The 70,533-nt window shown below is 31.7% G+C and overlaps 9 protein-coding genes across 27 annotated transcripts; 7 read left to right on the top strand and 2 right to left on the bottom strand.

Annotated features, from left to right (window-relative positions):
* The first annotated feature begins 2,530 nt into the window (after window positions 1-2,530).
* Window positions 2,531-6,280, top strand: LOC114174105 (Sec14p-like phosphatidylinositol transfer family protein). Of its 7 annotated transcripts, none has more exons than XM_028058859.2 (12): window positions 2,531-2,733; window positions 3,197-3,608; window positions 3,691-3,790; window positions 3,876-4,142; window positions 4,378-4,455; window positions 4,962-5,063; window positions 5,179-5,228; window positions 5,303-5,411; window positions 5,522-5,602; window positions 5,668-5,811; window positions 5,902-5,946; window positions 6,033-6,280. In XM_028058859.2, the coding sequence occupies exons 1-12, from the start codon at window positions 2,559-2,561 to the stop codon at window positions 6,075-6,077; spliced, it is 1,608 nt and encodes a 535-aa protein (XP_027914660.1). In that variant the 5' UTR covers window positions 2,531-2,558; the 3' UTR covers window positions 6,078-6,280. The 7 variants fall into 7 exon arrangements, with proteins under 7 accessions (XP_027914660.1, XP_027914661.1, XP_085525827.1 ...); XM_028058860.2 differs by having other exon boundaries at window positions 5,680-5,811; XM_085669701.1 differs by having other exon boundaries at window positions 2,622-2,733; window positions 3,147-3,608.
* A 2,319-nt stretch (window positions 6,281-8,599) lies between these two features.
* Window positions 8,600-13,474, top strand: LOC114174165 (vesicle-associated protein 1-2-like). The gene is made up of 8 exons (XM_028058943.2): window positions 8,600-8,863; window positions 8,949-9,019; window positions 9,172-9,253; window positions 9,354-9,469; window positions 9,578-9,742; window positions 9,839-9,889; window positions 11,797-11,874; window positions 12,970-13,474. Exons 1-8 carry the CDS (start codon window positions 8,812-8,814, stop codon window positions 13,078-13,080), a joined length of 726 nt encoding a protein of 241 aa, XP_027914744.1. The 5' UTR covers window positions 8,600-8,811; the 3' UTR covers window positions 13,081-13,474.
* Window positions 13,475-14,947: 1,473 nt separating this feature from the next.
* LOC146888524 (uncharacterized) lies at window positions 14,948-15,469 on the bottom strand. The gene has a single exon (XM_085668684.1). The coding sequence runs from the start codon at window positions 15,355-15,357 to the stop codon at window positions 15,184-15,186; it is 174 nt and encodes a 57-aa protein (XP_085524810.1). The 5' UTR covers window positions 15,358-15,469; the 3' UTR covers window positions 14,948-15,183.
* Window positions 15,470-17,235: 1,766 nt separating this feature from the next.
* Window positions 17,236-20,348, top strand: LOC114173956 (autophagy-related protein 8f). 2 transcript variants are annotated; one of them, XM_028058660.2, is made up of 6 exons: window positions 17,236-17,366; window positions 17,801-17,842; window positions 17,952-18,007; window positions 19,114-19,166; window positions 19,848-19,966; window positions 20,083-20,348. In XM_028058660.2, the coding sequence occupies exons 2-6, from the start codon at window positions 17,806-17,808 to the stop codon at window positions 20,196-20,198; spliced, it is 381 nt and encodes a 126-aa protein (XP_027914461.1). In that variant the 5' UTR covers window positions 17,236-17,366; window positions 17,801-17,805; the 3' UTR covers window positions 20,199-20,348. The 2 variants fall into 2 exon arrangements, with proteins under 2 accessions (XP_027914461.1, XP_027914462.1); XM_028058661.2 differs by having other exon boundaries at window positions 17,243-17,366; window positions 17,804-17,842.
* Window positions 20,349-21,605: 1,257 nt separating this feature from the next.
* RGF6 (root meristem growth factor) lies at window positions 21,606-23,991 on the top strand. Its single transcript, XM_028059027.2, has 4 exons — window positions 21,606-22,358; window positions 22,501-22,618; window positions 23,021-23,064; window positions 23,539-23,991. The coding sequence occupies exons 1-4, from the start codon at window positions 22,257-22,259 to the stop codon at window positions 23,695-23,697; spliced, it is 423 nt and encodes a 140-aa protein (XP_027914828.1). The 5' UTR covers window positions 21,606-22,256; the 3' UTR covers window positions 23,698-23,991.
* Window positions 23,992-28,219: 4,228 nt separating this feature from the next.
* Window positions 28,220-29,565, top strand: LOC114174313 (L-lactate dehydrogenase B-like). The gene is made up of 2 exons (XM_028059140.2): window positions 28,220-28,902; window positions 28,984-29,565. The coding sequence occupies exons 1-2, from the start codon at window positions 28,288-28,290 to the stop codon at window positions 29,422-29,424; spliced, it is 1,056 nt and encodes a 351-aa protein (XP_027914941.1). The 5' UTR covers window positions 28,220-28,287; the 3' UTR covers window positions 29,425-29,565.
* A 10,481-nt stretch (window positions 29,566-40,046) lies between these two features.
* Window positions 40,047-44,034, top strand: LOC114170662 (protein NRT1/ PTR FAMILY 6.3-like). Its single transcript, XM_028056189.2, has 5 exons — window positions 40,047-40,239; window positions 40,331-40,508; window positions 40,703-40,742; window positions 40,830-41,380; window positions 42,934-44,034. Exons 1-5 carry the CDS (start codon window positions 40,125-40,127, stop codon window positions 43,802-43,804), a joined length of 1,755 nt encoding a protein of 584 aa, XP_027911990.1. The 5' UTR covers window positions 40,047-40,124; the 3' UTR covers window positions 43,805-44,034.
* Window positions 44,035-45,043: 1,009 nt separating this feature from the next.
* LOC114170597 (oxysterol-binding protein-related protein 2A-like) lies at window positions 45,044-53,465 on the bottom strand. 12 transcript variants are annotated; one of them, XM_028056111.2, is made up of 12 exons: window positions 52,781-53,464; window positions 50,385-50,747; window positions 49,309-49,405; window positions 48,245-48,687; window positions 47,743-47,898; window positions 47,413-47,580; window positions 47,199-47,339; window positions 46,877-47,110; window positions 46,649-46,762; window positions 46,536-46,552; window positions 45,706-45,894; window positions 45,044-45,575 (listed from the first exon to the last, which is right to left on the bottom strand). In XM_028056111.2, the coding sequence occupies exons 1-12, from the start codon at window positions 53,192-53,194 to the stop codon at window positions 45,572-45,574; spliced, it is 2,340 nt and encodes a 779-aa protein (XP_027911912.1). In that variant the 5' UTR covers window positions 53,195-53,464; the 3' UTR covers window positions 45,044-45,571. The 12 variants fall into 12 exon arrangements, with proteins under 12 accessions (XP_027911912.1, XP_027911949.1, XP_027911928.1 ...); XM_028056148.2 differs by having other exon boundaries at window positions 50,385-50,689; window positions 52,781-53,463; XM_028056127.2 differs by having other exon boundaries at window positions 50,385-50,744; window positions 52,781-53,463.
* Window positions 53,466-68,547: 15,082 nt separating this feature from the next.
* LOC114172989 (uncharacterized) lies at window positions 68,548-69,778 on the top strand. Its single transcript, XM_028057171.2, has one exon. The coding sequence runs from the start codon at window positions 68,737-68,739 to the stop codon at window positions 69,619-69,621; it is 885 nt and encodes a 294-aa protein (XP_027912972.1). The 5' UTR covers window positions 68,548-68,736; the 3' UTR covers window positions 69,622-69,778.
* The last annotated feature ends 755 nt before the right edge of the window (window positions 69,779-70,533 follow it).

A 70,533-nucleotide genomic window follows, 5' to 3' on the forward strand; every position in this document is an offset into this window, starting at 1 on the left:
TTTACATAACAACTATTAAGGGAGCATCCGGTATTGAAAAAATATGAGAATTTGAATGATAAGCTTAAGAAGATGAAACAGGAAAAGAGACAAGTTTTACTTTTAATAAATAGAAAGAAAAGAGTATGAAGAAAATAAAGAAAAAAAAAAGGTTACTAGGTTTGATCCATTGGATTTTGCATTATCTTTATCTACAAAATTTATCATTATCAAAAGTTCTCTCACCATGAAAAATATTAGGATAATATTTTTATGTTTTTTTCTATACACTAGGTAGAATAATGATACCTGAGATTCTAAAATATTGTAATTTTATCGATATTTTTATGGCACACAACTATTTTATTTAAGAATCTAACTCATCTTTAAATCTTATTACTCACATAAATTGTATCCAATTACAAAATAAGCTTTGAATCATACACGCAAAGTCGTGAGACATGAAATATATTGTGGATGATACCTAGGGGAGGAGGTAAAACAAATTTAAATGCTACAAAACATATTATACTGAGGTTTTGATGAGGTTGTATAGATTTTAAAATCAAGTTCTTTAATGTGAAGTTTTTTGTTAGAAAATGTTACCCAAGCAAATGAATATTGGTAAATATTTATTAGTTTTCTATATAATGACTTGTTATTTTAAATTAATATTTATATGTGTGTTCATATTTTTTAAGTTTTAAAAAATTTAAGTTAAAATCAATAAAAAAAATACATGAAAAACTGAAAAAAAAAACGGAGTCATATATAGTTATATACATGCATGCACATATGAAGTTATAAGTACTGCGGTTGAAGTTCCAAGAACCTCTTCCACGTGCTTTGTTGTGTCAATTCTCCACACGCGCGCACGTGTGCTTCTAGACAACATTGGATCCACCTCATTCATACTCCAAACCTGAACAATGTTAATAAAAAAGGTTTTCGTCGTTATTATTATTAACCAATTTGGACCACGTAAAAGAAAATGAGACTAAAAATTAAAAAAAGATAGATAGAAAACTCGTATGAATGCATATTTATTTTTTATATTTTCTAAATTGCATAGGTTATCTCTATTAATATAACTTAATTAGAATATTTTGATTGCTTAATTTTTTAATATATATTTATAAAATAAAATTATTCCATCTAAGCATTATAAGTAAGAATTAAAAAATTTAACCGTACATCACAAAGTTTAAAAAAATTGAATTTAAATTTAATTTAGGAATATACTTATAAATACCTTAAAATAACAACATTCTAGTTAGCTGTATTATTTACTCATTTTAGTAACATTTTTTTTAAAAAAAATTATGTAATGAACACATTTAAAATAATAAAAAATTAATTTGTTACATATAATGAATAACAATTAAATATTTTTTTTTCTGTTTGATGTCTCCTTGGACTATTTTTTTTTACTCGTATGAATTTTGACTTATAACTCTAAAAATATGAAATAAAAAAATTACTCAATAACATATGTTATTAACGTTGTAGTTCTCGCAAAAAAAAATTATCATTTCCAGAAAGATAATTATGGAACAAACTAAACACTCTTAAGTAATTTATTAAAAATTCAAAAACATATGATTCGTAAAATCAGTTTGGAACATTTTGTAAATGAAATTTGTTATTACCAAACGACTTTTTTTTAGAGAGTCTAAAACTTATCCTAAAATTATATTTTGAGAATGGGTAGGTGAGACATTCCACAATGAATTGAACCTATTTCTTTGAAGGATTATTATAAAACACAATTCTAAACTATTTCAGTTACTTCGTAATGGTAAATCTCATATGGCATTTTATAAAATGTTTCTAAAAGGAGATAAATTTTGTGAGTATGTGACACAAAGTGCATAAGGAAACTTGGGGTGCTGAAAGAAAGTCTCGAAGAGAAAAACTATAGGATGCTCTCTGATTGGGCTATGAGCCCAAATATGGCAAAACTGTTTATTGGGCCATGTATCTGAAAAGCCCAAATGGAGAGGTCAAATAGGCTTGCTATCCCCTTAAGATAGGCCGTGTTAGCATTCGCGAACTATAAAAAAAGAAAAAGAAAATGAAAACATTAAAATCACACATTCAGTTAATTCCCGTAAATTAATAACGTCAGGATCAATAAATTGGCATAAATTTGATTAAAAAGAATATATTTTAGAAGTCAGGGTTAAAAATAGCTTCAAAGTTAGAGAGATAAAGTAGCTTCAAGGAACTCAAGAAATTTCTTCCAAAAAAGAAATTCACGAATAATTTTAGTCACCACAAAAATATTAACGTCAAACATTAATCGGTTATTGAGGTGGAAATGATAAATTTCCAAAGTTTCAAATTTTAGAAAAAAAAAAAAAACGTTGATGAAAAAAATCACAGGCAGCAATGCATTGCTTTCGAAAGCAGTCATATAAAAGAACTCAAAAAGGTAATAAATTTATCAAATATTAATTTATAAATATTTTCGTCACTGTGGAATTAGTAAAAATATTCTTTATCTAATTAATTTCTGATGGAAATATTATTAGTAGTCACACGTAAAGGTTAAGGTGTACTCCGATGTAGTTCAAACAATGAGATACCGAACTTGGGTGGTTTGTTTTCGCGGTTCCTTTGAACACACACAATTCCAATACCATTCTTCCCAGCGTGTGTTTCTTCTTCCTACGTCAATTATCACTCTTTTCTTCTCAGAAAAACACCCTTTCCTCTTCCTATTCATTCTTCATCCCACCTCAATTCCTTCTCGTGAGTATTCTTCTCTTTTGCTTTTCTCTTAATGTAGTTATATTACATCAACCTCTTTCTACTGTTTTACAATTCCTTCCTTCTGTTAGTTACATTTTTTCCCTATATCTGATTCCAATTCTCATGTAGAATTCAACCCTTGTTCAATGAACTTTTTTGGTCGTGCATCCTAGCACACGGTTCGTATAAAATAATGATTCATTTTGAGCATCGTAGGCCACCCTCAAGTAATGGTAAAGTTTTTACGGTTAAAAAAAATGGTCATCGATTACGGTTTTCAATCGTGAGAGGTATAGGGTTTTAAGCATGGATTTTGATTCTTTAATTCCGATTTTGTTGTAAAAGAATTGCAGTGAGAAATTCAATTTATTTCTGGCATGCAGACAGTTTAATTTGAAGGCATGCAATTGCAGGTTATCAGATATATTGAACATATTTTGTATATATGAATGCACTTTTTCAGTAGCATTGTGCTGTTTACAAATGAGAAGTCCGAAGGCTTTGTCCGAAGACAGGGACGTGACTATAGCAAGAGGTGAAGAAGGAGAAGATGAATTGCGTTCTGGTTTTCAGGGACTGAAGTTTGACAGTGGAACTGGTAGTGGTAAGAAAAAAAAAAGTATTCACCCCCCGATTGAAACGCATTGGGATCTGCATTCATCAGCGTCAGGGAAAAAGTCTAATTCGTCACCTATAAAGTCACTCTTGTCATTGTCATTCCCGTTCATGAAATTTAGGAGGAGTAAAAGCCTTGTAATGATTCTAGAAGGAGCTCGTGATCCTAAGGATAAACAAATTGTCGAGTCTTTTCGCGAAATGCTTTTACAAGAATCTCTCCTGCCACCTAAGCACGATGATTATCACACTCTTCTGAGGTATATATATATATACACATAAACATGTATCTCTTAATTGCAGAGTTAGCTTTCTAACTTCACAACTTTTCAATGATGCAAGGTTTCTGCGCATGAGGGATTTCGACATGTCAAAATCCAAAGGAATGTTCCAAAATTATCTGAATTGGCGCAAGGAATTTCGAGTAGACCAGCTTCCGAAGGTGAACGAACAACTTTAAACTTGAATATAATGAAATTGCTGAATTAATATTATATGGGAGTTTCACATATTGGCCTAATAATCAGGAATTCAATTTCACGGAGTACAATGAAGTGAAGAACTGTTATCCTCATGGATACCACGGAGTTGATAGATTCGGAAGACCCTTGTATATTGAGAGAATAGGGATGGTAGACCTTAACAAACTGGGGCAAGTTACCACATTTGAAAGGTTTATCAAACATCATGTGTCAGAGCAAGAGAAAACTCTCAAACTAAGATACCCTGCATGTTCTCTAGCGGCTAAAAGGCACATAGCATCCACTACAAGTATCTTGGATGTCAACGGAGTAGTAAGCACATTTTTCTGAACATTTTTTTCCTTTTTAACTCAACTAGGTAGCCATGGGAGAAAGGAGTTGCTAAGTTTTCAGTGAAGAAAATAGCCTTTTCAAAAACTATCCAAAATGTGACCTTGTTATGATCTATTTGGGTTCACTTCACTTTGTAGTGGTACATATATACATATCTATATTATAAGGTATCTAAATACTGATACAGTTATTTGGCTGTATTCTTACATTCCAGGGAATGTCTAATTTCTCAAAGCCCGCAAGGTACCTCTTTACGGAAATTCAGAAGATCGATAGCTGTTACTATCCTGAGGTATTTTTTTTTGATTATAGCTCACATGCTAAGATTTGGATATGCTTCTGATAAATGTGTGACACTGGAGTCACTATATCTGATCATAAGACTTGCTTTCAAGATGTTGACAGTGATTCAACATAACACAAAACAATTATAATCTATACACAGTATAATTTCTGATACACTCATGGTGCAATTTATCACTAACGACTTTATATGAAGTTGGGGAATGAAACACAGAGAGAGAGAGAGAGGAAACAAAAAATAGAGTTGTAAACCTCAGCTACTTGCATTTCTATGGCTAATTACGTTGAGATATTGATATTCCTTTTTGTTGCAAGGTTGAATACTTAAACATATTGATTGCACTTAATATGAAGACATGTCTGAAATTTGTACTGAAAAACTGATTGTTAAGATTTGTTAATCAATCGAGATGGAGAAGATATGCTTAAATGTTGTGTTTTATAAGATCAGTGCGTAGTTAACTAGTATTATTAATAAGCAATTTATTCTTGCAGACTCTAAATAAGCTATTTATTATTAATGCCGGATCTGGGTTTAGGATGCTGTGGAAAGCAGTGAAGACATTTCTAGATGAACGCACAGTAGCAAAAATTCAGGTATGATTAATAATTGAAACTATATATATTATTTCATGATCAGATGCCATGAATTTGCACATATTATTGTTTTCTGGCCTCTATCCATGTTGAACATGAAAGCTTGCTGCTACAGGTGTTGGGCTCTAATTATCTCAGTGTGCTGCTTGAGGCTATCGAACCGAGGTAATGTGACTTCTGCATGAATATGACTATATACAAAACATGATAAATTTATAAAATTGATTGTCTGATTGCAGTAATTTGCCAACTTTTCTGGGTGGTAACTGCACATGTTCCGATTACGGAGGTTGTCTGATGAGTGATCGAGGGCCCTGGAAAAATCCAGAAGTGTTGGAAATGATTCAGGTTTGACAGTGTTGTGAATGAGATTACTGCTCTTGATTTTTTAGCTGTGAATTTGTGATCTAGAAATAGTTGAGAGGGACATGTTTATCTCATTGGCTATACATGTTCAGGCTGTTAACTTGAGAGAAGAGATCGATGGTAAATGCGAGGATGTTGAGGTGGCTACAGAAGATTCCTCGATGCCTAAAAAGGTGAGGTAGTGTTAATTGTTGTACAATGATATGAACTTTGTTGCTTAAGATAATGACATATGCAGGTTGAGATGCAGACCAAAGATGGCGATAACACTTTGAGTCTGCTTGAGGAGACAGCGTGCGTGGGGTCAGACTCTGCATGTACTTGTAGGTTAGCAATGCAAAAAATTGATTGTCTTGAAGCTACTCTTGGAGACATACAGAATGTGAGTTTTCATATTGTTAATGATTCAATTTCCATGTTAAGGTTAAACCAAAGCAATAGGAATTTTTTATGATACTTGTAATGTTGGCAGAAAATCAAGACGCTGGAAGATGCACTTCAAAACACCATTGTGGTGGTGAGATTAAAAAACTTTGATGAATTAATTCCTCTGGCAATGTGAAGTGGCCGTGTATTTTTACCTTTACTTTTTTTCTCTTTCAGGCATCGAAAGAACAAGCACAGCATTCGGGACAACCAGCAGTATAAAAGTGGGTAGTGTTAGCACTATTGCAGCAGTAGTTAAAAGAAATGCCGTTGCAGTGAGTCTATTGAATTTTTCCCAATTCCCATTATTGTAATATTAAAGTTTACAGGACTCTGCTTTGTTAATATCCTAACATGCTTGTTGTACAAAACTCTACCAATACTTGTCGTATAGAAAGGAAAAATAAAATAATTTTACACAGTAATGTATTTCTTGGTAAGACACTATTGAGATGATATTAAGTGTAAGAAATTGTAGAAAAGAAAAGAATGATAACTTTTTTAGGATTGGAAAGACGGTTTATTCAATTTACTTTGTTAATATACAGTTACTAATTAGGTGTATAAAATAAGTTTTATTAAGAAAAACGAAATAAACTTTATACTTTATCGTTATTGATATAAGTAATGGAAGTGAAAAAAGAAAATAGAAATTCAGACAAGAAGGGAAAATAGAAATCGTTGATGTTGATGGTGGGTAGAGAAAATAAAAAGAATTGGAGAAAAATCACATGAAAATAAAGATAATTTAGTTGAAGAGGAAAAATGAAAAATGAAGATAAATAATATATGTTTTTAATTAAAAAAATAATAAGAAATAAACAGAAAATTATTGTCATAAAGGTTATTTGATTTTAAGGAACTATTTGTTATTATAATCATTATTAATATTTCACTTTAAATAATTGCTATTTTTATTTATTTTAAATTCAAAGTTTTTTTTTTTTTGTACTTTATCTTGATTGATCAACTTGATTTAGATAGAATAGTCAGGTAGTATTGGGAGAACTGGATCTCTATTATTTCTATTTTTAAACCCCGCTGATGATACATTATAATTTTTTTCTGTTAAGAGTGAAACTTGTTTAGGAAGTTTGATATTTGAGACAATTTTAAGAACAATAAGTGTTGAGTATTTAAAGTTCTCAACTTCCTCAGATAAATTATATTTTGGGAAAATCAATTATTTCCCATAAACTATTGTCAATTTATTTATGAATTAAATCATGTGTATTGTTAATTAAGGGTATTTTTGTTTTGTATTTAAATCATGTTTAGAAAATATTAATGTTCTTTGGTATAGACAAAAGAAATAAAGATATTCTGTAGAGGAGAGAGAGGGGTAAGAAATGAATTACGAGCGGAATTTCAAGATTAAAAAGAAAAGAAAAAGGAACGTATTTATTTATGATTAATAATTCAATTTATTGTTAGTAATTTCGATTATTACATTTGTTCGTTAAAATTACTTTATTATTTATTATTATAATATAAATAAAAAAATTTAGAATATAAATAATTATAATAAATACATATTGATTAGGAAAACAATTACTTTTGACACTTTTACCCTAATTTGACACATTATTTTTTCACTTTTTCATTACAAATAAATATGTCAAAAGCGTGTCAACCTATTAACTTTAACACTCTAAACGAGGTATTAAATAGACAACATGATCAATCACATTGCAAACACACTTTCCAAAACTTTCAGCACACATTTAAGAAGAAAATTTTTTGCTTGGTTCCACTAATTTTTTTTTCCCACATTTTCTCCTTATTAAACAATCTTCTTCTCCCTCATTTTTTTTTCATTCTTTTTACTCTGAAAATGACAAAAACAAAAAAGAGTGAAACTATTTAAATTAGAATAAAAAGTGAAAAATAATAAGAAATGAGTAGATAATTTAGATTAAAATTAACTAATATGAAAGAAAAAATAAATTGGACAAGTAGGTCGCGAGAGAGGTGGTTAAACATTACGTTATTAGTTAACTACCTCTCTCTCAAGGGTATTTCGTATGTAATTGGGAATGTGGTTAAAATAAAATTTACAACTAAAACATAAAATTACTTCAAAGTAAAATCACATGTAGAATAAATAAGAACACTTTTGGATGCATAAGCAAACACTTCATCATCATATTACATCTTTCAAAGTTGTTAAGATGCCAAAGTATTAGTTTTATTCAAGTTAATTAAAAAAATTTCAAATAACTTTCAACTATGTGAAACTTAAAAACTGAATAAAGACAAGTAACAAAACATGAACTTCCTTCCCATTTCATCTAATCACAAACTATGTAACTAAATAAAATTAATATCCATTAGTTCAATTATTTTAAATGCATGATTTATTCAAATAATATGTATATATTTTAAAAAAATGAAAATACTACAAAATTTAATTAATTTTTGAAAATATAAAATTACAATTACATGATAACATATTCTTTTACAAACAACATACATTTTATTACATAAGGAAATTTATGTAATTATATATATATATATATTGTTTCATTTTATATTTAACACTTTTTTTTATCAAGTTAGAAATTTATGACATAAAATTTATGAGCTACCAACGAAACTGGTAATTAACCCATAGGTATCGGTAATTGTTTTGTGAATAAAAAAGTGAATTGAATTAATTGGTTTGTCTTTTTATATTAAAATGTAGAAGGAGTAATTATTAAAGTATTAATTAGTAGGGAGGCGCATTAAAATGACCACGTTCTCCACCACAGAGAAAATAGAAAAGAAAAGGAAGTTGAATGAGAATCCCTCCTCTCTGTTGTAATTGTAATTGTAATTGCAATTGAATTCCCATTTGGGTTTCAATTCTCTTTCTTTTCCTTTCCTTTTCTTCCATCTTCTCGATCTCTCCGATCCACATTCTTTACGCACCAGATCCATCCAATCCATTCACTCTCCTCAATCGCATTCCGAGATGAGCACCGGTGACCTTCTCAGCATCGAACCTCTTGAACTGAAGTTCATATGTGCGTTCTTTTTCTCTCTCTTTCTTTCTTTCTCTTTCCCTTTTTTCTATTCTTCTAGGGTTTCATTTTCATTCCCTTTTTTCAGTTGAGCTCAAGAAGCAGATCTCGTGTTCTCTTCAATTGTCAAATAAGACCGATAGCTATGTAGCTTTCAAGGTAACCAACCTTTCATTTCAACTCTCTCCCTCTCTTTCTCTCTTTCTCTTCAATTTTTAGGAACAACTTTCTTATCGTCATTATGATTTTGAGAAACCTTTTCTTCCCAGCATCTTGCTCGATTTGCATGTTTAATTTTGTTATTCTGATAGGTGAAAACGACCAATCCAAAGAAATACTGTGTTCGTCCAAACACTGGAATTGTCTTGCCACGATCTACATGCGATGTTATCGGTACCTATCGGGAATACAATACTACTCTCCATATCTAATTTCATTTTCTAATTTATGACTGTTAATCGATGTTTTTGTCACATTTTTGTTTATTTTACAGTTACCATGCAAGCGCAAAAGGAAGCTCCGGCTGACATGCAATGCAAGGATAAATTTCTTCTTCAAAGCGTAAGAGTAGAGGATGGAATCGCCGCAAAGGATATCACTGCAGAAATGGTATAATAAGACGTCATGCTATTGCTACCCGTTGCAATTTTCTTGATTCTTTTTTTAACTGTTTATTGGGTGAAATGACTGAGACCCCTGCCATTGGGATTTTTGTAGTTCAACAAGGAAGCGGGGCATGTGGTTGAGGAGTGCAAATTGAGAGTGTTGTATGTCTCTCCGCCTCAACCTCCGTCTCCAGTCCCGGAAGGTTCCGAGGAAGGATCATCACCTAGAGGTTCTGTTTCCGACAATGGAAATATCAGTGGCGCTGACTCCGCTGCAGTGAGTTCTTAACTTGTGGTTTAGGTGAATCTTTTTTTTTTCTCAACAGAAGATTTAAGATATTAACTGGGACGTTTTTCTCTTTGGGCTTGTTAGGTAACAAGAGCATTTGCTGAACGACATGATGGTCCAGAAAAGTCTGTTGAGGTAAATCTAAGTGATAAAATTTTGGAGTTTATACGCTGTTACTGAACACGCGTTTTGGTCTGAGGACAGTGGCCGTGTTAATTAACCGACGCTAGTAGGTCGTGATTCAGTATTGATACTTACCAGGAAAAAATACAAATTAGAACTGAACTTTCTTGTTTGAACAGGCGTCACTTTTTCAATTTGCATTTTTATGCAATCAGTATACTGCGAATGGAAACTGAACTTCTGAACATGTCACTTGCTTAGTTTGCATCGTTTAGCAACTTTGGATATTTGAACTGTCATTCACTGTGTGCCAAACTGGTGTTCAAATTTACAATTGAATACTTTAGATAGAGTCGCAATTCTTGGGAGTAATATTGATTGGAAGGAAATTTCTTAACTGAGTGCTTATTAGAAAATGGATTTTATGCCTAATTTAACCTTACAAAACTAGTTTGTAAGATGTGGACCCTTGGGATTAGGGGGACTCAATAGTAGGTGACATGAGACCCAACACCTTGCTAGGATAGATTCTAAATGACTTTTATACCATCTTAAAGTAGTGAGTTTAAGTTTAACTCAACTTCACAAAATCGACTTTCAAGTTAAAGATTGCACTCATATATATATATATTAATTTGACTTTGGTTTTAGTTGATGTAGGCTCTTTGACATATCCTCTCACACTGAGAACTATACATCCCAGGCAAGGGACTAGAGGGGTACTCGATAGTGGGTAATACAAGGTCCAATGCCTTGTTAGGATAGATTTTGAGTGGCTTTGGTATCATCATAGGAGAGTGAAATTTAAGTTTAATTCAACCTTAAAGCTAGCTTATAAGGTGATGTTTGTATCCTCTTACATATTATAATTTGATCTTATCTTTAATTGATGTGGGCTCTTTAACTATGATCAAGTAAAATTAGTAGTTTAAGCAAGAGTATAATAATTAAAGATAATGGTTTTAAAGGTGGGGACTTCTTGCTCTACCATTTTTAATCCCCTGGTTGGCTGCTAACAGATAGAAGGGAGAGGATGAAAATAGGAATGATGGAAATAATTTGTTGTTTTGTGGGGTTAGATATAGAGTGGAGATACTTGAAATAAAGGTGGGATCCAATATTCATTTTCACTATATTTCCTACCTTTTTTCTACTTCTCTTTAGAAAAATACTTCTAATTTCCTGTTCATTTCTCACTTATTTTTATTCACCTTTTCTATGCCCATTTATCATGTTTCTTTCACACTCCCTCCTCCTTTGGAAGGCATCCACCAGTTTTGTTGTAGAATTCTCTAAATTGCTCATATATTTGCAAAACATGGCATCTAATTAAATACATATGATCATATAAGTATTAGAGCATATCATTTGTATAAAACGGTGGCTTGGTTGGGGAAGTATCTTTCTTGCGTAGTGAGGTCCTTGGTGTGATTTCGGAGTCATTTCAAATAACTTTTGCAGATTGTTTCTGCTTCAAACTCTAAGGGGGCGTTTCTTCAACAGAACCTTTTATGAAAATAAGTTGGTAGAGAATAGAGAAAAAACAGAGTAGTAAGTAAAGGTCTTTGTCTAAAGAGAAACAAAAAAAAAATGAGGAGAGGGATCAAGAAATAAGTAGAAGTAGATGAAAAGAAGTACGGCAGATCTACCATTTTTTAAAATTATTTTTTCACGAATCTTCCCCCCACCAAGCACCTTTTATTATTTCCATTCCTCCCCTTTCTCTCAGCCAAACAGGCTAAGTTCATATTTTCAGGATCAGCATCTCGAGTATTACCTATCAATCATGAATTAACAGGACGAAAAACAATTTCTTTTTTGGTTCCAGGCTGTAATGATTTTAAAAGCTTGTAACTTCAGTTTTTTTTTTTTTTAATGTTTGGGGACATTATTTTGATTGTAGTCAGCTTATTTTGCAGGCAAAAGCTCTTATCTCAAGGCTGACAGATGAAAAGAATAATGCAATCCAACAAAATAACAAGCTTCGTCAGGAACTGGTGAGGATTTACAAAATATTTTCTGATAGATAACTTGTGTCTCTCCATCTGACTGACCTGTATTTCTCCTGAATGGAGAGGGGAATACCAAAGAGTATTGTTACCCCTGTATAAGTCGGTAGTACGGTTCTACCACCGAAAGGAAAGCACCATAAATTAGAAAGAGAACTGTGAAAAGTTTGATCACTGGTTCACAACTGAGTCTGGTGGATGTGCTGGTTTTCTTCTGAAGGAATTGCTTCTTTCCGTTTCTTAACATGATAAAATGAACTCTTATATAATTAACTGGGTAAAGGTGGTTCTGTTTTTGGCTTATTTTCGCCCCTTGTCCTTGGGCTTTTGCTTAATAAAATTAAAATGCATTTTGTATTATTGTGGAAGAATTTACCTTAAATATTATGTTAAATTACCAACTAATTATCTGACTTTTCATCACATAACCAAGCTGACTTTTTATTTGAAAACTTAATTTGAACTGAAAAGTAGAAAAGATGGTCTGTGATTAGATGGGAAACTTGGAATTATGTCTACTTAATTTAGGAGGGTCTTCACTTGAATATAGGGGGCCCATGATTTTTTATTTTCTTCCTAAAAATGCATTTTATGTTGAGTCAATATTTTCCTGTTAATTTTCTGTATTGTTCGTGACTGTTAATTGCTTGGAATTGGGAGTGGGGAACAGGGATTTTGAGCATTAGCAGGAGTTTTTGTTTTACGGAAAATATGTTCAGGAGGTAGTGGTTATTTTTGCATCCTGTTGTTTGGTATTAGTTCCTCAGCTTACCCCTTCGGTTATATTGTTCAATTTGTGCACTTGTGCTTTCGTTAGATCTGTTAGGAACACATTTTTCCTGTAAAATGCTTTCTCACCTATTTATGTCGAGTTTCAAAGTGGACACAAGTCAAACATTGTCTAGTCATGCATACGATGATAGGTTTTTTTTTATGATATAGACAAGTATATGATGACAGACAAACTGGTATGATCTATTTGTATTAAAGAAAATAAGCAAGTGTTTTTTAACCAACCAAACTTAGTATATATGACGTTTGAACTGTGGGGGAACACTTAATTGATGATCTTATTATCTGCAGGACATGCTGAGACGGGAAAGCAGCAAAAGTCGTGGGGGTGTCTCGATGGTCATTGTCATATTAATTGGCTTACTTGGCATAATTATTGGGTATCTCATGAAGAAGACCTAAGTCTTTTTGAGATTCAATCCTTCACCATATGTTTGATCTTAGTTTTCCTGTTGTTCCTGGCTATTCAAGAAATGAAGACGAAGGGCAAAACAGATTAAATCCAGTAGGTGTTGGTGTTTTTTTGGGGGTCGACAACAATATGGACATAGAAACATTAGTTGAAAGCGTGGGTCAATGATTTCTTTCAAGAGCAGATTACTGTGAACTGACTCATGCTTTTGTTAACATGCATTCTTTTTAAGTCAAGGGAAAATTTGTTGTTTTATGTGGTTCATTCAGTGACTGTCTGGAAATGTCAACAATGGCCACTAGTAGCATGCATATTATGAATATCGGATATTTTGTTTATTTTTCATGAGAATAATATTACTTTGTAGTCGTTAGATTTCCGAAAGCTGGATAAAAGGCTCATTACTTGCCCTGGGTCATCAGTTTCGTTTTCTTTTTCAAATGGTTTTTAAGGATATGTTTTGAAAGTATTTTTTTTGCATTTTGATGCACAATAAAGAATTTCAATACAATCAAACCTCTAATCCAAGCATGTAGTTGAAAGTTGGCAAAAACTAGCTACTGTTTGTCTAAAATGGGTTAAATTATTTGCCTAAAATAAGGTAAACTTTGGAACTTAACGGTACTCGTATTTTATTAGAAATTATGATTGAAAATGACTGTCTCTGATTATCATACTTCAACTAAGTCTCAGTTTGGATCCACTTGAGTTGAGTACTGTATACGAAGATAGATAGAAAAGGAAGTGTGGAGCGCGTTTGTATCTAACTATTTTCATTGAAATGGAAGTGCCAATTGCCAATTCACGGGTGGGCAGTGAAATACAGACCTTGTGATATTGAAGAGTTTTAGTAAGGAAGATAGCTCATTTCCACGAAGGAAGATAGCTCATTTCCACGTTAATTACGTTATTAATCTTCTGCTTTTGGATTGCAGAGAGGTTACATGGCTCGTGAAAAAAAAATTGTAGAATGGATGATGACAGATGAGAGAATTGATTATTTGATTTTATATATATATATATATATATATATATATATATATATATATATATATATATATATATATATATATATATATATATATATATAAAGAACTGATTCTCTATTTCTTCAATTATCTGATTACTTATTATATAAAGAATCGATTCTTGATTTCTTTGTATATTAAAAAATTAATTATTAATTATTATGTAAATATAATTAATATAATTAATATATAATATTAGTAATACTAATATAATAATAATAACAACAACTTATATTTTATTTTAATATAATTTAAACTAATTATATTCAATTTAAATTATTTGTATGATTAAGGATACATGATAATTTTATCCCCTTATCCTTTATTTCTTATCATCTTTCTCTTAACTAAATAAGTCCAACCTTTACTTCTTTTTCTTTTAAATACACTCAATCCGAGTAAAAAATATATATTCGACTGAATTCGAAAAAATCCAAAATGAATTTATGTGTCGAATGGATCGAGTAAACGCATAATATTATTAAATAAATAAAATGGATGATTATAATTGGATGCGAATAGCAAATTAGAATTTTATGAATATTTAATTCAAATTAAATGTATTTTTTTAGTATTTATAATTATATTTCTGGTACGATATTTTTTTAAAGATTTACTTCATTTATATAAAATAAAAAATATATTTTTAAGAAAATTAACTTATATAAATCTGTAATGCGAATAACTCATCCGAATAAATCCGTTATTGAAACAATCACCGATAAAATAAATGACAAATTACGAATTTCAAAATATCAAATTTAAATCATACAGAATTAAACAGGACCCAACAAGACCATGCTCAGGCCTAAGGAGTAGTAGTCGATGATTTTGTTGAATGAGTAGATCCTATATTTTATTTAGGTTAAATAGCATTTTAGTAGGAGTGTTACAAAAAAAGTAGCAGTTTTGAATAAACAGGGATGAGATCGTTCCCATTACAAAAATCCCGAATAGTTGCAGCTAGACAGCAGAATGACGCAACAAGCAAGCGCATAACAGAAGAAACGACGATAAAAAAGAAGAAGAAAGTGTAGGTATGAGCAAGAAAGAATGAAGAATGAATCAATCATCATCTTTTTTGTTTGACTTCTTCCTGAAAGTGTGTTCAACCTGGGTGGCCATGGAATAAGCGGTGGAGGCAAGCGCCTTAATGTCTGGGACTTTGTAGTTCTGCGCAATATACAGCCCCAAAGCTGTGGCCATCACGTGCGAAAGACTGCTTCTGATTATCCCCATTGTTAAACCACACCAAGCGACACGAACACGAACAACCAAAAATTGAAAAACTATCTTTAATTGTTTTCTTGTTGGTAGCGTATGAATGGCGTCACTTCTATATTTATTCCTTCTTAGGTCATAACATTAACCCCTTCTCCAAGCAATTTTTCTTTTCAAACAAACAAATTAACCTAAAACCCTTCTTCAAGTAATACCATCGGTGGGACCCGTATATTCGCCGTGCCGATTAGGTTTAGTAAAACTGACAATAAATAATAAGATTTGGTTAAACTTTTAAGTTTTTATTATGTTATTTTAATTATTTGTTTAAGTATTAAGAGATATGAAGTTTTATGATTAGTATAAATTAATATTGTGATTAAGGTTAAGTGATATATGGTTTTTATTCTTTTAATTAAAAGTATTTTGAATAATAATATTGTTATATTTTACTTTCCGAGTAACCTTTGTTATTTCACGCGTCTCTAATGAGAATAATAAAAATAATTGTCACTTTACATTAATGATAATATTATTTTAAATTAATTATAAAGTCTCGCAATTCTTTAATGTATATAAACAAATAAATAAAATGAAGTTAAAGTAATAGTCATATAATCAATTAATATAAAATTTAAATAACAAAAATTCAATTATGAATATAAAATTTTTAAATGCTCATCAAATTGAAAAAAATTAATAAAAACTCAATTTAAAATATAAATTTATAAAAACTTAAATTGAATAAAAAAATATTGCAAAATATTTTCTTTTGTTTTATTGAATATTATATATTATACATTCTTATCAAATCGTCTATTTTTAGATTATAGATATAATGTGTAAAATTTGTTCCATCCGTGACTCATATATTTAACAAAATTATAGTTGAATATTTAAACATGGTTGTACTAAGTAGAATACGAAAAACATAATCTGGAAACGGTACCAAAACAAAAAGGTTTATTTTATTTGATTATATGATCATATGGTATTGTCTTCAGAAAAACTTCAGAAGACATTTCCTAAACTATTTTTAAAATACTCAATATTAATGATTAATTTTATATTTTTACAATTAAATCAATACTTGTCTTTAAAAATATTCTATTTCTGACAAAAAAACTTATATATATATATATATATATATATATATATATATATATAAATAATGATCTGGTTTCTAATAATATAAAGAAAGCGTTTAGATTTACAACTTCACAAATTATGTTCAAAGAAAAAAGATACCTGAATAGTTCCTCATGTTCAATTCAATTGGCGATAATTAGGTATTGGCGTAGGTGAAAGATACCTATACATTATTATTTAAAGAATTTAATTAGAGTACATAGAAAAATTCATATTATTTAATAACAAGTTATTCTTAGTACAATTTTAAGATAATTATTATAACATTTTAAAACTTATTATTTTTATAACATTTTAAAGCTAATTATATGTTATAATTATAGTTGAATGAGAATTCATTTTTTTCCCGGTATCAAATTATGTTATCACGTTATTAGAACAGGGTCCCGTATTTTACTTTTTCTGTCTTTAAAGATTAAATGTGTTTGATTTATTTTATTTAACGAAAATAATTGTTTATTATATTAATTTCCTCTAAAATTACAAAAAAAAAAAAAATTCTTTTAAAATTTTACGTATAGATTAATTAGAAGCAGGAATTCAGTTATCATATATTGTTATTTATATTAGCAGTCAATATTGAACTACTTTTCAGTGTAATTTTTAAAATAATAATTTTAAAGTCAAAAAGTGGGTTTTTAATTTAATACAATGATTTGGGTGATTAGACAAAAATACGTCAGTATATTCTCATTAAATATGATTGGGGAACTTAAGATGTTCGCAAAAGTTTTTTTTTTTATTTCTAAATAAATATAAATAGTTAAAGTCATCGTTTTGTTTATTGCTATCTTGAAGTAATCCACTCACGGGTTTCTTGGACTTGTGATCAACTACGTTACTTCTCTGTTGGTTTTCATCATCTTCAATTCTATCAGGTTTGCTTCATTCGATCAATCAAACTTCCACTTTCACGTTTTTCTCCATTACTTCTCTGTAGTTTAACCAATATTTTACTATTATCTGCTAATTTGGTACTTTTAATTGCTTTTCTGATATCCATTTCTCTAAAGTTTTCAAAAGAGACACTGTAGGTAGGAGATGATCATCTTTTTTAGAACTTGTTAGGGTTTCCTTTTCCACTCTTTGCAAAAACAATTGTTTTCGGATGATTTTTTCTTGCATCCCCTTCTGTTTCTTGTTTGTGTTAATATCGTCTGACTTAGCGTTGCTCAAGTTTTGGGTTTTGTTTCGTTTTATGATGTTTCTAACATGTTTCATTATTTATTATCTTTAGATAATGGAAATGATTTTGAATTTTTGTTGATTGGCGAATTTTTCTTTAATTGAATTTTGTTGATTCCAATTTCAGCAGGAATGGCAAGGAGCTACTTCAAACAAGAGCATGATCTTGGTATACCTTTTGCTTCCTCTTTTTTCCCCCAATTGTTCGAAACTTTTTGCTGTGTACTTGAGATGTAGGTAGGTATTTATATTGATAAATAGTTTTTTTTTTTTTTCAGAGAAGAGAAGAGCTGAGGCTGCTAGGATTAGAGAAAAATACCCAGACAGGATCCCGGTGAGAATTGGCAATTACATTTTTCTTTGCTACTGTCTAAATACTTATGCAATTTTTGGTGATAGGTGAAGTATACATTTTTGCAGAAGACTTGTTCTTTTATGTGTTGTTCTTTTTTTTGCTGCTTGAGTAGCCTTTATTTTTTTGTATTATTATTGATGAAACCTTGTTTATTATCTATAAACAAATGCATTTATTTTTTCTAATGTCTCCTTGAAGTCACAGAGCGGCAGCATGATAACGGATTCTGGCTTAATTTTTGTCTAAATTCCTTACAGGATAAGTTGTCCTTGACCTTCATTACAGTCTTTATTGAGGAGAAAAGTGTTTAACTATGATCAATGCATTTGGCTACCTTGTACTTAGTTTTTCAGATTTTTGTCCTGCTCAGTGTGTCCTGTTTGATGAACGTAATTTCCTGCCGTTCCTGTTTGTGCAGTCATTTCCCCTTGCCTTGTTTTGCTTTGTTTCCAGGTGTTCCTATTCCTACCTTTCCCTTTACTGAATATAATATCTCTGTAAACGTAGTTGTGTTCCTCGTGAGAAGGGTCTTGAATTCTATAGCATGGAAATCTGTATTGTGTTTTAGATTTCTTTTAAGGAAAAACCAATTTGGACTGCTATTGTGTATAAGTGACTAATATGGAAGTATTCTATATTGGAGATTAAGTGATTGATTACAGAGTCATTGAATGATACAATGAATTCAAACTTAAGAAAGATTATTGGATGAGCTGTACATTTGTAAACGTTCTCAAAGGCTGGATACTGTGAAGGAAGCATCCTATTTTCCTATTATTTTGCTGCTTGGTTCTAGTTATCCCAAATAATGATGATAAAATTCCGAGGAGTCTGTATAAATATTTTATTTTACTCTAATGTTAACAACATAGTCAGACATCTAGGTTAAATTTGATTAGAGAGTAAAATCAATATTCATATTTAAAGATAGGTCGATTTTAATTTTCCTGGTAGATACATTTTATACGTATTAAGGTATGGTGTTTTAACTTATGCATTTTGCTTACCTTAACTATCATTCTCGGAAGTGCATGTCATTGATATATCCGAAATTTTGTGCTAAATTCTTCTGGATATGCCTGAAGGTTATTGTGGAGAAGGCAGAAAGAAGTGACATCCCAAGTATTGACAAGAAAAAGTAAGCTGTTGCCTATATTTTTCTTCTTATGTGGAAAATACCATATTATTAGACAAATTTTAACCGATGGCGTAATTACTTTCTCTTTATTGATATCTTAATTGATGGCCTCATACACCGTTAAGTAAGTTCTGATGTATGCAATTACAAGTGTAGCTTGGACAAAAGAATACATTTTTATTATTGTTGGATTACTAACTGTATATAGCAAACCTGTTAAAAGTGTTTCGTAATTTCTAACTTAACTATTGTAAAGTGTTGCATAAATGTGATACATACACAATGGTAAGGCTATATTGATCATAACCACTGTGTGTAACCAGCTTATATAAATTTAACAGATGATATACCAAAAACTGATAAAGATGACTTACAAATTTGCCATGAGTGACTATTAGCAACACTGCAATAGTTAAGAAAAATGGACTGATTTTGGTAGCTTCAAACAGTAAACGGACCTGAATTTTAACATGGGTAAACAAAATTATGAATTACTTTTCTATTTCTGAAAGCTTGGTTGTAATGGTTGTGTCTTTGCTTTTGTTAGCTAATAACTACTAGATTTTTGGGGTGTAATGAATATGTCATTGGCCGTTGTCTTCCGCCAGACAACGTATTAAATTTGTAACATGGTTGGCAGCCGTATACTGTATATTATGAATCTGAATGACTACATTGCAGGTACCTTGTCCCTGCTGACCTGACTGTTGGACAATTTGTCTACGTGATCCGCAAAAGGATCAAGCTAAGTGCAGAAAAGGCAATCTTTATATTTGTGGACAACGTCCTTCCTCCTACAGGTGAACTGAGGCAAACACATGCTCATTCTCTCTCTTTTAGTATATATGATTCTCTAGATTTCTAATGTAGAATAAGCCTTATCCTATTGCATGACTTGATAATTCAATTTCTTCAGGAGCAATTATGTCTGCCATATATGATGAGAAGAAGGACGAGGATGGGTTTCTCTATGTTACATACAGTGGCGAGAACACCTTTGGGGATTTCATTTCCATTCAGGAGCCCTTATAAATTAACTGCATATGATTTGGTCTCACTGGTCTGTCAGATAAATTCGTTATAGTACATCTGTCAAGAACCTTATTCTCAATGTTTTGTACAGTTGTATATAAATTCCGTGAACTTGATTAATATTAAAGGTTCTCCCATTCAGTCTTTCAACTCCTTTCTTGGTTTACATCATGCATATATTGGAATGTTCATTGATACAATGGATCAGTAGTACAAAACTTGGATTTAAATATCTTCAAGAGGGTCCACCCATTGTCTCTTGTTTCCCCTTCTTTCTATCTGGGTAAATGGTTAATTAGAATATGCTAGTCGTTATAAGCACAAGAAAAAGTGAAACTATAATAACAACACTACTGCGTACTTATTTTCCCCTGTGAAATATTTACTTATACTGAACATACTACTTTACATGATTTACATTTATAATTAGAATCATGTTGTTTTACAAACATGTAGAGGCATGCATGTCGGAGACAGTAGAATCTGAAGGATGTGTCATTGCATTGTTACACAGAACCTAGAATTTGATATCTGGTCGTTAGGCAATGGTTATTGTGACAATGTGTTGCTTTTGATGGCAGATGGTGTACGTTCCATGTGGCATGCTCCTTGGCTGCTGGGAAGAGAGTTGAAGGTGACGGTTTAGCCATGCTCCCTTGTCTCTAAAACTCCTCGTCCCCATTCCCCACTCCCCTGTAGGTCCCATATGTTGCCATTGGCTTATGCCACTTGAGCTTTGAAATAATGCAAGAGAATTTCAACTTCGAGAAAAATAGGATATGCTATTGGTAGCCTTCAACTTAAAGATAATGTGTTCAATTATCTTTTATTTTATTGCGAACAACTATAAAAGTGTTCTTTTGTTTTCATTAAAAAATTTGTTTTTATAAGTTGGTACATAAATTATTAGAATAAGTTTTGTTTTTTATTTCTCACATTGTTTTATGGTTGTTTTTATATTGATAGAGTTCTAAACAATAATTCTTTTTCTTAAATTGCTGGGGTCCTTAAGAGTCCAAATTTTCTATTGAAAACCGGAATGAATGAAACTCAAGGGAAAAACTTGTTTTTAATCTTTACATTTTTCTCATGATGGATGAATTTAATGTCGACTTAAAAAGTCTATGAAATCTATATTTCTATGGGATTTATGGTGTTGTTTAATATTAAAAGAGATGGAATCTATATTTTTTTAAGTTTGAGAATAATTTGATTTATTCACGCGAGAGTACAATTTTTTTAACAAGTTTAACTGATATTAGAAAAACTAAGAGTACTTTTAACATGAAAGACAGAAATTTGAAGACGTTTATCTGAAAGAATAGATATTAAAAATATGTTAATATCTTGTATATAGCTATGTAAAGTAATTATGATGCTTTTAGCTTTTCCCCTATTAATTTAGCATCTAAAGCATTTCATCCCAGTCTAGTTATGAGCCCGAATTAGCAGAAACTACTCGATCTCGCTTTCATTAAACCAACTTCGTTTTGGTTTGTCTGTAATCAGTTTTGTTATCGCATCCTTTTCATGCAATGAGAAAACCACCAAACTTCACCGGCCTAATGTCCAACATTTATCACTCGCCACTTCTTTAAATAATGGAAAAACCTTGTCCAAGAAAACGATAAGAAGCAAGTAGTTAACGCATTCATGCAATTGCAATTTTGGCAACATACTACTACTACTACTACTAGTTCTACAGCATAAATAGCTCTCCCTTTAATTATTTTGATTACAATCTTAATTCCCCAACAAATAGCTAATAGTTCACTCTTGTGGTAGGGATTGCAAATGGAGTGATTAAAAATGACCCAGAATAGGGGTAAGGGGACAAACGTGGACCCTTGATATCTTCATTTTCGTTTTCAAGGTTCATCTCCCAAACACATACACATGTTCTCTTAAAGAACGTTCTCCATCCCATACAAAACCTGCATTTAATGCACCCTCTATTCTACCATTTCATATTTTGTGAAAACCTTACCCTATAAGTCCATTCATAAGAGCCTCACTCTTCCTCTGTTCCTAACTTAGACCCAGCAAACTCATCTCACCATGACTTCTCTTTCTCTTCCCATCATCCTTCTCCTTAGTGTTTCTCTGCATGCATGCACTGCCCGGTTTCCTAGTCTTTCTAAAAAAGACACCCTTCACAAGGTTGGGTTCCTAACACCAACTATTCCATTTCCGTATATAAGATCACATTGCATTATACGGGACAAAAGATATTTTCTTCACCATATTTGGAAGCATTTGAAATTATTTACAGATAGAGACTAAGATTTGTGATTCTCTACAGGAACTAGACAAGGTCAAATTATTGGAGACGTTAACTACATCTAGTAGTTTGAAGGATTACACGCTACAGAAAAATCAACAACAACAACAGAAACCGATCGTAGAGGCAGCAGCTTCAGGTGCTTAATTTTCTAGAAAATCTTTTCTTTCCCAAACACACACAGCAGTCACGAGCTCAACCAATACACAAACAAAACTTCCAATGTTTATTACTGTTCATGGTTGAAAAGGTTACTCTCAGCAGTTTAAAGAATGAATTTTAGTCATTTTCTGTTAATACAAAAGTTTGGCTTTATCTCAGTCAGGAAAATTATCTAAAGTACGTGTACCTTACATGTGAGGTGTCATGTAACTGAGTTATATATATATATATATGGGTGCATGCATAATGTCATTTTATCACCTTCTCTCTCAGAATATATATATTTATAGTTGTGTAATTTCTTATATAAATTACTCTATAGCCTTATGCACCCTATATAACAATAATACTAAGTGACGGTGGTGGCATGGGTATGCAGGGACATCTTTTCAAATGGATTCGCCATCCTTTCTCGCAGCAGAGGTAAAATATACTAAAATTTAGCTAGAATTATTTTACTTCTTACCGGGTTTAAACAAATCAATTATGCATGAACAGTTTCACAATAAACCTTTGTGTGGTATGCATATGAATGTCAGCGACTGATGCACAATTTCTGGTGCCAAGAATATGCTTCCCAAATGGAGGGGCCATGTAATAATGGAAATGGTTTTTTATTTAAAATCTGTCGGGAAAGTTTATATAATAGATAAAAGTTTCTTAAAATCTGTTTGAAATATGATGTGTCGTCCATGAGTATAGATAAAGAACTTAGTTATGATAAATTCATGTCTTTCATTTATTTCTGTTTCTGTTGTTCATATCTGTCCCGAATCTTTGATCATCGTTTGTGCGAAAAAGATTCGTTGTGGGAGAGATACATGTGTTTTGCTTGTGAATATTTATGAATAGATTGTGAATGATAGAAAGCAATGAATGAGACATAGGGTTGTGTAGGATGAGAGGGGGCCTGCACGGTCAATGCTGGGAACTGTTCAGCATCATCACGTTGAAGAAACAGTGTTTACAAAGGCTAGTGACTCTGCAGAGGACATAGTTGAAATGGACTATGCTCAACCTCATCGGAAACCACCCATTCATAATGAAAAGCCCTGAATCCATGCATGCTTAGTTAGTGATTTACAATCTGTATTTTTCCAAGAATGTTTACGATGATTCTCTGTTGATTATTTTGATGTTATTCTCTGTATTTTGAAAACACAAACGATTAACATAGAAAAATCCAACACATAATCCACATTCGTTGATGACATGTAGTTTCGGGCATGTTGTAATGTGTTGTGCTGTTTTAAAAAAACATGGTGTATATTTTGACGACGATGTTTGGCATCAAGCAAGTAATGGATAAATATGAATAATACAATAATAACCAGATTCGTTTATTTAGCATTTACGTTAGTCAAATCTGCAGGCTAAAGACAGCAAGGCACATGCAATGGCGGGGTGAAATGTCAGAATTCCCAGTTTTTGCATCAAAATAATTTGATTCACGTGAAAAGTGTGGAGTGGTACGTAGACATGGATTGAAATGGAATAGTTGCCAACTTTTAAGGCGTGTATCAGAATAGTTGGTATTTCTCTTAAATGCTGGTCGGTAGTTAAATTGTGCACCCAACTTCAGTTTACTGTCAAGTGAGTTAACTCTATTCTGACTCACCCAAATACTATGAAAAAACATAAAGGGAATATATTAATTAATGTAAGAAACGAATAAATTAATTAATGCAGGAACCAAACAATGCATATCTCACATGTGGTGTAACACCGCCTACATCTCTAGCTTTTAACTAACTTCTGATCGCTACTCTTATGTCATTGTATTTACTAGAAATAAGATAATTTCAATAATATATAAATAAGGTTCAAATCTCATCTTACAAGTTGGTTTTGTGAATTTGAATTAGGTTTAAAGTCCACTTTTAACATAATATTAGAGTTATTGTTTGCAAAAATAAAAAGTCTATCTTAGCAAGATTTCTTGAACATTGTATTTCACCCACTAACAGATCATCTATTTTTTAGTTTCCCGTACGATGTGTATATATCTTGGCCGTTACTATAATCAATGAACAACTTAGATTTAGTCTTATCTACTCACAATCTTTATATTTTGTACTAAAAGTAATAAAATTTTAATATCAAGAGTTACAGATAACTTCCAACCGCTTTTAACTTACTGGATAAAAACCCATATCAGTGTGTGCAGACATTCTATCAGGTTGCGAATTGAAGCATCTAACTCAAACAGCAGTATCATCAGGGAAATGTTACATTTCTCATCCATATGACCTATAAATAAATGACTCGAAAAATCTAAATGGAAAGTAAAATTTTCACCAAATATTTCGAATGTGAACTATGATCCTCGTTGTAATTTATGTCTCCAGCAAAACATCACGAGGACATGTTACAAAATTAAGCTCTGTATATGCAACCTAAATTCTTCCACACTTGCAAGAGTCTTAATTAAAATCTGGAAAAAAATAATATGGTAATTCAGTTTCAGTTTATTCAAAACGGTAATCTTGAGTCATTTAAACTCATCTACCATGACTTCACTCTCCAAAAGAAAATAACATCATCATGTTTAATTTTAAAGTAAACATCAAAATTCACGCCTCCCAAATACTAGTGAGAAACATAGTCCTGTATAACATATTGTGTTGGAAAGTCCAATTAACCTGTCTCCGTTCTTAAGGTGCAACTTGTATATTGTTGAAGAAAGTTATGATTGTTTTTAGGGTTCCCCCGATGAGTTTGGGACCAAATTTGAAACAGACCTAAATGAGAGTTGTGGACCAATCGAACAGCTAGGTTGGACCACTTTCTTTCTCAGCGTACACTGATTTTTAATGAGGAGACACTCCAAAAGAAAAATGGACCATTTGCCAACACCATAAGAGCACTGCCTCTACCCTAGTGTAGACTCCACACAAAAACAAGTTCTTTCAATAACAATCAGGTTTCTAGATATTGTTCGCTTTTAAATTAGGAGTTATGTTATTGATTTTGTTGTTAAAAGACATTTTAAACCTGATAGAGGAATGTGAATTTAAACTACGTTCCGAACACTTCGACTTGTATTAAATGTCTTATATCAATTAAAAATAAAAAAAAATTTATAGTATGTAAATGAGGTACAAAACCTCATCTTTCAAATTGATTTTATACAATCTAGAATATAAATCTGAAATGCATATTTTATTTTATATTTTGAAATGCATAATTTAAAATATAACTATTTTGTATTTTAGAATATACAATTCAAAATATATAAATATTATATTGAGTTTTACAATTGTATTCCTTTATACCTATGAAACATATTTTTATGTTATATTTTTTAAATTGTATATTTCGGAATACTAAATTTATGGAATTGACCCTGTTTACTTTACCTGACCCAAAAATATTAGGCCCACGAAGCAGATCCACCAAAATGACTTAATTTGTACAAATGAAAAAAAAAAAAAAGTATAATTGCACTGTGGGCACAAAGATTGAGTTTGGGTCCTTGAAAGAGAGAGAGTTGTTATTCGCACTCCTCTTTTCAAATTAAAATATTATATAGCCACCATATCTAGAATAGATTAAAAACTCTTTAAAAGACCAACTATAATAATAGTTACATCACTACACCGTAATCCTCATCATCATTACGGCAAAGACCAAAATAGAAATAGAAGGGTTAAAAAAAAATGGAATTCATCTAATTATTATTTATAGAAGTAAAATTAGTATAATTCTTTTTACAATTATATATTTTAAAATAGTAATATTCATTCATCTACAAAATATATATATATATATATATATATATATATATATATATATATATATATATATATGTATATATATGTATATATGATAACTTAAACAATGTTTAAAATATAAAATCACAGATGTCAATCATCAATGTCATATGTTCTTAAGAATCTTTGCGATTATAATATTTTATGTTAATCATAATTTTTTAGGAAAAAGCTATAATTAGTCACTGCCAAAAATCACTAAATCAAATTAAACTATAAGGTGATGATGATAATGATCTATCTGAAAGCAATTTTTACCATATTTTCATCTTTTGCTTCTCTAAAATTTATCGAATGTATATGAAGCTGTAGACTTCAAGATATTGAAAAATATTAAGAAAATATAGTATTTATTAAAGTGTTTAAATTTCAAGTTGACCTTCCTTAAACAATGATAATTAGCATGCCTAAAATTGGTAAAAGTTAAAAAAAAATTATAAATTATATACAAATCAATATATAGTGTGAATGTTAAAGTTAATAAAATCACTTGATTACAAATTATATATATAATTTTTTTTTTATTTTTCAAAACAAGTCAGGGAGCCAAGCCCAAACTATCAACTGGTTAGGGTTTAGATTAGTTATAAAGTGATCATGTTTTTTTTTTTCATGATTTTTATCGTAAAGTTCTTAAAGATTTTTTTATAAATCTTTTAGAGATTTACTTTGCATCATATTTTAATTTTAATAATTTATTATTTTAAATTTTAATAAAACGACTGCTGTTATTAATCTTCATGATACGTAACAAATGTTCCTTGAGTTATCCTTGAGTTATGATTAAGTTCTTCATAAATAAACATTAATTAAATTAATCATACTAGATATGTTTTTGTATTATTTGAATAAATGAAAATGTAGTAGTGTGATTCTGTGTTGTGCTATTAGTTCCATGTTTCTTGCATCATGATAAGTAACATGAAACTGCTAAAACACAAACTGTCACCAGTGGCGTAGTGGACGTTGTTATTATACCTATAAGCTCAAAATATTACCTAGGAAAAATCAAACTCACCGCCCACAGAAAACAGATTCATCTCACTCAACTATGGAATTGTGGCAACCTAAATCTTCCGCCACATAACATTCTTCTCCTGTTCCCATCGTTCAAACGTTCAATAAATTGGTAAACTATATTCCTTCATCACTTTTTACTCTCTAAACGTTGTATTTGAAAAAATGGTACGCTAAAAGAACTTTCCCAAATTTTTATGCAATTAATTCGGTTGAATTTAGTCAACAAACTATAATTAAAAGTATAAATAGAACCTTTTTTATTACATTCTTATTTTTTTCATGTGTTAATAGTTTATAACTAACTTATTATACCACACGCAAAAATTGGTGCAATTTTGGGTGGCTACAAATTTAACTGTCGTAGGCTCTGGTAGAAACAAGTTCATAAAAGTCATCGAATAGCCACGCAAAATGACATCAAAACCTACATGTTCTTCTTTTCCCTCTTGTACACGCAAAAATTTCGTATTTGAAAAGGCATTCTGATTCTGGATCCCCCTCTGAAGGCAAACTACTGTAGCAAGAAATTTCTACAGCAGAAAAAAATCGATCTTTTTGTAGTAAAAGTTTGAAGAGACGATGAACAATAGAGACACATGGTGGAATGGCCCCACAAAGGTTTAGATCCCAACCACCCACATCTCATTTACAATCAACGGAGAAAGCTAAGAATTGACCATTGAAAAGCATTTGCATCTTCCAAAACCATTTACTTTAGTCCCAAGTTTTATCTTCTCATCGCTTTCACACTCTTCCTACAAATACACTATATATATGTATGCCTCTTACAACAACAACAACAAATAAATCCATCTTATAATCTTCATTCACATTGTTCTAGATAATCAAAACAATGGCAATGCACAAGAGCAGTTCCGGTTCAGCATTGGGTCCAGGAGGCTTAGACCTAACTCAAGCCTTCTTTAAGTCCGTCATGAACGCTGCACCTTCTTCTCCCACAAAGCGCCACACCAAAATCTCCATTGTTGGTGCCGGCAACGTCGGAATGGCCATAGCCCAAACCATCCTCACTCAGGATCTCACCGACGAGCTTGTCCTCGTCGATGCCATTCCTGATAAACTCCGCGGCGAGATGCTCGACCTCCAGCACGCCGCCGCCTTCCTCCCCCGCACCAGAATCCAGGCCTCCACCGACTACTCCGTCACTGCGGGCTCCGACCTCTGCATTGTCACCGCCGGTGCCCGCCAAATCCACGGCGAGTCCAGGCTGAACCTCCTACAAAGGAACGTCACCCTCTTTCACAAAATCATACCCCCTTTGGTTCGTTACTCCCCCGACACCATTCTCCTTATCGTTTCCAATCCCGTGGACGTGCTCACTTACGTGGCATGGAAACTCTCCGGTTTCCCTTCAAACCGTGTCATCGGTTCCGGCACTAACCTGGACTCCTCACGCTTCCGTTTCCTCATCGCCGATCATCTTGATGTTAACGCTCAAGACGTCCAGGTTAGTTACCTTTTCAAGCATTTCATTATAAACTAACTGCTTTAATAGTTTGATTATTACGCGAATGTTGTTTTGTTATAGGCTTTTATAGTGGGAGAACACGGTGACAGCTCAGTGGCTTTGTGGTCTAGCATTAGTGTTGGGGGTGTTCCGGTGCTGAGCTTTTTGGAGAAACAGGAAATTACGTACGAGAAGGAAATGTTGGAAAACATACACAAAGAAGTTACAGAGAGTGCTTACGAGGTTATAAGTCTGAAAGGGTACACTTCTTGGGCGATAGGATACTCTGTGGCGAACTTGGCACGAAGCATTCTTAGGGACCAAAGGAGGGTCCACCCTGTGTCGGTTCTTGCAAAGGGTTTTTACGATATCGATGGTGAAGTGTTTCTTAGCTTGCCTGCACAACTTGGGAGAGGAGGGGTATTGGGTGTCACCAATGTGCATTTGACTGAAGAAGAGAAACACAGACTTATGAACTCAGCCACCACAATCCTCCAAGTTCAGAATCAGTTGACTATTTGATCCTTTCTTAGATACTCATGTTGTCCTCTTCCTTTTTCCCACATTTTTGTTTCTTCTAAGAAGTACTTTTTGTTTTTTTTTTCTTTGTTGCTTGTTGCAATTTATAGAAATGCATATTTTCTATTTATCTGATAGTGGTAACTATATTTTCGTATTTAAAATCGATAAATAAATTTCACAATATAAAAACGTTAATTTTATTGGAGTTATATATTTGGTGTTTAAGGATTTTAACTCCTGTTAGGTGTGTTATCAGGGGTTATCATGTCCCGACGAAACTAGCGTTGCCAATGAATTAATTAGGATTTTTTATAATTTCTGAAACAATGAAATTTACATATGGTTTTTAAATTCCGGACTATGATTCTTTTACAAAATTTTTTTTAACAGAATTCGACAAAGTTTATTTTTTAACAAATAAAAAATATTTTTCTTTTCTTTTTAAGTTATATTAAATTTTTATTTCATATTAAACGAATTAAAATACTTACTCCTCTGCATTTTGTCTTGCGTATATGACAGTCCAAATTGCCATCCTTAGTAAAAAGAAGATCAAGCATGTGTAGGAAGAAAAAGATGAGGAAAGAAGACAAAGAAAAATGGATCATTCACAACTTTATAAAAGTAAGTTGAAAAGTATGGAGGTGCAGAAAGAAGTTGCCATTAAGCTATTGTAGACAAAAATGACAAAAAGAATAAAGGGCTGGGCCAGTTTAAATCAATTATTGTTTGCATTGTATCGTATTGATCATATGCACATTCCAAGAGTTATTATTGGGCCCAAATAGTTTATATATGAGAAATTAATATACGATGATACTTCCCTACATACGAGGCTAACCTTAATTAAGGTCGTTACTCCCTGCACCTATCAAAATTCTTCTCCACCTCATAAAAAAAATAATTCCGGAAAATATTTTCCGTAAAATGAAAGAATGTTTGTTTCCGAAAAACAAAATATTCAGAATTATTTATTGTGTTCCAAAAAAATAAATTTCAGAAATTATGGGTGCGATGCAGGAAGTAATTGTCCTTAATTAATTATAACTTACATCCATAAATCATAAACTGTGATACTTTTGTATTATGAAACAGAAAACAGTATATAAATAAAGTATAAGGATTAGTAGAAGGATATTGTAATAAAAATAAAATAAAATAAAGATAGTCCCTCGATGCAGGGACTAACTATTCCTAGGTCATGTTTATCCTTTAATTTGATGTAACCAACACCCACATGCCACTTTCACTCTTCCAAAAAGGTCGTCTATATTAAGTCACAACACATTTCCCATCACAGAATCTAGTATTGGGTGCTTAACTTTGTTTTTAATATCGACTAACTTTCAAATATTTAATACTCTTATTCTAATAGTAAAATATATTTTAAATAAATTAATTTTAGGAGACATAAGAATACATTTTTCATTTCTATATTTTTATTTAAAATTATTTTTAATGGTAATTAAAATAATTATCTACACGAGCTTAAATAATTAAATAAAAGACGTAAGAAATTAAAATATTAAACATTGAAAACATATTTTGTCACTACAAAACTAAATTGGTAGGAAATACAAAACATTAAATTACTTAAATATCAACTCTTGTTTGTAGGTATAACAAAATTGAAACGAAAACTACAATAGATATTTTCTTTTATTAAGATCTCATAGTCTATATGATCATGAAAAACAATTGAAATTGAGTGAATGAAAATTCTTATGATTTTATAATACTTTGCTTCAAGCAGACATCGTGATTATTTAAAACTCTCTCAACCTTTGTACTTTATTAAGGTCTCATGTTTGGTTCAGATTATTCAATGAAAAAGAAAAAACTTACTTCCTAAATAAAAAATAGAAAAATAGTTTTAAAATTTTATTTAAATAACATTAAAAGGAAGCTACAGATGTTGTTTTTTTTTTCCTCATAAAAGTTTAAGAAGATTAAAATTATAGTTGATTTAATGTATAAATTTTTGAAGTGAAAGAAACATACATTGAGCATAGAAAAAGTAATAAAAGAAAATGGTGAAATAGTTGGAGAGAGTTGAGTGGATCTTGATTTTGTTTTGGTCAAAGTGAAAGATTACAAAAGGTCCCCACCCTAGTTAAGGACTTCCCCACATATATGTTGGGAATCTGAATTGGGGTATTGCCACATGTTTACAGGTATCAATTTGCATATTCTCGCAAAATTTCCCACTTTCCCCTCTTTCCACGCCACATCCATTTCTGTCTTTCCACTGTTCTCAAATTCCAATTAACCCGTAAACAAATCCATTACATTTTCCGACATGATTTCCACAATTATAAAAAATTGTTAGAAATCTAAGTATGAATCTAAGTTTTGTATTAAATAAAAATAAAAAAGTAGAAAACTATACAAGAATAAATAATCATAAATTCATTACTTTAAGATTTTGGTTTGAGAGTAGTCTTAATATCTTATGTGGTTGGACTTAGGTCTCATTGGTGTTGTATCTTTCCAATAAACATTATCTTATAAATACCTTTTGTAAGGTTAAATTAAGTGTATAATATCAGACTATGAATTATAGTTTATCATAGCGAAATTTATTATTATTTGTTGGGTCTATTATTCCATTTGCTATTAATTCACGTTCAGACTTTTTATTAATATCTAATTTGATACTCGAGATGTGTATGTCTCATATATGAGAGAGGTTTGAAAGTCTCACATCGATTAAAAATAAAAATTAAATATAATGTATATTTTAGACGTGGATTTCATAAAGTTAAATTAGATTTAAAATTATGTTTTAACATATAACTAATAGTTAATTTCTCTAATTTTTTATACGTTATTCCTGTATATTGTATGATGCCGACTACTACCATGTTTATCACTTTTCAATAATTCCAAATAAAGTACTTATTTATTATCCATTTCAACGCCACCTTGTCAAGCTAACCATATCCAGAACCACCGTAAGCACGTCTTCAAACACATCACATTGCAAGTGATGGACACATGCTCATGAACCTGTGAGCCAAACAAACACATTCACCATGCGCATCAACAAATACCATCCCATTATTTATCTCGCCCCAGATATACTAGTATATACTATATACACAATAACAATCAATTATTACTAATAATTAATATACCCAATCGCATAGTCAACACTTTCATTATCCAAAATCATTAACATATATTTCGTCAAATCATTTTTTTAATCCATCAAAAAGAAAAAAGATATGAACGACCAGGTGAGAGATACAGATTCAATGCGCATACATTTCTTCTTCATGTCAGAAGTACTATTTTTTTCTTTGGGAGCGTGGAAATTTTATGTGGAGATGCATTTTAATTAGGTACATGAACTTAAAATACTAATTCTTTCAATGGTGGTAAAGAACATTTTTTGTGTACAGAGACGAATCCTGTGTGTGGAGGAATCTTCACAAGTTCACATAGCTTAATGTGCCAATCGTCAAAGTAAGAAAACAAGTATATTGACGTACATGTGCTTCTCCCTATAACCGTTAGGAATTCAAGTGTGAGTTTAAATCTCACATTGACTAGAAATGAGAAAGTAAAACACTACATAAGAATAAAGACCCATAAATCCACTACTTTAAAGTTTTGGGTTGGGAGTGATGTCAATGCCTTATGTGGTTGGACTCAAGTCTCATTAGTGTTATCTTGTCAATGATATTCCTGTACATAGAATTATGAGAAAACTCATTATTTTGAGCAATTTGAAATTACAAGCTCGAGACTTCGATGAAAATAACAAATGAAAAAAGAAAATGTAGTTTCTCTCTGAATGTGATATAATCTATGATTACGAAAACTTGTACTAATGACACCCTTAAGTCTAATAAAACAATTGCACAATTCCTTGCCAAAAAAAAAAAAACAAGACGATAAGGTTAACTTGTTTATTGATTTCTCATGTATGTCACCAACTTATTAAGTTCTCCTCTCTCTTCCATTATGCGTTTTAGTTTAATTTTGATGTTTGTTTATGATTATATTAGTAATTTGTAGGAGACGAGGGAAACAAGTTGTGTAAATAATTTGATGGTAGCTTCTTATTAAAATGGAATTATTGATCCACGTGTTGCGTTGAGCGGGTAATGGATCTTTTGAAGAACGCGAAAAGCCGATTTGTGAGAGCTTCCTAAAAGAGCCAACTATGATCTATTCATCGATCAAACTCATTATATTAATTTGTTGTACCCAATCAGTGATAGTTTTCAAGAGAAAAGAGGTTTCAAAGTCTCTGTGAAAGGCAACAAATCTTACGTCTCAATGTTGCTTTTTTGCCCTATTTGTATTAATTAATGAGATTTACGAACATACATGTTTAGAGTTTGACTTCAGTCATTAGATGTTAAATTAACACAAATATAAAAATGAAATTAAACTCGAGATGGATTATGTCACTGGCCGTCCAATAAAGTACTTTCGTCATTATTCTTGTTTGCCAAAACTCGAATTCATTAAGGGTTTTTAATGTCATTTAATTTGTTTAGTTTCTGTAAAAAATAGTAATAAATTAGTAGCATCGGCATCAACCACATACCTATGGTTACTGAGAATAAATTTGTGGTTATAATAGACCCGCGTGTCCATGTCCCAAATGCTTATCACTATTTTATCGAACAAAACTTAATAGTTTAAAGGAGGAAGAAGGAAAAAGAAAAAGTCTTTGCTCAGGTATATTTTTCTGAAAAATAAAATTATAATTTAATTAAGTAGAAAAATAGTTATTTACGTAAAAAAATGAGGCAAACTATCGACATTTCTCATCACGAGTGTTTATAATTAAATTTTTATTTTAGAATAAACAAGTGTCAAGGAAGATGCGGTGCAGCGGACTTAGATTCATAGCATATTTAAAATTATTATAAAACTTAAATCATTGTCTATATAAATTAAACATTAATATTCTTACTTAGTAGAAAAAAAATAGAATACGCTAAGAGAGTAGTTTTAAAGTCCATAAAAATAATTTAAAAGTTGTGATATAATGAATATATTTTAAAGATTTTAGTAATTAGAGATGGAATATTAAGAAAGATGTAGAATAAAAAGTTGAATAAGAGAAAAGAGAAAAGTGAAGTTGAGAGTAAAATAGAATATGAAAAGAGAAAGAAAGAGTGTGAAAAATGGATGATGAATAAAAAACGAGATGTTTCGTCACGATCACATCAATCTCCTTCTCACTTGGGTTAACGTTTACTAATATTAGCATATTACTTTTCTTTTTAATTCTCTTTTTCATCTACAAACACTCAATCATATTATATGGATTAAAAATATTATTTATATATATATATATATATATATATATATATATATATATATGTATGTATCACTTTTTTATTTGTATTAATTTTTTTATAACTGTTTTTATTAGATTTTTTTTCAAATTATTTTATGATTTTTTTTGTATATATGTATATTTTTTAAAATCTAATAAAACTTGAAGAGGACCTTGCATTAGAGTGAGTATAAAGGGCTGCATATTGGATCGTGTGGCATAATAGATCATCTACCTCCATTTATAATAGTATGCATTTAGGAATGAAATTAATTTGCATTCAATTATGAAAATGTACTTAATTTTCAGTGAGAGCAATTACTTCTAAACTCAAAATTGATTAAATTATATTGAATAAAAATAAAAAATTTGAATAGTTGGTTACATCAATTTAAAAATTATAACGTCAACTTATCTAAAAACTTGATTAATTTATTTAGGTAAAATTTCAAGTTAAATTGCTTCCATTTTGGTGATCGATACAGATTATAACATATATTACTTCAATTTGTATTTGTTATATTAGATGGACGGAAAACTCCTGCATTTTAATAAATTAAAAAAAGTTCAAAAGTAATTAAAATTTTAAAATCATTTTAGAACACTGACAAGTAAAATTATTATTATTATTATTATTATTATTATATATATATATATATATATATATATTAATATGTCACTTCTTTACTAGATTATTTTTTAATATTGATTTTATGATAGTTTTAATTAATTTTTATACTAAGTTTAATAAACATGGAAGAGGTAGGAGTCTCGCTAAACATCACTATCAATTATATTGAATATGTGTACAATTACTTATATAGAATAAATTATAATGACTACATTGGCCAAATTTATAAAAAATTATAAAGAGATTTTTTCTTTCTGTCCATATTTTATAATATCAATTCTATCATTTACGATATAATTATTTATTAAATTTTTTAAAATTAACGGTCATTTTTATCTATTTTTTATATAACTGTTAATTTTTCTATTAATTTTTTTAATAAATATAAATTTATTTTATATATTAACTTAATAATATTACACTATTATCACTTATTAACATACTATCATTTATACACATACGCTAGTTATAATAAAAGCGTTATTGATTTTGAAATATGAAAATTAAATCTGATTAAGAACGGAGTCAAACTTATTTTTCTAATTATAATAAATAATTTAAATAAATTTAATTGCCCCAAAAAATCAACATAATCAAGGAGTTTTTAAAATAATATATATATATATATATATATATATATATATATATATATAAAGAAATTAAAATTATATATACGGATTAAAAGACAATGATTCTAAACATAGGAACTAAAAATAATTTTTTTATAGCTATAGCGAAAAATAAGTAGTTAAACTACGTTGATTATGTAGAACTATAGCGTATAATAAATAAAAAGTTTTGAATATATAAATTATACTACAGTTTTAATTTTTTGATAAATAAAAAATTATGTTTGAAAATAAAAAATATATATTTTAATTTATATTCTGATATAATGTTATTTTTCATTTATCTTTATATTTTTTTTAAATATTAAAAGAGATACTACAAATATTAAATTAAAAATATTAAAAATAATAAATTGAAATAGATAGAAGATTAAAAAAATAAACATTAATAAGTATAATCACGGGCTCGAACAAGTTGAAGTCAACCTTGTATTTTTTTCTCAAAACAATTGATACATATTTTATTTTGGAATACAAAATTTATATTTGACAAAAGTAATTAAAAAATAACTAAAAGTTGAAACAACTAGTTGATAATATGATAAGATATTCCACCTATACATTACATCTTGCATTTCTCTCCATCATTATCTAAAAGTATGTTTACATTATTTTTTTATTATTATTTTACAGTGTTTTTGGTTTTCTCTTTCACGTAATACATGTACAAATTTAATCAAGTATTGAAATAATATATTAATATGTAAGTTAAGTAGTACCGCAATTCATATAGTTACGTGTTAAATAAATGAAAAAGATCGTATCTTTTAAATTGTAAAAGATGCATAATTATTGAAATAAATCATATTAAAAATATAGCTTAAAATAATATATATATATATATATATATATATATTTATTTATTTAAAGGCATTTGAAATTAAAATAAGAACATATAAACAGTGAATAATATTATGAGAGTAGATTTTTTTTTTGGAAGATAGAGTAGACTATTTTTTCAACATAGTTGGTCACATGTCATTTGTTTTTAAATGAGATAATAGACAAATTATTTGAATAAACATGCAATATTTTTTTATGTTAAAAATAATATTAATCGTCGAAAGTGTTTTATTTACACTTTAAACCTTATACAACTCTTTAAAACAAGTTTTTTCAATTAAAAAGAGGACAAAAGGATGAGGCATGTTTGAGGTACCTCTATTAAAAATATATAAACCTTTATAAAGTCAAACATAGAAATAAAATTTTATGAAAGTGAAGACATATCCTCTGTTTCTCATATGCAACATATAAATTCGTATGAAAAACAATAACTATTCATATGCAAAAAAAATAAAAATAAACATGGAAAAACTCAAAGAAAACATTCTTCTATTAAATTTTGTATTATAAAATAAAAAATTTAGTAATATGTCAATAAAGTCAAGAAAAATTATTGCATTTCTTGATTTTTCGAAAATAATTTATATAGTATATAAATAAGATTAACTGTTTTCACACTGATTAAGAACAATAATTATGTTTATTTAATATTCTTTTTTTATATAATATATAATTTTTATAAGTTATCCTCGAATTATATCTATCGATAATTATGTTCATATTTATAAATTAGAGAAGATTGTTTTTTAAATAGTAGTATCAAATAAAGTTTAATAAACTAAAACTTGTTTATACAATATTTAGTTTTACATAAGTTTTTTTTTTCTTATATTTAATTGTAAGGAAGATAAGTATTTATTTTTATCTGTCTCAATCCTGAAAAACTTGTCCTATGTTATCTATTATTTTAGAATTTAAATAGTATGTTTATTATTTTTTCCATTTTTCTATATATATGTTTATTATTATATTATTTGGCATCCATCCGATGCAAAACACTATAGTAACTCTTTGTTAAGAAAAGTGGAATGAAATTGAAAACTTTTGTGATAACATTAGGAAAAGAAAAACTAATAAAGCTTAATAATTGGCGTATCCAATAATCAATAACTAATTTGGTACTAAAGCATGCTTATCTATGGTAGCTATTCTTGATGCTGGTCCCATTTTGTGAGTGAGCATCGTTCTGTGGTTCTCTTAACTGAGGAAATAAAAGAATCAGTTAAAGCTTTAATGAGGCACCATGATGGGTCACAAATTCTTCCACTCACATTCAAACATTCATAATATCTAGAAGAACATGCACAAACAAATGAGAGGGTTAAAATGTTGCCTAAGGAATATTCATATAAAGACAAAACAACACCTGCAACAACCTCACACAACTAACTTTTATATCATTTCAATATTGTCACATGTATAAATACCATTACCTCAAAGACATCAAATACATAAACCTTCTTTAATTTCAAAAATACCATTACATCAAATACATCAAATTAGGCCACTAATTTTCATTTAACTAAAAATCCTACAAAGAAAAAGAAAATCACCTAACTCAACCAAGAGTCTTTTTGCTTCAACGACAAGTTATCGCTTAATATAGTAAACAACAACACAAAATGTCATCTTTATCTCATTTTTATTGAATGAAAATACATCAAAAACCAAACCATGCAACAAATTTAAATCTGCTCAAAACTTATGGATATTTATATACCAAACTCAAATCCATATAGTCAAATTATAGCTCAAGCAACTATATATGCAATCATTCATTTGTATTTATAATTTCAACTAGAATACTCATTTTAACATACATACCAAATCGAAATTTAACTACTTTAAATACATTATTTCATTACAAACAATTCAAAAGTCAAAAGTAAATGATACAATTATACAATTTCTAACTACATCTTAATTTTAAATTATTTTCTTAGTCTTTGAATCAATTGAAAAATCCAAATATAACTCAATATACAAAATAAATGAGTTAAATCAAATTTATTAACTCTCCTTACCTCCTATGAGATCATGTACTTCTAAAAGAAAGATAAAAAGGTCAAATAAAATTGGGAAAGTTTCTTTTTCTTTTCAAAGATTCTAATTTACATTGACAAATTATTACCATTAACCACATGCTTGCAGAAAACCATACATTCATTCGATTCATGCATGTTATCTCTCAAAATAATAAATTTAGTTTTTTCATCACAACAATTACTCCAAAATTCCAAAATATCAATATCAGCGTTCATATCTAGATGTATCACAAGTCCTGGTCCCATTTCCATTTCTGATCCTTCAAATTTTAGTAGTTACTCTTCGAACCCATCATCATCCCCATTATTTAATAAGATAATATATTTCGGAACCTCCAACATTTTTTAACACTGAAAAAAAGTTCTCTATATTAAACTATTATCATATAATTCTTGGAGTACTTGCACACCATTAATCATTTTCCCAAGTTCATCATCATTATCATAATTTTCATGAAAACAAAATCACTTTGTATCATGGTTAAGAAAAGCTCGCATTAACCGTTTACACATTTGTCATATTTCATTAAGAACTGGCAAAACTTCATGCGGGTTATTCATGTATTTATAAAAATGATAGTATTTTAATTGGTTAACTATAAGCTAGTTTAGTTTATGTGTGAAGTGCTAACATGCGTAATCTACAGAATCTTGTATTGTAATGGTATGTTTGGGCGAATTTGCATGGACCAATTATAATTCTTGTCCTTATATAACTATTGCAGAATTACATAACTTATTAATCTTTAATTACGATAGTAAGAGCTTTTTAAGTTTTCCTCAACTTATAGTAAAATTCAAAGTTTACAAAATCACTAAAATTCACCATTTTAAAATTTGAGCCATCAATAATTAAATAATAACAATATTACGAAGCAATAAATATAATTTTTCTATTATTCAGAAAAAAACAAAATATTGCATTCAAATAGATTCATATAGAATAAAACTAAAATACTAAATTTTATAATTTTACTCTCAAACATCAAAGAGAATTTGGCAACTTGTAAGAAGTTATATGTTGTATTGTTTTTATTTTGTCCGATGTCATGATTGATATGACATAATAAAATTTGTGCACATACATAGTTTAAATGAAGGGGTGGCATGAGAATTTGATTTTATAATAAAGATTTAGAAACCCTGGTCGTGTGTGGCCCTGACGAAGGTGTATATAAAGGTCCAAAACTCGTGCATTAAAAGCCAACTTCCTCTTTTGTATTACTTGGAGCCTTTCACTTCCAACAATGTCTACCCTCCCTACCACTCAAGGCAAAACAATCCCAGATGCCTCCGACTACAAGGGCCACCCCGCAGAGAGGTCCAAAACCGGTGGCTGGACTGCATCCGCCATGATATTAGGTCTCAAAAACCTATCTTTTTTATGAACAACACTTCAAAATCAAAACCATGTTTTTAACATGTTTTTTATATATGTATGTATGCATATCAGGAGGAGAAGTGATGGAGAGGTTGACAACACTGGGCATCGCCGTGAACTTGGTAACATATTTGACTGGGACCATGCATTTGGGTAATGCTGCCTCTGCCAACGTTGTAACCAACTTCTTGGGAACCTCCTTCATGCTCTGTCTGCTTGGAGGCTTCCTCGCCGATACTTTCCTCGGAAGGTCCGAACCCACTTTATCCCAACACTTCCAACATTATCTCTTTTTCTTTTTCATTTAATGGAAAAACCAAGATAACCCAGATCTCAATTATTCTATTCAACTCATATATTTTCTTATTGTGCCGTCACCGAAGTATATATATGGAGTATATGCCTTTGAGTTCTTATTGGGATTTTCGTTTTCGTTTTCCACAGATACCGCACCATCGCCATCTTCGCAGCAGTTCAAGCCACCGTAAGAAACAAAACGCGAAAACTTTTCTTGTTTCAACAATAAAACTTAGATGCAGCGATAACTAAGTTTCTTTGGTGATGTGTATAGGGTGTTGCGATATTGACGATATCAACCATAATTCCCAGCCTGCACCCCCCGAAGTGCACGGAAGACACCGTGCCACCTTGCGTGAGAGCGAATGAGAAACAGTTATTGGTGCTGTATCTGGCGCTTTACGTAACGGCTCTTGGCACTGGTGGTTTGAAATCGAGTGTGTCGGGGTTCGGGTCGGATCAGTTCGATGATTCGGACGAAGGCGAGAAGAAGCAGATGATAAAGTTCTTTAACTGGTTCTACTTCTTCGTGAGCACAGGGTCTCTGGCGGCAACGACGGTTCTTGTGTACGTGCAAGACAACGTAGGACGTGGATGGGGTTATGGTATCTGTGCGGGTGCGATTGTGGTGGCTCTTCTTGTGTTTTTGTCGGGTACGAGGAAGTACCGGTTCAAGAAACTTGTGGGGAGTCCACTCACCCAGTTTGCAGAAGTGTTTGTGGCTGCCATAAGGAAGAGGAAGTTGGAATTGCCCTCTGATTCCTCGTTGCTCTTCAATGATTATGACGCCAAGAAACAGACCATGCCGCATAGCAAGCAGTTCCGGTAAAATTTTCTTACCAATCGCTATCTCTTATTTTTCGTTTCTTCTTTCTTCTGGTTTTAGATTGATAGATATTTTTCAATGATTCTCTTTATAATAGTATTAAATAACTTTGCTGGAGACACCTCCTGGAGTAAGCTTTTTGACTTTAGAGTAATCATCCCCCCATGATACATATCGTCAATCATTCTTCTAATTAAATCTAGATTGATTGATGTTCAACTCAAGTTTTTCTTCCTCAATCTGAATCTTTTGGTTTTAATAAATTCCCAAGAAACTATTTGCAATTATAATATTCTGTTGTTCTGTACAAGTTCTCGGTTGTCATAGCTTGTTAACTTTAGTTTGCTAAAAGAAGTATTATTTTAATGGAGAAAGTTATTTTCATACTTCAGAAAGTGTGCATACATATATATAACTTGAAGATGGGAATAGAAAGATAACAGGGAAAGGGATAAAAAAGTAGTATGTGTGAAGTGATCAGTTTGAAATTTTGGATATGGGAAAACAGGTCTTTTTTTTTTTCTATTTGTTGGTTTATGTGAAAAGAAAAGCTTTTTTTATTCCCACTGGTAAGAAAGGAGAATTTAGAATTCCAGTTACAGTTTTATTATTTCCTTACCTGGAAGAGATTCCAACCATTGGTCCATCGCTTTATGTTGTTTTTTAAGCTAGGTGATTAACGTTAAAAAAATTGAGCACAGACCGAATTAAGTGGTGTTGAAGGGTAGCTTAAAATATTTGAATTTGAATGAAGAACATTTAGGAGGGTAGTTGGAATTTGTTGAAGCGTGAATGATTGGACGAAAGAATGGACTAGGTAACGATGTAGAGCCAGATATGTAGGGCTAGTTGGCCATGAAAGGGAAAACCAATAAGTTATCTTGGCTCATTGGTCTGTGGTCTGAAATGAAGTCCACCCCACGAGCTTGGAGAAAAAAAAAAAAGTGTATGGTTTAGAATCTTTTGGCATACTTTGCTTGGAATTTTGATACTACATGCAACATCATTTTTATATGTCTTGCCCTTCTTATTTGCTTCAACGTGTGGAGACAAGGACGATAAACACCTTTCTTCATCTGTTTCCAATAATTGTCCACAAAAATTAAATTGCATTGTGGGCAGAGGAATCAGAATCCAATCACCCCACGTAAGAGTCGTAGCAACGACAAGGTTATCTCCAAGTGGAGATTCACGCCTCATTTATTTTCTGCTATTTATTTTCTCACCATTGTCTCTCTCACACCCTGCCACCTCTAACAGAGACAACACTATGTCTACGCTAATGTCCCTGCACACCTTCATGTGATCATTTCCATGGCACATTATCGTACTCTAATACTAAACTCGCATTTTATTCAAGACATGCAGACAGTGGAATAATTATTTAATACAAACAAAGTGCATCACAGGCTAACTATTTTAATGGTCATGCAGAGGCACGACCAATCGGATTTAGTTAAATAAAATAAGTTACATTTTTTCCATGAATTTTGCTAAGCTTGATTTTATGCCGTTAATGTTAATATTAATATGTGTTTTTAATTTTGAGCAGTTTCTTGGACAAAGCTGCAATCGTTGATTCATCGGGCGGTGGAATGAAGAGAAAGTGGTATCTTTGCACCTTAACAGATGTGGAAGAAGTAAAACTGGTGATAAGAATGCTTCCCATATGGGCTACCACCATCATGTTTTGGACTATCCACGCTCAAATGACGACATTCTCGGTGTCGCAAGCGACCACCATGGACCGGCACATAGGAAAAACATTTCAAATGCCCGCAGCATCGATGACCGTTTTCTTAATCGGAACAATTCTCCTAACAGTCCCCTTTTACGACCGTTTCATCGTTCCGGTGGCAAGAAAAGTGCTCAAGAACCCACATGGGTTGACCCCTTTGCAACGCATAGGAGTTGGTCTGGTGTTCTCGGTGTTTTCCATGGTGGCAGGGGCACTGATAGAGATAAAGAGACTGAGATACGCACAAGCACATGGTTTGGTAGATAAGCCAGAAGCAAAGATTCCAATGACGGTGTTTTGGTTGATCCCACAAAATTTCTTTGTGGGGGTTGGAGAGGCCTTTATGTACATGGGGCAGTTGGATTTTTTCCTTAGAGAGTGCCCGAAAGGGATGAAAACAATGAGCACAGGGTTGTTCCTGAGCACACTGTCTCTGGGTTTTTTCTTCAGCTCCTTGTTGGTGTCTATAGTGAACAAAATGACAGCACATGGTAGGCCATGGCTCGCAGATAATCTTAACAAAGGGAGGCTCTATGATTTTTACTGGCTTTTGGCTATTCTCAGTGCCATAAATGTGATGTTATACTTGGTTTGTGCTAAATGGTACGTTTACAAGGAGAAGAGGCTCGCTCAGGAGGGCATAGAATTGGAAGAAACAGATGATGCTGCTTTCCATGGCCACTGAATCTTTTCCCACCAACATTTTCTCTCTCTTTTTTTTTCTTTTTTTTTCTTCTTCCTGTGCTTGTATCAATATGCTAATCAAGTATTTTCACTCTAAAAAACGAAAAAAAAAAAACAGATAAAAAAGAAGGGCTAGCATCTGGTTACCATATAAATAAGCTTGTAAGTTGTAACCATTTTGTATGTGTTTATACTGTGCAAAAGAAAATGCAAATAAATCGAAATTGTTTACTCCATGTGTTTCATCGATGTGATCCATGTCTTAATTATTACGCACACGTTCCTTGCAAACATGACAGTTAAGTCCCACCAACATTTAACGTAGGACACATGCAATACCAAAGTGATGGTGGGTGCTGACCGGCTTTTAGTTCTTTAGTTATCATTAATCACCTATCACTTCCAGACACATCGCAACCCGACAAAACTGAATATTTATCGATCTTTTATACCTTTACATTTACTTTTTCTTTTCTTGACAAAATTTCCCTTTACAATTTACTTACCTTTTGTGTAGAATAAAGACGTTATTCAACTAATCAACTTTCAAAAAGCCAAGTAGTTTTAATTATTATTATTTTTTTCAAAATCAAGTTGGTTACAACAATAAACAGTAATGTCAACAGAATAAGAACACTATATATAAATCTACACTTAAATATATTTTCAACCTTTATTGGTTTTTCATTTTTTAGAATACTTATTATAGTCTTCATCCTTAATTATATTATATTAAAAGATAATGTGTACGCACTGCCTGTGTCATGTATCCTCCACATCTCATCTTACATGATTTAACCTTGTTTTGAGGACTAATGACAAATACAACTTTTCCGAATAGGGGCGCGGAATTTGAATACATACTGATTTGGCTTTTTCTTTTGTCAAGAAAACCTTTTCTCTAACAAAAAGCCATTTTAAGTAAACTAAACTCTATTTGGGTGTGATGGCCAATACCCAAATTCTATATTTTGTTGCTCTCTCTTAAAGAAAGGATTTAGAGGGGATTATTAAACTATGCTTAATTGGAATTCTTTAACAATTTCATTTGTCTTTGACGAGGGTATTATATGCATCTTGTATCAGTTAGGATTTCCTAATTTTAATATAGTAATTTGTTATTCTTTCTCAAGCAGTGACATGACTACCATTACATGAAACATCTCATATTCCTGATAATACTTAATTTTCCATGTCAATTTGAATTTGGTACATACGAAATTATGAAGTAGGAGAAACGTAAGAAAAAGCCTGTGGTTGTTTATTTCTACCAAAATGCAATCAATTAGGTAATAAATCAATAGCCATTGCGGGCGAGTGTAGCTATAATAGGATAAAGGGTATATCCTTACATCAGCTAATAATGCCCACCTAATTACATACAAGCAAAGCAAAACCATATAAAAAAAAGAGGCAAAATTATGACATGGTAACGAAGAGGTAACGCTGTGATATTTGAAGCTGGATTTCCCCCACTTTGTATATACGCACATCCAACACCAAGAAACAATTTCAATTTGAGATCACCAGATATTGGCATCTATCTTCGCGCAACAGTAGTAGCCTTGACCATGTATGTGGTTTAAATTCACAAAGCATCGTGGATAACAAATGGTGGAACCTAACTGTGCTACCCTTCCTCACTGTTCATTTATCACACCATCAAAGGATGACAATTTCAGCGGTTTCTCAAATCCCATTCTTGTAAAAACACACGGCATGCAACAACATTAAAGCTAAACTCCCCATTGGTTAACCTTCATGATCATTATCTGCAACATAAATACCGAGTTACAGCTCAAGATATACCTACAGAGTGTCTCAGACATTATTGCAAGCAAAACACTGTTTATTTTTTTCTTCTGAAGTGTGTATGAAATATTCCACTATGTGAAACGTTACCTGAACCAAGTTAAAATGCACTTAAGGATCGGCAGAGTCTTCGTTGATTTCACTAAATATATCAGGGCAACCGTCCCAGCTTCGAAGCTCTCTCGCTTCCCAATATCCACCAATGTATCGAAAGGTTCCACTTTCACCTTCTCTTCGGAACCACCTGGGCTTCCAACCACTTTCTTGTATTTTCCTTGACTGTGGATATATAAACAATGATCATCATCAATATACAAAGGAGAAGAAAATCACTACACTGCCAAAATATCACTAGAATACAGATTACAACACAAAGAGCTGAAGCACAAACAAATCACAATTAGTAATGTCTATAACTTTGTTTAACTTCATTTTCATTTTATATTTCTCTCTTTCTTTCAATTACAAACTCAAAAGTTAGGGAGACAACGGTATGAACAATTAAAAGGAAAAAACAAAAGATGAAGAAGTGAATGGTTCAATATAGGTAATGTGTTTATCGTTAGACAACTTCTTGGGTTTTCTTGTTCTTGGGTACTAAAAGCAAAACTTTATCGTTAGACGTGGAAATCGTTGTTTTAAAATCCTCCATAAATAATTAAATTAATAATAAATAAACTAATTTTTCACTCATTTATTTTAAATTAAACAACCTTTTTTTTCACTTCTTTCTTAAGTCTTTCTCTTCTTTAATTTTCTCTTCCAATCTCTATATTTATGGCATAAAATAAGGTTTGGATTCAGAAAACAATGTTAATTCTGAAACAAACCAGTTTAAAAATAGTAAAGAAGCAAAGTCTAATTGAAAACTTATGCTCTCATTTAGTATGAACGGAAAAGAGCGAGAAAAAAGCACTCACTTTCCTTGTTTTGATCTCTGTGGACAAAGAAAGATGAAAAAAAAAAGTGAAATCCAGAAGTTCAGTTTTTGTTTTTCCAAAATAAAAAGAAAGAAGCTTTGTTTGAGACATACCATTCTCTGACGCTTTTCCAGCCTTTGTTTCTCGAAATTAGCCTTGTCGTATTCCCCATTCTCTAGATGGCGTTGATCAGGTCGAAGCCTGGAATCCGTTGGCGGGAGGTTCTCCTTTAATCCGTGATCAAATACCCGTGATCAGAAAAGGCTATAAAAAACCATAAGAGACGCATATATAAGAACTGGAATGCATATCAAATAATGATATAATACATCATTATATACCTTGAGTCCCGGAGTAAGCTCATTGAGAGTGATGGCAAATGGTGTCAAATTATACCGGCTCACATTAGGAGATGCCATCGTCCTTTTCCACAACAAGGATGCGTTTGCGTTTGGTGAACTCAAATCTTTAGGCTTCACATTTACATTACCACTCATATAGTACATGCTGTCATCCCACTTCCCAAACAATGTCGCAACTTTTTTCCCCGTTACATCTTCCACAAATCCATGCACCTAATTCAAACCGCACACTCATGTTATACATTCAAATTTCTAACATTTAAATAAATCATTTTCAAATATCATACATCCAATAACTTACTTGCCGAGGATTTCGGTCCAGTATCGTCTGCTCTTTGAACTTGAGTCTGCACGAATACTTCCGATTGCCACGTATATCCATGTCTCCATGATGATCACAGTATATTTTCCCAAGGATGAGATTATAGATCGTGGTGGTGACCTAACACAAGAAACAACAAGAATCACAACATTGATTTAGAGAAAATATCACCATGGGATTTTACAATGCTTACCTTGCTCCACTGAAATATTTCACCATCATTGAACTCTAGGGTCAGAACACCCACTGGATCAAGCTGAATTGACCTTCCCCGAAACTTTGAATGGATGTTGCTGTCAGCCCAAAACTTCCAACCTCTACCTTCGCAGTGGCAGGCAATGAGTGTTGGATGATGACTCACCTGTTTTAGACATAATGACTGAAGCATCAACTATATACTCGGTGGATGATGAATTCCTTGCTCATATAAATATACTAACACAAAAGTACGTACGAAGATCGAATTATAAGGAACTTTCTCTGGGTCCTGTATCTCTGCTTCAGTAAATTATAAGTAACTAACCTTCTCTGAAAAGAAGCGAATTCCTTTCTCGGGGTAATCAGCTTCGTAGGTTTCACCCAATAAAGGATTAAAGGGTTTACAGTTACGACCTTCAGATGACGCATAACCGGATACTGCAAAGGCAGCAACATACAGTGCCCGAAGAAGACCGTTTCCCTGAAAAAAAATATTCAAAGGGGAAAACAGATTCACTACTTGGTTATGAGGCAACTGATCAGTTGCGACCAAACAAATTCACAGAAATGAAAACAAAGAAGCTAAAGGAGTGCAGTAAGGTTACTTAATCTGCATATCTCAAGATATGGAAACAACCCAAAAACATTCACGGGGAGAGTTGAAAAGAGAAGTTCTAATAAAATCATCATGTCCCACTAGACAATAAAAAAATTAAGGGTAAAGGAGTGCTGCTGATAATGTAGGCATTATTCAATACTAGTTTTAAATTTATATTGCCAGCACTTCAACACTGGTGTGGCAAAAACAAGAGCAAGAAGTATCTTACTGATTTTCCGTATTCGTGAGCTAGATCTAGAAGATAAGAGTACTCCAAGTCCTCACAACATTTTTGTAGGGATGATATAGGCTCATTAAAGTATACCGGGAGACAAACTCTCGTGAGATCTTTTCCCACGTTGTCCTTGATCATTGACCAAAGACTAACACCCTTCTCTTTCTCAACAGGATCTGGAAGCTTTTTTCGTCTTGCAATCTGAGGATGCTTATAATTACAGACCATGTTCTCAGGATGAATGTTCTCTGTATCAGTGGATTGCGTGCTGATTTCCCTACACCTGTCCACTTCATTTATAGCTCTTTCTGACTCACACTTGCAATCAGTCTCTGTAAAACAATCTCTAGTATCATAATATGAGATTTCATCTTCATCTGATACTTCCTCCATCTCTTGTTTCTCAATATCATCAGATGATTCAGTTGTACTACATTCTGAAACCAAAAGGTTCATGTGAAAAAAATAGTACATCTTGAAAGGACAAGTTCATAAATGAAATCAGCATGCTCAGCAAGAATAGTTCCTATTCTGGTTGAATGAATAAGCAAATCATGGACCCTCAAGTTCTCACAGAAATTGTCTCACATATACATAAATTGCCTCGACGGATAGAGGCATATGAACTACGACCATAAAAAGTATTAATTTTTTTAATTGATTGACTTTCGAAACAAAACTGTTAGTTGAACTGAATGTCAAAGATGAAATAAAATAATGAGTGATAAATTCTCTAGAGATCGGCATGAGGATGCTGATAAAAATTCTAGTGATTGAATTAAAACTCTGGAACTTCGAAGAAAAAAATATAAATACACGGGTCCATGCTCCAAGGTCATTTAGCCAAATAATTTTCATCATTCAAGAAACGGTTGCAACAACAAAATGATGTCAGCAATATTCCTTCTGTTCATATAAGACAGAACCATCGGTCCCTGTGATAACTTTCAACACAACAAAGATTCCGCATACAAGCACATGCTCATTAAATCAAAGAAGAAAGACAAAAGTAACAGCATATTATAAACAGAAAACATGGGTAACATATATTGCAGTACCACTATATTTTCCACGTCCAAGACTTGAAAACTCGTTCTTTGTTAACTGGTAATCACCATCGTGTATTGCAGTGGCTTCAGGTTCAGTATTAGCTGCCTGTTTATTGTGATCAATAGCAAATTTGTTAAGTCCCGTACCGTAAAGACCTTTCACATTCAGAAATTACACTAACACAGAAAACGGCAAACTGATATGATAGTTGAATTGACATGTAAGTCCGTGAATTATAATTACATTTCAAAGTAAGGGAAGAGGCAGAAAACAATTGATGCCATCGATCAAAGTCACCAATGACGTGACTCTTCTTAAAAGACATTAGAAAAAACCACAAAAAAAGCCAAGAATGCATGACAACATGAACCAAACATGTCATGTGGTCTTCCAATTTTATTTTTTGACTTGGTTCCTGATTGTATGATGACAATACTACTTCAGTTGAATTTGTACCAACTCAAATAGTCAGATAATTTCATCATAATTATCCAAGAACGACATACCCCCTAATGTTTCCATCCATGTGTTTGACAGAACTAAGAAGCACAGCAGTTATTATGAATAAAATATATACATAGGAAATATAAAACTATATATATATATATAGTTATATATATATATATATATATATATATATTTATATATATAGCTAAAGTATTGAAAGTTTATGTACATACATTTAGTTAGAATTAGAAAAAAGTGGTACGCGTGACAAGACAACAGTCTCCTTACATGAAAGATAGCTTCTAAAATATAATTGATGGTAAAGGAGACTGAAAAGAAACTTTTGGACATTAAACAAATATAATACCGTGATTATTTTATCAAACTATGTACTCGACCATTTCAGATCATAAATTATAAAACAAAACAGCCGAAAACTTTAGAGATCAAATGACCTGGAATGGTTAAATTATTGCACAATTCGTGATCTTTGACCACATTTAAAATGATAGGGAGGGATGTGGTGGGGAATAATAAAGTAATAAATACCCCACAGTTCTTTAGGCATTCAAATGAACCCAATATAGAGGAAGATAGTGACAAGCACTCCAGAATAAAGGACAAGATAAGAAATGACCTCCAATTGCCTTATTGTATCAAGCAGATTAGATCGCTCTTGACAAAGAACTTCAAATTGTCCTTGCATTTCGGAGAACTCTGAGAGCATGATTTGTTCGCACTCCTTTACAAGGTTCTCACTGGTACCCTCTTCAAGCAAGCGTGACTTAAGCCTGTCGGTTGACACGGATATATCATTGGGTGTGAGCAAGAGATGATCATGGAGGGGTTGATGAGGATATAGGCCACGTGTCGAAACCAAGGCCTGTATCCACGCTACCCGGTCGTTCCTCGAATCAGTTCTCAGATGGAGAGTTTTCGTTGCTGTAAATATATAGAAACGCCGATCATCTGACTTGCTCTCTCTAAATGATGAAATCTGCTAAACATTCACGCAATATAATTTCATTTCAATTTCAGTGCACCAACAAACTCACTCTATCCAGGTTTTTTTTTTTATTGAAGAACAAAAATTACAGATAGGAAATAAAATTAAAATTATGAAAAAAAAAAAAGACATAGCAAAGACTAAAATTGTAGAAAAAGAAGAAATAGTGATATCAGTGTACATTGAAAAAGGAAATACTATTAGAGAGTAAAACGAACAGGACGGCAACAAAATCTATGGGAAGAGCCCATAGAAAATTGTTACAAAGGAAAAATGGGGATAAACTTCCCAAGAAGTCACACGGACAAACAAAAAATAAACACACTCTACAACCTCAACAGAAAAAAAAAACAGTAAAATTTTTGTAGTTAATGAAAGACTCCTATTAATAATCAGAAAATGCTACTGAACACATTGGCCATTCAGGTTTTGGTTCAAACCAGTGCACTATATATATTATAAAAAAAAATTAATGTGTAAAATAACTGAAGAAACAAGGTAACAAAACATTGTTTATAGCCTCTTACTTCCTTTGTTTTGTTTTTGCCCCTTTTATATAGGAGGAGAGAGCTGGGTTATTAACTAACAGCATTGGAGCACCATACAAGTTTTTCCACTCTACTCTACTCTAAACGAAAACCCCGAAGAGATATGAAAAGATAATATCCCACCCAAGTTGTTGCTAGTCCCACATAGTTTTCTCCATTTGTTAAAAAAAAAAAAAAGTATTCGGATAAATCCAATAAAACTGAGAGGCCTTTCTACTATTTGATAAGGTTGCTTAAAGTAACGTCTGAGTCATTCCAATTTACAAAGCTAGACCCAAACCCATGCCAGTCCAAGATCCCTAATTAACTGCCGTTGGATCATCCCACTGTTCACATTTTTTATTCCATCTATTCCAATATAAAATGACTCCTCCTTGGTGTCTTGCATTACCTTTGAGGCAAGCAAAGAGAAAGAAAAAGAAAAAGTATGTCAACATTGCATTTTCTCTCTCCAAATTTTTATAAGCTACAGGAACATGCTCTAGGAAAATGGGAAGAGGAAACCGAAATCAATGAAAAACAAGGGAAAACGTACAGGAAAAATAAGTAGTAAAAGAATAAAAAAAAAAAGGAAAAGGGCAAAAGACCCAGGTGTTAAGTGTTTCATGTTTTAAACTGAAATGGTAAACTAGGTAAGGTGGGAATGGGTGAAAAACAGGTGCCAAGAGGAAGCTACATTAATAAGAGCAGAGCTGAATCGTAGAAATGCATCCTTCAACAACCAATGGCCTAATGTGACCGCAAGTTAATGCCTTACCTAGGGCTACGACGTAGTCTACCGTACCCTCCATGGCCACCTGTTGATGTGACCCACTCTACATTAACAACCAGTTATTAAAACCACAATTACAAACACCCAACTCTCACACTGAACTCAAATCCATCATCATCATGTTCTAAGGTTCATTAGAATCATTTTCACTCACCAAATAATATTTTTTAGATAAATAATATTGAAATTAGATAGAGATCATTAACTGCAAACCTCCTGTTACTTTGAAATCGCAACTAAACCCACTTAACAGAGCGTAAATCACAGTCAACAATGGCGGAAACCTGCAGATATACACCTTATTGTTCCAATAGAAAAAAAAAATACATATATATTATATATTTATATACTTATATATTGTTTTTGTTCCTTTACCCTGTCAAAAAAGAATCACATTCAGGTGAGTGAACAAATTTAATCGCAAACCTTGGTACACATTAATGGTTGGGTTCACATCACCAACAAAATTGAAGAACGGATAGAGGACATTTCACATATGTGAAATCGAAAATCGGAATGTCATTACTGCGTTTTGTTAAGCTAACTTTCACTGAGCTAGTGTCGTGCCGGGAAGCAGTGTAACTAAGGAGTCAGATCACACAGGCAACGCCTGCTATGATCCTTCATTGATTTTCAGATACGTGCGAGAGATGGAACAGAAACAAACAAAATCAACATTATAAGTATGTATAAAAGATTAAAGTTACCTTGAGATGGACTACACGGGAAGAGGAAGAAGCTTTGCGGTGTTTTCCTCGTGTGGCGGGGACAACTCTGTCCACTCGTGCGAGTCGGTTGGTGGAAATTTCCCCGATGAAGCGAACGTCGTCCGGAGGAGTGAGAAGGTTGAGATTCTCCGGACAGCGGATCTTGGCATAAGAGAGAACACCGTTTCGGAGGAGGAACCATCGGGATCTCCAGCCTTTGCCGTAATTGGTCCACTTGTAGAGAACGCCGGCCACCGTGGTCTCCCATCTTTGAGCAGCATTGCCGAGGGATCCCACCAAAGGAAGACTCCTCGTTTGGAAAAGTCTCGCCGCCATCCGCTCCGGGGAATGGTTGCCGATTCCGGGACTCTCCAGAGAGATACAACACAGTTGGTGCATCTCTTTCACTCGCATTTTCTCTCCCTCAAAATACTTCTTCCTTACTTTGGTCCCTTCTATTTTAGATTGATTTAATGCGAGGGTTCTTCAACTAGCACCTGAATTATCTTTTTCATTGATTCAGTGTTGTGAAAGCTAGTGAGGTTGGAAGAAAATTAGAAGGACATGGAAGGAGGTTGAGTGATGGATACATTAGTGGGAAAAAAAAAGTGTGCAGAAGAAGAAAAGCTTATAAATTTATTTGAAGAAAAGAATGAGATTTGTATATTCAAATGAATAAATTAATGTGTTGAGAAAGAGGATTGCAGACAGGTATATATATATTAGTTGGATTTGGCAAAGGCAAAGAGAAGGGGGCAAGGTAGTAATAAAGTGAAAAAAAGAGGGTTTTTAAATGGAAAAGATAGAGTGATGTGAACTACTTGTGTTTAAATTGAGGAGAAACTAGTCCTAGTCCTGAACCACAACTAAAAGAGATATTTGATTTTCTATACTCCCAGATGGATAACTGAAAAAGGTTTGAAATAGATACCTTACTTATACAAATTAGTTGAAACTCAAATCAAGTTTTTAGTTATAAACCTGTATTTATGGGACTTCAAAATCAAATCAACATCATATTTTTAATCTAACATCAGTGTATTAATGTGTGTCTTTCTTGTAGTATATAAAAGTCTTAATTTTTTATATTTATAAGATGGTCAGACTACATTATTAGAAACTTCAATATACATTTAATCATCACACCTAATTTTCCTACATCATAAAAATGTCTAGATTTTAAAAATGAATATCAACTATCTACCTTAAAATAATATTAGAAATAAAAAATTAGTGATTTTAGAATTTAAAAGAAGATAGATAAAAGAAAGAACAAAATCAAAATGTCAATTTTAAAGAAACATAAAAAACTTATACAAAGTTTAAATCAAAACTAAAAATGTATGCAAGTTATTATTATATTTATTAATTGTTAATTGTTAATTCTATATATGTGATTATGAGAAAATTGTTAAAGAAAACAAATATGTAAACGGGATCAAAATTACAAGTTGTAGAAAAAAAGTTAAATAATTTTTTTCATTATTATAATAATAATATTATTATTATTGTTATTGATTTTTAATTATTTATTATTAATAATAAAATAATATCACTTTATAAATATTTTTCTCATTTCTCCTTTTTTTTGGATAAATAATTCTTCCTTTACCTTTTTTTTTCATCTCCTTGTCGTACAGTAACATACTAACAAAAATCAATTCAATTTTAAGACTGATGAAAAAAATGTAATAAAAGTAATTATGATAAAATAGTTTAAATATTTAATAAAAAAATATTTAATTTTGTATTATCCTAACCATAATCATTTGTGTTGAAGTAATTATGTGATCTTAAATGATTAAATGCAAATATACTTCAAGGAACTTCAAGGAAGGAAGGTCCTTTTCCTTTAGTTGTGGTCCATCTAATTTCATATCATACTGAAACTTAATTGAAGATAAAGTAGGTTAAAAAAATCAGTAACAAAAGTCACTGAGAATTATCATTAAAATAAGTCATCTTAAATATTTGACCAAATTAATTCAACTGTTTTCATAGTTAATTATTTGATTAAGTTTGAAGTTTGTTTTGCATTTATGTTCATATGTGTGCAATAAATTTGATTAACACTAAATATGTTAAGTGTTAATAATTTTTTCTTTTCATAATTCATTTTTTTCATATTCAACCATACATGTGAGTGCTTTATAACTTAACAAACTAACCATTATTATAAAATTTAATTTTTCTATTTTTTTTTTTTTACATTTTTTCCTAAATCTTGAACCCCTATTTCTATTATTTTTTTTCTCCTAAATCTTCAACATATAGAATGACCTTTTGGCACAAGGATTATCCAACTATTTATTTACCATAAAATTTGTTTGTTTGGAATATCTAAGGTTTATATCAATGTAATTAAATGAAAAAGATTGAATATTTATAGTTTATAATTATCTTTTATATTAATTCCTGAAATCTCAAAATCACCCATTAGAAACTAAGAACTTCAACAAATTTATATAGGTGGAGAAAAGTAGATAAACTCTAAGTGTCCCTTTTCCCTTTTTTTCATGCTTGTATAATAATGATTTTTTCAACTAAACATAATTAATTTTTAATGTAAGAAGACAATTTTTATTATAGTTTTTATAAAATCATTTTAAAATATAAAAATTTAAAATGCTATTCTATTAAACACTTAGGTCAATAAATTTTACAAACATCACTATCTTGTTCTTTTATATTTATTTATATATTTCTAACGAAGAAGTGAAAGTCAAAACTAGTAGAAAATATGTCAAATACGTTGAATGCGTCTCACTTCTTGATAGATCATTTGTTTAAAATCCTGGTGTTAACTTTCATCAGATTTTGTATCTTTGAATTTAATTTTTCTTCTGGATGTGACAAAATCATAAGATTGTAAGTAAAGTAATAACCAAATAAACTTGAGACATTGTAATTCTAATATTTTTTATAACAATTGGATCATATTAGAGTAATATATATAAAAGTAAAAGTATAATATTTTCAAATAATCAATAAAAAAAAAGAAAAACAGATATAACGGGATCTAATAAATTTACTTTCTCTGTGCATATATCTTGTCCTGGCGAGAGAGTCTTTTTTTTTTTTTCCTTTCGAAGGATCTCCTTCCTCATGGAGTGGATTTCTATCCTTCACATATAGGTACCATTACATAAAAGGGTACAATTGTAAATATATATATATATATATATATATATATATATATATATATATATATATATATATATATAAAGGAAATAATAAGAATGACTACTTGTTCGCGATATGCAGCATGCAAGTGCAGATTCAGGGTCCTGTATATAAAATAAAAAAGTTGTATAAGTAGATGAGGTGTATCAGAAGTAGATAGGGAAAAGTAGCAGAGTTTATGATGCACATCTCATTTGTGCATTGATATGCAGTGGAATCTATGTTGAAAGTGTACTATAGTAGCGTATGGTCAAAGTTTTTGTTTACGTAAAACTCGCCACAAGTAGGAATTCAAACACTGACGCAATAAGCCCTAGCTTCTAGCTTGGCCATATATACTTTACAGTAATGCATAGTCCCTTAAGCATAGGGTCGTCAAAAGTTCTTCTTTTAGCTCTCGAGATATACCTCAACTTCACTTACCTCTCTTCCTGCATCAATATCAATATCTTTTTTCAAACATGGAAACTTCTTCTAACCACTAATTAATGCCACCTAAACCAAACAAAAATAACTAGTCAAACAAGGAAGTGGACACAGTTAGGAGGGAGGAGATTCATATTACACTGTTTGTTTCTTATTTCTGAAATGGTGAAGAAGGTTCATAACTTATTTTTCTGACATTTTTAATATATTTTTTATTGTTAAAATGTGTTGGTATATCATGTCATACTTATCTTAACCTTACTTATAAAGAAAGAGAGTAATGTAATAGTGTTTTTGGTTTTTTACAAAGAAAAGGGAAGCCGTGATGATACTATAAAGAAACAAAACATCATAAAACGATTACAAACATCATGTGATGCGGTTAAGTCGAGTAATGTAACAAATGCGGTCAAATTTCTCTTTCTTAAATAATATTTTCTTACTTTAAATTAAGTGTCAAAATATTCGGACTCTTGTTTATCAATAGATCACAAAATAATCACATATTAAATACTTTACAGAAAGAGACAGTTAAAAAAAAAACTAAAAAGATAAAATTGCTTGGATATTTCTTCCTCTTCACATGCTGAGACAAATACAAAATGAGAGAAACAAATAAAATAAAATCAAATCAAATCAAATCAAATCAGTGAATAAAAAATATAATAGTGTTATATATTTGTGAGACAAAAATGATCTCTTTATCTCTATGCCATGTGTCAGCATTTAGAGTGTTAATAGCTAGGCCATCCCATGTGTGTTAGTCTCAATCACAAGTCTCTTCTTTGCACAATGATGCTGTTAAACCAAAAACCACATTCAGAAAACCAGCATTAATAATAATAATAAGACCCTTTTGGGTCCACATCCATATTTTCCATTGTTTATCTGGTGTTTCTCCATTCTAAACAGTATAAACTTTGTAAATAATCCTTTCAACTCATTCTTTTTTAGGGTGCTGGCACTGATTACATGGAAGAGGGGATTGTTTTATTTTTGTTTTATTCAATCGATGATATAAGATTCTGATTTGCCAAAACCCTTTTACTTTTTGTTTGATTGTTTAGTTTTTCTCCCAAACTTCAAAACTGGAAAGGCATTTTTAGGGGAATAGGAACAAGGGATCCCACATGCTAAGCTCATGCTGTAAAAAGGAGAAGAGAAGAGAATAGAAGAGAACTCCTTGACATAACAAGGATTCATCAATCATCATGCCATCATACATTTAACTATCATTCTCTCTTTCATCATAAAAAAAAGTAATTAAATTTAAAATGAGAAAAATTTCTCAGTTAAGATTGTAGTATTGTGGAGAATGATTTGTTAAGTTTGGTTGGATGTGATGTTTAAGGGGTTTATTTTGTTGTTATGATCTCTACATATGGAAGCATAAAAGCAGGGAGCTCTTTCTATTTGTAAAGGTGTTCCATTTTTGGTTGTTATGCATTTGAAACAGTGATTCCAGCTATAAATTGTTTTAGTGACAGCAAATCATCACCTATGCATGATGGTGATGTAAAACGAGTAATACAAAAGAATGTAAACAAAAATTCAATTCACATTGGAACCAGCTTGGAGAAACATTTTAAGAATTCTGGTGTATATATATAGCTCTTAGATTTTTGAAAAGCGTCCATAAGAAGGTGGTCCAATCATTTCCTATACAAATTTTGAGAATCTTATATGTTTGACGGAAACAAATAGTAAAATATTATTAAAATAAACAAATTTTAAAACTTCTATGTATATGAATAATTTATGTTTTGAAACACGATTTTAAGAATGAAGAATCTTATTTTTCAAATAAGAATTTCGTTTTTTTTTAAGTTCAAATTATGGTTTTTTTTCTATTGAATTTACATTTAGAAATACTGTTTTGATTTGTTTAATAACTTTTTTTTATAATCATGTTTCTAAGAATGTTTTTATTTATTTTTTTTGTGTGATTGTCGTTGTTAGCACATTTTTGTTTCATTTTCTAATTTTTATTTTTTTAAGAAATTGTTGCTAATGTTTTTAATAATTTTTTTTATTTTTTTATTAAATGAACATTTATTTAATTCAATTTTTTTCATTTATTTAAAATGTAATTCATTACTTTTAAAAAAAATAAAAATGAATTCATAATCTTTATTTTAAAATTAATAATCTCATTTATTTTATATATTTTCAAATAGTGCAATTGATTAATTAAAATAGTAATATTAATTTAATGTAATTTTAGAAATGAATAAAATAACAAGTAAACCAATAATTTGAATAAAAAATATTAAGATGATCAAACATTAAAGTAAAAAAAAAATACCTTTGTTATATAGATTCTTCACCTTTACATATTATTAGACGAATGAAAAAATAATATTTTTTTATAAATAATGAAAATGGAAATATATTGTTATCCTCCTATTCAACTTAATGTTTTCTTACTCAAAAATATCACCATCAAAACTCAATTCTAAAGACATCTATATGAATTTTAGCTTAAAACAAGTTCTATTGTGCTCAAGTTAACATGAAAATAGCATATTATTTTTATTTGATTTACTTGATTTTGCAAGTTAATACAAATATAGAATAAGTCAATCCGTTTTGTTTTTAACTTTTTCATTTAATTCATAGATGAACTTAAATTTTGATTTGGTTCAGTTTTTATTTTAACATATTGCTCTCATTATAGTCTTACTAAAAATATCAATTTTACTAGAATATTACATTGGTTTTACACTTTTCTTTTATCTAATAAATGAGGTGAGTTACCCTTCTACTCCATTAATTTGGAATTGGCCAAACCAGGTTCATATATCTTTAATAATAGTTTTTTATATGATAATGAACATCGTGAAGACGCTAAATGATTTTGAATATTTTATTAGACCATGTTAAATTAAAGAAATTAAATATATTTTTACATTACTAATTTCACATAATTTTTTTATTGTTCTTTATAAATAATTTGCAATAACTAGTCTTCTCAAAATATATTTATTTCTAAACATTTTAAAAGTTAATCTGTAAAAAAAAAAAAATAGACGTAAAAGATGTTTAGTATAGTGTTGTTTAGATAACAAACCAAGAACATGTCATTAGTTATCCTTTGTAACTAATAACAAGTTTTTGACAATCACATTATCTTATATAATTATTCTACAATCATTTTATTTCGGAATTTGAACATTACCTCTGTAATTTAATATTTTATTACTAAAACATATTCGTGAATAAACTGAAGGTTGATTCAGAAGGTTGAAAAGCCGAAGATGGCCCCAAAACCCATTCCACACCCACCCACTACTTTTTGTCTCTCTATATATCTATCTAACAATATCTATATATACACACACAGTTGGTAGATTCAAAATAATGAAAAATACTGAGACAGTGAAAGTAAGAAAAGTTGGCCTGGTTAAAAACATGGCAACAATCAACAATCAAATCCAATCCACATATAAACAAGGAAGCACTTCCCATGGAATCCAAAGAAGAATAGATGGATAACTACTCTTGGAAGTTCGGAATTCACCAACATTCACCACATCCAATATTTTCCTTCGTAATTCATTTATTTATCTCAACCAATAATACACATGTTATGTACAAAATGGAATCACATATTTAAGGTAAGATCATCGACATGGTTGCATTGGATGAGTGCATGAGAGAATTTTATAATCGCATTTGTGTCCATATATGTGTTACCAAGTTGAATCACACGGTACATTTTGCATGTGCCTTTTATGATGGCCGTTCTGTGCGCATTGCACAGACATGTAGCTTTGTCTTCAGAGTGGTTACATTGTGCCAGAATTTTGCAGAGGTGGTTGGGGCCATCCCCTCCCTTTTCAATTCATCTCATAAAACTGTGATATGATGTTGATATGGTGGTGCATGAGGGTGGTGAGTTTGTGGGTTTCTAGCAGTGATAAATTTGCATAGATATGGCAAAATTAGAAAGACATGTAAAAGTATGGCAGTATCTGGGTTGAGTATCCCATTTTGTTGAGTGGTCCTGGATTAGCTTTTTCAGATCAAGTATCCTAGAACGTCAGGAGATTGAGATCACGAAGAAAGGGTCCATGGCCAAATGTCAGAAAACTCCCAAAATTATTTCGTACGAAACTCAGAAAACCCTCACATGGTTGCAGAACTCTGTTTCTATGGCTGCAGTCACCATTCACAACTCCACTGTCGGATCCATTCATCATTGTCCCTCATCCATCATTCAACATCGTCTTCACAACTCTCATCACCTAATCCACCTTATCCATCCCATCACTTCTCCAACACATCTAACATTTCACACGCCTCATTCTCTCATGCACACCACCAACGCTAATATTCTAATACTATATTTCATCAATTCTAACTTTCTCATACAAAAAATGCAACTCTAATATGCTTCTAAGCACAATATTGTTGACTTAGAAAAATCACACGTCTTTCCAAACTCGGAAAAACAACCAGGAAACCAAGCCACATAAAAATAGGTGTTGACCCAAAAACAAAACTAGCATTAACCACGGCTTCTCAATCACTTCTCTTACAAATTTAGAAGATTTAAATAAAAATAAGAGAAGAAAAAATGAGGTATATAGTAAATGTATACCTACTAAACTTACATCAAAATCACCTGGCATGTGTCCCACAAAATACAAAGTTGCAATCAAACCCAACTTCTGGCAGTAACTTGTTTTCTCTAACCAACACATGCCAGGCATGCAGTTGTTCATGACAGTGGTAGGCCACTCAGATTGTGGTGGATTCCACTACCACTTTCACTACACTACCAACAACAATAACCTTACTTCTAACTCCAACTCAATGCATTCATAACCTAAATGTCGATGCAATTATTCAAACAACCATCATCATCCATATACTGAACCCAATCAATATATCTAACCCTATCACTGTTTCCTCCAAATTTAACTGCTTAAAATTATGTTGGTACCAGTCCCCACCTCATAAATATTATATGCTGCACTGCTATTAGTGTTTTTCACATAATATACCAATGCCAATTATGCTGACAGCATTCAATATAATAAAACACCGTCAACACTGATACGTGACTTCATCAATTTTCTCCAAAATTCAAAAGCATGGAGCTATCAGATCAGATAAGATAGAATAGAACATTCTAAAGAAACAACTAATTTTAATCATGAATTCAACTGATATAGGGTTAAATTCTGAGAGATAAAACACTAGGCACATGCTGAGTGGTACTCGTGATATTAAAAAGTATTTTATCGGTTTAGGAATTGAAAGAGTTGCACTCAACCCACCTGAACTGACAGAGTATCGTCCGAGACATGATAGACATAAATCAACTCCAGCACCTGGCAGTAGTTCTCAGAGATATGATAACGGATTTCAATTCTTCGGAAAGAGGTGATAGACCAAAGGGTTTTCTGCATCAGTGCCTCTGCAAAAAATCTGACAGCAGCAACAAATTTGCACATGGAAATAGCATGAACAACTGCTCATTTGCTTTTGTCAGCAGCACACATTCTGTTGTTCGATGGAAAATGAGACAAAAGCTGAAAAGAAATTTTATACAGCTCTTCTGTACCTCAATGGATGCTACAATCAATACGTGTTCACAATTACGTGTCGGTGATGACTCTGTGGTAGAGACCATCAACCGCAGATAATCGATTCTAACACAAGGGTTACCTCAAGAGTTTTGAGCAACTATTTGCAAGATGTTTTTTAGTGACAGAGGTTTGCAATAGTTTCTGGGATTCCAACGCTCACAAAACAATCAAGAGTTTTCCGTCGAAAACAACTAAGAAACAAAAACCAGTCCCGTTGGGTTGCTCGACTTTGAATGTGCTCCATGATGATAACCTAAATTATTAGGAGGACAAGACCCCACGTCCATCACATTCTAAATCAATGTTGCAAAAAGAAATTACGTTGCGTCAGATTTTGCCGTGTCTCACTGTTGTTACGGTTACTTTCTTTGCTTCTATTCTTTTCCTGTTGTTGAATCACACAGTTTTTTTAAAACTAATGAAAACAATGTAAGGAATCGTTTTAAGGATGTTTGGAATGTGAAAACTATATTTAAAATGTGAACTAAACACGTTGATAAAAATCGCATATTAAAGTATGGAATCATAGCAAAATATTAGTTATAATATTTTTTAAAAATTTGCACATGTTTAGTATGACGTTGAAGAATTAATTTTATGTACCCTGAATATCACACACAGTGATCTTATGTCGTTTTTCTCCATAGAGGAAACGTGAAAGAAAAAGAGAAAGAGAAATTAAATTGTTGTAAGTACAGACAAAACTGCGAGAGAGGGTGAAGGAAAAGACTTGAAACAGTTTTATGTTTGCTAAAGGAAAAGACGTCATCGACGATGCCTCATGCTTACCAAGTAAGAACCTTCCTAAACATTCATACCAAACCCAATTTATATATACATTACATAAAAAATTATGTTATAATTATTGGCTTTAATCTTTATTTATTATATTAGATATCTTATTTTACATATAATCAAATGCTTATGTTAATCACAATATTACCTATGCTTGTTTTTTTTTTTTATTATTATTTCTATGATACAATTTCCTTCAATACGATCAATCAATGATACCACGACAAACATCAAAAAAGTAAATATGCTATTTCTTTTCAGTACTGTCGTACACTTTGGTTTAGAAACCAAAAGTGAACGTTCAAATTTAGAATCCGTGGTAAAAAAAAAAGTATTTGAGAACTTATTTCTATAAAAATTGCTTTCTATTTCGAAATAATAAAAACTTAAAAAAAATTGTTTTTAAACTTAATTCACAGGTGCAGATCTATATTTTGAATTCGTCATTTATGGTAAATTTTATAATTGTTACCATAATTATATTAAAAATCACGGTAAGAATAAGTTTTGGTTATGTGATGTTATTAAAAAAATTAATTCCTGGCATATAAGTAACATGACAAGGACATAGTGGAAAAAAATAAAGACAAATTATTAATGGACCTACATATATAATTTATGAGCCCTACTATAAAACTTTTGTATCTTTCTATATCATAACTTCACCTTGTCTTGCTAGTTATACCAACTGAGAAGATCTTGATCCATATTAAGAAGTTTCTAAAAACATAGCAACACATATAATGATGGTGGAAAGAACTTTTTGTATTAAGATTTAATTACTATAAATTTACTGATTTCTATGGTCTAAAAACTTTAATAATCAGTGTTAATTGAAATGAAATTGTTTCAACTTAACCAGTTATAAATGATTTTTTTAATTTGGAGTTTCAACAGTTTTAGCGGTCTGATTGAATATACGTTATTTTGGGCCGTTTTTGTGATCAGACTGAGAAGGCCCAATGCCTTTTTTTCTTGCTCTTCAATGGAGCCCAATGTAACTATAAACTAAAAATAAAAATGGTAATCACTGTACAGACAGATTATTAAGACCAGAAAGAGATAAACAAACAAACCTTCAGATCATTAACTAAACAAAAAGATTAACTGACAGTTTATGACAAGTTTTGATTTTTTACTGTTGTAATTTCAAAATACACTATGAACACTAATTTTAAAGTTTTAAAATATAATAAAATTATCTTTAAAATATTAAAACAAAATGTTTTTAATGTTTAACAGAAGACAACACAATAAAATTCAACAGAGAAACGTGCATGACTTCCCTCAGAAATGGTTAACATTCTGATACCACTAATATTAAAGTATGTTGGATGGGTCTCAATCTGTAATTAGTATGCACATGTTTATGTGCTTTTGTATTTGTAATTGGTCTCTTTAAGAAGAAGAAAAATAATGATGGCCCTTGGTATGAATTCTAAACCATGGATCCGAAAATCACTCCTTCATCATCGAATACTTTGAATAATCTGCTCCTCCGAACATGGATTATGTATAATTTATTCTTTTTACCAATTATTTTTGTCTCTAATGATTACTAATAATTTTATCCTCAACATGTATTAATATCAGTTTATTAAATTTAAAACATTCGAACGAACTTATGGCTCTCAAAAGTTGACCTTTTATTTTATGACAAAAAAAAATATATGTGTCTTGGTCTCTCAAACATTTTGGAAGTTATCTGTTTGTAATCTTAACGAGGAACTAAAATCATGTTATTCTGATCAAACATAAATACTATTAGTAAATAAAAATATAAAGAAACGTGGTACTTTTAAATCAAAGTATATTTTATTGTTAGCGGCTGTTCTTCCATTTTTCTTTGTTGGGCCTGGTGGCCCGTTTATTCATAAAACTTAAAACGAAGTTAAAATTGTTATTTGAAATGAGTAGTTTATTTTCCAGAATTATTATGTAAATATTTTTTATACTTTGATTTTATCAGAAACGTTAACTGTGATAATTTTACTAACTTTCATAAAATTATATTAAGTAGAAACTACCTTAATTCAGTATAAGACTCATTTATACTATCATAATATACAAAATTATTCTATATTGTCTTTTTAACATAAACTATTTTTCGAAAAGAACATAGATTGAAATGACTAAGCTTTTGCTCTTTTAAAAGTATCTTTAAGTAATTAAAATTTATAAAAGCGTAGTAAAATAGTAGCATAGCATATGCGTGGTCCTGGGTTGTTGTGTGTTAAGCTTTTTGAATTTGTTTAGGTGCTTTATGTGTTGACGAGGTTGCAATGTTTTGAAGAAGTCGATTTCAGGAGTTGGTCAGAAAGATGGGTCCTGGTATTCAACTTCCGCAGTTAAGAGTTGTTGATTTTGCAAAATCTGCTTTTGAAGAAGACAACATGATTAGGAAGCGTGATCATGATTCTCCATTTCTTTTCACAAAAGCGTTCCTAGATTTGCTTCGCCCTTTTTCTTAACACAATTCTATTCCATTCCACTCTTCTAACCGTCCCACTTCCAACTGTCACGTAATAATAATTAAATTCAAATCGCTGCCACATCAACTTTACTAAGAAAAAAAAAATTAGATTTTTAAGCGTAGTAAAGTAGTATTTCTTACGATAGGTGAAGAGAGGTAAAGTAAGTACAAGTATTTAAGTTTTGTTATGACTACTCAATGGATTTTATTTTCACTGTGGCAGAACCCAGCTCATTGTCTTTTCTCTGTCATTAGTTTTAAGTCATTTGAATTTGCTCGCAGAAGCTTTGAATATTAATACGGCATGCAATCATTTTGTCAGAAAAAAGAAAAGACAAATCATAACCCTTATTCAAATCTAATATTCTCAGTAAAAATGAACTTTAATATCTACAAACACTTGGAGTGCATTTGAATGTGATTTTTAATGAGGTTATATTATTATATATATATATATTCTCAACTCAACTCTTCAATAAACGTCCTTTTCAACACCAAAAAGATTGGAAGCAAATTACGGAATAAAGAGAATAGTTATTTGAAGGTTGACGTTGAATTTGAATGAAGTTGAGGCATTTTTTTTTTCCCGGTGGAATAGATTGTGCAGGCGTGACAACAAAGCCTGCCAACGCATTTCTCGTTCGCACTTCCCAACAACCCGATTCACCAATTTTCACACTGTCATGAATCGTTTTTCTACTCATAAAAACTGCTAAATCTAAATCACTTCTCATTCCAATTGCAGTTTTCAAATGCTTGGTGTTTTTTGTACAAGCACTTGTTTTTAGAAGAAAAAAAAATCACATGTGGTGGTGATGGTGTTGAATTTGTAAGAAACTTTTTGACTGGGGTTGATGGCCTCGTGTGTTGTTCCATTTGTGGAATTAAAAATGGTGGTGTTGATTATAAAGTGATAAAATTATACCTAAGCTTTGATTATCTCCATATGATTGTCTGCTTCTAATGGAAGTGGCTAGAGGCCATTCTCACAATCTGTTAGTAACAGAACAGTGACTCGGTACCTACAATAGCTCCTGCAACAATAAACAATGCCAAGGTTAGGCATTGTTAAATACTAAGATTTGCAAGAAAGTGGAACAAAACCTGTCGTTTTATTAGTTTAAATTTCAGTGCTTTTTTAGATGCTTTCTCCCTCACAACTCTGTGCCAGTTTCCATTCTTCTATTCCCCACACCACACCAACTATTCCACTCCAAACTCCCATGACATCTTCATTTTTAATTTCTAGTATCTATCTACTGTGCCATCACGCTCTGCATTTTTTTTTATTACTCCCACGTCCACCCAGTTCAAAACCAAGATGGGAAATCTCTCATTGCATTGACCAATCTACCCCTCGTGTCAAAATCCAAAATTTAACTCATTTCTCTGTTCCCACTTGGACTTTGTGCTATAATTGAGTTCGGTTTTTAATGGAGTATTGAATATTATTCAAAATGACGACGGTCCAACACTGCATTTCTGTGTTAATGGTCGCTTTGATTTCAAGAAGCAACAATGTCTTCACCAAGCATTCTTAGTTAGAAAGGTCAAAACCTTCTATTTTTTTAGAGTGTGATTTGATAAGCTAGCTACTCACCATCTGAATATGAGCTGGGTTATTGTGAAAGCCAAGAAACGCAAAATGAGTTGAACATGGCAAGTGCTAGCTAGTGACTCGTGGAATCCACTTAAGAAGTTTAATGGAAATTGTTTTCTTGTTTAAAAAGTTATCCATATGTTTTTAATTGCATTTTTTGGGTTAGTTTTGTTGGATGTTAGTGAAGTTAACTAGTATCACTACTTCTCTTTGTATAAGATTGTTTTAGCTTTTCACAATAATGAATAAATTTATTTAATCTAATTATAGATATATTAGTTTTTGTAGATAATGTAAACTGATTTTACTTGTTAAGTAATAGTACTTAGTATTTTCCTAAAGAAATTAGTAAGGTACATTTTGGAAGAAGTCTTATGTTAGCCGGCCAAGTAATCGAACATTAGGTTAGAGTTATATTAAGACAGTCTTTATTTTTTTTTTCCTTAGAAAAAGTTTTAAATTAAAGTTAACAATAAATACTTTGAAAGATAAAGTAACAAAATAACTGAAAAAATTTAACACAATAGATATGACTGAAAAAAACAGATAAAAAAATGAGAAAGCGTGAGGAAAAAGAGATATTATATTTATGAAAGGGTAATGTACAGTGAGAGGATGCAGAGAGGGAGAAAAGAGTGCAAACAAAAACAAAGAAAAGAGAGTGCACACGCAAGAAAAAAATTTAAAAGATGCTATTTTTTCAAAGGTTATTAATTTCACCTAACTTTCTCGAAGAAAACAATTATTCAACTTTTTTGTTTGTAAGACAATTAAGCCACGCTCTCTTCAGAAAATGTATTTAGTTCAATTTTTTCAAACAAACAAAATAATTTAGCCAAAATAAAAAACATTTTTAGTTTTAAAACTATTTGTTCTAGATTAAAAACTGACACACATAAAAAACAAAAAATAAAAAAAGCACAGGGTAGCTTTTTCAGGTCTTGACTCCCATAAGAGATCATAATAGTGTTCCATTCAGCCCTGATGCTGACCCATGATTTACAGTGGGAGAGTAGTTTTTCCTTTGAAATTACCCAAACCTCCTAATTAAAGCACTTGTTTCATTGATGCCCTACTTTTCTACCACATCCCAAATCATAAATATCGAGTATTCAGCAGTATTATAACTTAAGCTATCCAAATGCTGCAACTTTCATAACATCATTTTATCATTTCTTATTTCTTTACCAAATTTACTAATGGGCCAGTACATTAATGCAGAGAGTTTATAAATACAAAAGTATGAGCCAATTTTTTTTAACAGTTTTTAAACTTTGTATGCATTGATGAACAACAATGGTTAGATTTATAAGTAGTGAAGTAAGTGATAGTATAAAAGTGGTTACATTAGATGTTTGAAAATGGAAGTGGTTTAATAGTGTGCATTTAATTTAGAAGTTTGAAATGGTGAATACTATGGCAGTAGAGAAAATGACTCTCCTTGAATATTATGACAGTATGCGTGCGTGGCCAGGATTGAGCTTGGTACGTAACAGCAAATGAAACCTCTGAATAATGATGAGGTTTTTTGTTTTTGGAATTAATGGGATTTGTAGTTTTAGCAAAGAAGGAGACAGAGGCCACGTGGGTAATTCGAAGAAAGTGAGAAGGGCAAAAAAGCGATTTCACAGAGTACAGAGAGATAGAGAGAGAGAGGGTAAAATCCATTTATTATGGCGCCATGTCCCATCCACTCCTCCTCTCATTCATTCCTTCTCTGCTGTACGACCAAAACATAGCCACAATGAGACCCCATTTCTTACAACTCCAAACAAAACCCAGAGCTACCAAAAGGTCTCTTCTTTAAGATAAATCAGAGAGAGAGAAAGAGAGAGAGACAAGACAACATTTTACAACATTACCGTCTTGTTGGGTTCGGGTAATGGCGAGTGGGTGGATGAAGTCATTGCAGTGCAAGTCAAGAGCTTACGAAGACGTCTACCACCCAAACTCTAAAAACCTCATTCCCAGTTCAAGTTGCAGAAAGAGCGTTCAAAACATCAAAGACGTTGTCGTCGACACCACCAAGCCCAGGCCCAAGTCCAAGCCCAAACCCAGGCCCGAAAAGCCTCTCCAGAAACACCCCAGCTCCAGATACCCCCCATCCGCAGCCAAGCCCGATTTCGAAACCACTATCAACCGCTCCCGGAGCGTCACAGCCACCGCCACGCGCCACGCCGACCCTCGCTTCCCTTCTCTCACCGAACTCACTGAGGGGCATCCCTCGCGGAACGTGGTGGAGATAATCTTTCACACCAGCTGGGGGCCCAAGCCCTTCTCGGGCCGCGTCGAGATGATATTTAAGGTCCACAGCGGCCCGCGAACGGTCTCCCGCTTCGAGGAGTATCGGGAGACGGTGAAGGGCCGGGCGGGGAGTGGGACTGGGCCGGCCCATGACTACGAGGAGAATGCGAGATGCGTTGCGGACGGGAATGAGGTCATGAGGTTTCACTGCTTGGGCCCCACCTCCAGCGGCGGCCCCTACGGCGGAGCTTGCGCGCTGTCCTTCCCCGGCGGTAAGGGCTCCGCCATCTGCACATTCGCCGGCAGCGGCGACGCCCACGAAAGCTCGGGCGGAGGTAGGGGTAGGAGGGCAATGCTTGTGTGCCGGGTCGTAGCGGGTCGGGTCTCCAAGCAAAATGGGTTCATGGAATCGTTGTTGGATGGACGGGTCGGGTTCGACTCGGTCAGTGGGGACAACGGCGAGTTATTAGTGTTTGACTCGCGCGCTGTGTTGCCCTGTTTTCTCATCATTTATAAATTGTAAAAACACGTATTTACAGTTTGCTTTTCTTTTTTTTATAAACACTTTTTTTTTCTTCTTGATTTATTTTCATTTGGGGTGTATGTATGTTGCTGATTGTTGAGGTATTGAACTCAACCTACTCTTATTGCATTTATCGACCACGCAATGTTTCTTCACAGTTTTCCGATTTGGCTTTCTGCACTCCATTTTTAGGGTTGTTTTGGTGCAATGAAAGATAAAGTCAAAGTTTGATATTTGATTTGAAACACTCGTAATTAAATTTGAAGAATTGAATATAAATTTGTATTGATCCCCGAGAATGTTACTTTTATTGGGTATAGATTTGGGCCTAGGCGATACTTTAAATGTATAGGGAAGTACTTACATACTAGTTAGGTTTTTTGAGAAAATGAATTAATGAGACGGTTGGAAAAGCTTTTAACCAACCAGATAGAAATGCTCCATGAAAGAATCACTGTCGCATCTGTTTGATTCGTCGCTTTCAGGTAGTAATGTAGAACAACTAGGAATTATTGGGTAATAAGTCGTTTTAGTTAATTTAATTTCTCCCTCTTTTCACCGAATTCCTAGCTGGGGTTTGAAAATGGGTAATGGCAATGGCTATGATTCAAAAATCTACAACACGACAACTTAAGAAACATGAATCATGAAACAAGTGTGTGTGTGTGTGAATTGAAAAATGCAGAAGGTTTTGAGGATTTGTTGTTGTTGTTGTTTGGAGGAGAAAGGGTCCCATCGCATAGGGCATGGGAAGTATAGCGCAAGTTACGCAATGAGTTAAAAATAAGGCGTGAGATGAAGTTGTCTGAAAATGAAATGATATGAGAAAGATCAAATGACAAATTAACTAACTTCAACAACAGTGAGTCATTTTCTTTGACGCAAATTAATCTCTCCCGATTCAACTTCCTA

This window comes from Vigna unguiculata, chromosome 2, assembly GCF_037176805.1.
Source record: "Vigna unguiculata cultivar grain cowpea cultivar isolate G323 ecotype 2 chromosome 2, ASM3717680v1, whole genome shotgun sequence".
Lineage (NCBI taxonomy): Eukaryota > Viridiplantae > Streptophyta > Magnoliopsida > Fabales > Fabaceae > Vigna > Vigna unguiculata.

Excerpts from the sequence above, each read along its gene's own strand:
- LOC114173956 (XM_028058660.2), top strand. The coding sequence starts at position 17,806 with ATGGCAAGGAGCTACTTCAAACAAGAGCATGATCTTG. Across the intron at positions 19,167-19,847 it reads CCAAGTATTGACAAGAAAAA|GTACCTTGTCCCTGCTGACC; the intron begins GTAAGCTGTTGC and ends ACTACATTGCAG. Across the intron at positions 19,967-20,082 it reads CAACGTCCTTCCTCCTACAG|GAGCAATTATGTCTGCCATA; the intron begins GTGAACTGAGGC and ends CAATTTCTTCAG.
- LOC146888524 (XM_085668684.1), bottom strand. The coding sequence starts at position 15,357 with ATGGGGATAATCAGAAGCAGTCTTTCGCACGTGATGGCCACAGCTTTG.
- LOC114174165 (XM_028058943.2), top strand. The coding sequence starts at position 8,812 with ATGAGCACCGGTGACCTTCTCAGCATCGAACCTCTTGAACTGAAGTTC. Across the intron at positions 9,254-9,353 it reads ATCTACATGCGATGTTATCG|TTACCATGCAAGCGCAAAAG; the intron begins GTACCTATCGGG and ends TTTATTTTACAG. Across the intron at positions 9,470-9,577 it reads AGGATATCACTGCAGAAATG|TTCAACAAGGAAGCGGGGCA; the intron begins GTATAATAAGAC and ends GGATTTTTGTAG.
- RGF6 (XM_028059027.2), top strand. The coding sequence starts at position 22,257 with ATGACTTCTCTTTCTCTTCCCATCATCCTTCTCCTTAGTGTTTCTCTG. Across the intron at positions 22,359-22,500 it reads AAAAAGACACCCTTCACAAG|GAACTAGACAAGGTCAAATT; the intron begins GTTGGGTTCCTA and ends GATTCTCTACAG. Across the intron at positions 23,065-23,538 it reads CATCCTTTCTCGCAGCAGAG|GATGAGAGGGGGCCTGCACG; the intron begins GTAAAATATACT and ends AGGGTTGTGTAG.
- LOC114174105 (XM_028058859.2), top strand. The coding sequence starts at position 2,559 with ATGAGATACCGAACTTGGGTGGTTTGTTTTCGCGGTTCCTTTGAACAC. Across the intron at positions 2,734-3,196 it reads TCCCACCTCAATTCCTTCTC|TAGCATTGTGCTGTTTACAA; the intron begins GTGAGTATTCTT and ends GCACTTTTTCAG. Across the intron at positions 3,609-3,690 it reads GATTATCACACTCTTCTGAG|GTTTCTGCGCATGAGGGATT; the intron begins GTATATATATAT and ends CAATGATGCAAG.
- LOC114170597 (XM_028056111.2), bottom strand. The coding sequence starts at position 53,194 with ATGCGAGTGAAAGAGATGCACCAACTGTGTTGTATCTCTCTGGAGAGT. Across the intron at positions 47,899-48,244 it reads CTCACGAATACGGAAAATCA|GGAAACGGTCTTCTTCGGGC; the intron begins GTAAGATACTTC and ends ATTTTTTTTCAG. Across the intron at positions 46,763-46,876 it reads AGCTTACTCCGGGACTCAAG|GAGAACCTCCCGCCAACGGA; the intron begins GTATATAATGAT and ends CACGGATTAAAG.
- LOC114174313 (XM_028059140.2), top strand. The coding sequence starts at position 28,288 with ATGGCAATGCACAAGAGCAGTTCCGGTTCAGCATTGGGTCCAGGAGGC. Across the intron at positions 28,903-28,983 it reads TTAACGCTCAAGACGTCCAG|GCTTTTATAGTGGGAGAACA; the intron begins GTTAGTTACCTT and ends GTTTTGTTATAG.
- LOC114172989 (XM_028057171.2), top strand. The coding sequence starts at position 68,737 with ATGGCGAGTGGGTGGATGAAGTCATTGCAGTGCAAGTCAAGAGCTTAC.
- LOC114170662 (XM_028056189.2), top strand. The coding sequence starts at position 40,125 with ATGTCTACCCTCCCTACCACTCAAGGCAAAACAATCCCAGATGCCTCC. Across the intron at positions 40,743-40,829 it reads TCGCAGCAGTTCAAGCCACC|GGTGTTGCGATATTGACGAT; the intron begins GTAAGAAACAAA and ends TGATGTGTATAG. Across the intron at positions 41,381-42,933 it reads CCGCATAGCAAGCAGTTCCG|TTTCTTGGACAAAGCTGCAA; the intron begins GTAAAATTTTCT and ends AATTTTGAGCAG.